This window comes from Vipera berus (genome assembly GCF_964194415.1).
Source record: "Vipera berus genome assembly, chromosome: W".
Lineage (NCBI taxonomy): Eukaryota > Metazoa > Chordata > Lepidosauria > Squamata > Viperidae > Vipera > Vipera berus.
Genome location: NC_138210.1, coordinates 59,218,644 through 59,290,732, shown reverse-complemented (window position 1 = coordinate 59,290,732; position 72,089 = coordinate 59,218,644). Strand labels below are relative to the sequence as shown.

The following is a 72,089-nucleotide window of genomic DNA, read 5'->3' as shown; positions in this document are numbered from 1 at the left end:
GAGAACAATTGTGTCAGGCTCCTAAAACAGGAAAGACATGTGATGATTTCTTTCAAACACAGTTCTTTATTATTGCACACTTATAATCAGAATTTTGCTACTTTACTCTTGAGAACTGTTCGGGAGGGGCTGACTTCACCCTTTTCCCCTCACACTGACCTGCCTCTTATTCTTCTTGAATGCACTCCCCCCAACCAGACTCCTACCTACTACATTCCATCACAATTTAAGTTAACACTAAACAAGTTGTTACACCTATGTACTCACAGAGACAAGCACATATATGTAATTAGGATTAATGAAAGATAAGAGACAGCCTCAAATGCCTCTCACAGTATCAAGTTCTAAGACAATCTAACTACTTTTTAAAAATCAAATTATCTTAACAAGCAAAAAACCATCTGGCAATTCATTATTCATAGTGTTGAGAAATCCAGTAAATGGATCTCAAAAATATTGTAAATTAGGACTTCAGCGATAAAATGAACTTTGTGATGGAGATAAAGTTAGCTTTCATTCAAAAGGAAGATTTATTCCAACTGAAACCTAAATAGTTTGTGTGAGAGCCAGTCTGTGAGAGAAATGGTTAAGACAGGTAAAGGTAAAGGTTCCCCCGCACATGCGTGCTAGTCGTTTCCAACTCTAGGGGCCGGTGCTCATCTCCGTTTCAAAGCCAAAGAGCCAGCGCTTGTCCGAGGACATCTCCGTGGTCATGTGGCCGGCATGACTGGACGCCAAAGGCGCACGGAACGCTGTTACCTTCCCACCGTAGTGGTCCCTATTTTTCTACTTGCATTTTTACGTGCTTTCAAACTGCTAGGTTGGCAGAAGCTGGGACCAATTAACAGGCGCTCACTCTGTTACGCAGCACTCGGGATTTGACCCGCCAAACTGCCGACCTTCTGATCAACAAGCTCAGCGTCCTAACCCACTGAGCCACCGCGTCCCTTATGGTTAAGATACCAGGCTATAAACCAGAGCATGAGTTCTGGTTCTGCCTTAGACATGAAGCCAACTGGGTGAGCATGGATTCTTACTACAAGTTGGCCCACCAGGGTTTATATAAACTACTATTACTATGCTTTTATTGTAGTAGTGGCCCCACCAGTGAAAATTATGCATTAATAGACTTTTTAGATTTACATTACCTCCCATGACTGCTGAGTCAGAGATGTCCATCTCTCCCTCTCCATCATTCTGTTGTGCTTGAATCTGGATGAATACATGGCATGCAAAGCATGAGCCACAGCGAAGGCAGCATTATAGATGCTGTAGCTATGCCCAGTAATGTTTTTTTCCAAAAGGTTTTCAGAAATGTTCTCCAAGCTCTCCAGCCCAGTGCAGAGATCACTATTTGTGTGGTTCAAAATCCAGTTGGGGAAGGTGCAACCAAAAGCAGAAGACCAAAAGTCTCTTATTAAGAAATCTTCTTTTGCATTGGAAGGCTTTCTCTCCAGAATGAATTGCAGAAATCCTGGCATCCCATTGGAATGGACAACCAATGATAAAGCTCCAGAATAGATAAGCTTAGCAGATTTCTGACCCTGTTCATTACTATAGGACTTAAGTTCTAGCTGAGCAGTCAAAATCCACACTTTCCCTTTTGCTGTGTTTGTTCTGTCACTGTCTCTTCCTAGGCCTAGCAACCAGTCCAAAAACACTGGAGTTTGAAGATTACCAAACAGGAGAAATACATTGGCTGTGCTACTGACAAATTTATTCCATAGTTTAAATGTCCATTTTTTTAATATCCCCATATTCAATTATCATGCCTACGTTATGGATTGTGTCTATAAAATCAAAACAAATCCCATGAGTGGCAAATTCTGGTACTATAACTTGAAGTACCCATTCAGAATTAATTCCAGTTGCAATGAAAAATCCAATCCATGTCCACCTGAAATAAAGAAGTAATTCAAGAATCTCCCTATACTGATAATCTTCATTTGGGACCATTTGGTAGAAGTAAGGGGACTGGGTGTGATCCATCATCACTGGAGCAGAGCCATAGGACAGCTGAACAGATGGGTATTTGAAGAATTAACAAAGAATAAAACAGAATGGAATTATTTATTGTTGTATATATATGTTTTTTTCCTTTTTCTTTATTTCACATTTCATTTAGGAATTCAAGGGGAATATCTATTCTGTTGCCTGCTCCTTTGGTCCACAAAGAGAATGCTGTAGTAAATTATATGGAAAGATAGTGACTAGTCCAATCTCACCTAGAGAGCTTATGTGGCTGAAAGTGGACTAGAGCTGGACATCTTACAATGCATGATCTCTCTCCTTATTTCATTGTATAAAATATAGCAATGCATCTCTTTCTATATTCTAAAGAAGAGAGCTGATCCTTTTTTAGAACCCAAGCTTCATCAAAACACTAAAAAAATAATTAATTGCTACATTTTATAGTTTGAAGTTCTTTTGGATAAGAAAACATTTCCCCTTTTTTGTAACTACCATTTAACATTACTCAGTAAAAAGAGCCTTTAAGGAAAACAAATTCTATTCTGATAAGGTATTCATAATTTTAATATGAATAAACATGTATAGAAATACATACATACATACAAGCTATGGATACTACTTTGGAAAGGGAAGAGAGTTTATGTTTGGTGATGTTATTCTCCCTCTCATTTCAAAATGTTAAAGAATTTCACAATGGACATTTCTGGCAGCATATGTGACTTGATATCAGTTGACCTGATATCAGCTGGGAGACAAACTCTGCAGCAAGTGGGAGATCAAATAGATTCCTAACCTAGCCAACCTAGCTGACAACTTTGTCATCAAAAAGGTAATGGAGGGAACTAGAGGAATTAGAGGTAAAGCTATACTGGATGTAATTTTCACTAAAAGAGAAGCAGTGATAGAGAGAGCCTTTAAAAACTTCCATGATAAAAATCCTGAAGGGGAAAAAAATTCAAGATGTGTGGGAAACTCTACAAAATATGATTGTAACGTCCAGCACATTTCCATTGAAAAAGAAAAACAAGAAATCCAAGAAGAAACCAGCATGGTTGCACAAAAATCTCTCTGATAAATTTTCTGTAAGATCTCCATTTACAATTATTTTGGCTGTTTGTTTACAATAAATTGTTTTGATTACATTTATAACATTTTTTCCAAAGTCCATTTCTGGAAATTGCTGGAACATGAATTGCCAGTTTACGTTGTCAAACAATTTCTGTGCATCAAGGAATACTAAAGCCATCTGTTTCCCTGAATGAATTTTGTAATACTCTAACACATCAAGAATAATTCTTGGATTTTTTTATCTGTCTTTTAGGTAAGAAACCATTTTGATCTGTGTGTATAAATTCAATGAAAAATTTCTTTAATCTTCTTTAAACACATGAACCCAGACATTATGCTGTTTGCTAAATATTGAGAATGTTATTTGGAAAACCCCCAACCCCAACCCCAACCTCAACCCTAATCCTAACCCTAACCCTAACCCAAATCCCAACCCCAACCCCAACCCCACCTTATTCCTAACCCTATAAAAACTAATGCAATTTATAAAAAAAATCTCTGATAAATTGAAACCCAAAAAGTACAAGTACAAAAAAATGGAAAAAGGAACAAATAACTAAGGCAGAGTATCAGCAGATGAAGTCAAGAAGGTAAATGCTCAGAATGAACAAAGACTTGCAACAAAAGTCAAAGATAATTTAAAAAAAACGTTTATTTCAACATATAAATAACAAAAAAAGTCAAGGAAACAGTAGGTCCACTTAAGAGAGAAGATGGCAAGGAAGTAAGATGGCAAGGCAGCAGAGAGAAAGTAGAACTACTTAACTCATTATTTGCATCAGTCTTCATGCAAAAAGAAACTATAGCCCAACCTACCAAAAACATAACTTTAAAAGGCAGACTAGAAATAAAAATTAAAATAAGCAAGAAAATGGTTAGAAAACACCTATCTGATCTTGATGAATATAAATCAACAGGATCTGATGGATTACATCCTAGAGTTATGAAGGAACTGGCAAATGTTATTTCAAAATAATTTAACAAAGTAGACCACAACACACTTCTAGAAAAATGTGGTATAGAAAACATCACCACCAGATGGGCTTGTAACTGGCTGACAAACTGTACTCAATGAGTTGTTCTTAATGATACTACATCTACATGGAGGGAAGTAAGCAATGAGGTACCACAAGGTTCCACCTTGGGCCCAGTACTCTTCAATATCTTTATAAATTTCTTAGATGAGGGAATAGAAGGAGAAGTCATCAAATTTGCAGATGACACTAAGCTGGCAGGAATAGCAACATCCCAGAAGACAAACTCAGGATCCAAAAAGATCTTGACAGATTTGAACAATGGGCCTAATCCAACAAAATGAAATTTAACATGGAGAACAGCAAGGTTGTACACCTAGGCAGGAAAAATTAAAGTTACAACTATAGATTAGGCAGAATCTGGTTCAAAAACAATAACTGTGTGAGGGACCTTGGAATCCTAGTGGACGATCACTTAAATATGAGTCAGCAGTGTGCAGCAGCAGCCAAAAAAGCTAATACAATCCTTGGCTGTATAAACAGAGGAATAGAATCAAAATCACATGAAGTATTAGTACTGCTTTATAAAGCCTTAAGAAGGCCATAATTGGAATACTGCAAAAAAGAGCAATTAAAATGATCAAGGGCCTGGAGACAAAAACATATGAAGAAGGGTTGCAGAAATTGGGTATGGCCAATCTAGAGAAAAGAAAGACTAGGGGCGACATGACAGCAGTGTTCCAATATTTGAGGGGCTGCCACAAAAAAAAGAGGGGATCAACCTATTTTCCAAAGCACCAGAAGGCAAGACAAGAAACAATGGATGGAAACTACTCAAGAAGAAAAGCAACCCGGAATTAATAAGGAACTTCTTAACAGTGAGAACAATTAACCAGTGGGACAGCTTGCTTTCAGAAGTTGTGGGTGCTTCATCACTGGAAGTTTTTAAAAAGAGACTGGAAAGTCATTTGTCTGAAATGGTATAGGGTCTCCTGCTTGAGCAGGGGATTGGATTCCTGCTTGAGCAGGGGGTTGGACTAGATAACCTTCAAGGTCCCTTCCAGCTCTATTCTGATTGACTTAATGGATCTGCTGTGGTATCTTTTCATGGACAAAATGTTGCAAGAATTCGTCCTTCCCAGATAATAAAGATTTTGATAGTTATTTGACAGTTATCAGCTATTATTTAAATTTTGTGCAAAGAAATATTTTTAATACTGGAACTCTCTCTGACAGATTAGCTATGTTGCCACTCCAGTAAGCTTAATATGATTACTGGAAATAAATCGATCTCTGTCTAGAGAACACACCAATAACTGATGAGAAAAATGATAATTAAATTACTACTAAATGCTTGTAATCCACATATATAACTTACCTGAGGAATCTTATAGATGCTAAAAATAGTTGGGATTTGATAAGAAGATTCAATGCCAAGTCCTTCAATAATTGCAAGAAGATTGCCTTTACTGCCACAGTGGTAATTGGGGAGAAAATGCTTCTTTGGAGAAATAAGTTGCATTGCAGAACGAAAAGCCCACCTGGTATTGATATGACTATCATAGATATGGAATCCAAGGGTAATGTTGGGTAAGATCTGGGGATCTTCATTGATTTTCTTTATTGCAAAGACCAAGGCCAGACTATGCTGGTAGTTCTGCGTAATAACCCTACAGTGGGGTTATATCATAGTTTAAGAGGTATACCTAGTACAAAAACTTAAGCAATCACCCCAAAAGATAATCTATAGATTAAAGAAAGGCAGAGGCGCACCCTTTTATATAGTGTCAAACAAAATTAGATAAAATCTATGTAAAATCTCTGGAGTTGATTTATAATATAGTTTAGATCTACATTTTATGTCTCTATATATTTTATGTACATAATTTTTTTGATAGATTTAAAATCATTATATAATTTTGATTACTCTGGTCTAGAGGAAAACATTCAGAATTATTACTTTTTGGAAGAAATATGGTGATCTGGCATGAAGAAAAGTTATAATTTCAAGCAAGAATTAAAAGAAACACTACAAATGAATGAAAATGCATTTCCTATTAGAAAATTAAACACTGTAATTGTAACTTTAACCAAGAGAAATGTTGAATTCAGAAAATATTAGTCTAAATGAATGAAAATGCATTTGCTAGTTGAGTTTTAAATATGTAATTTATAGCTTTTTATGGACTTATTTAGCTAAATTTAGGCTTCATAATTATATTGATAACTTTTAGATGTATTAAAAATATTTTAAATACCAGTATATAAGTAATATTTCCTTGGAGAAGTAGAAGAGCAAAAAAAGATTTCTAATTTGTTCTTTATTTCTCAAAACAATCTACTTCATTCCTTCATTGCAAAGAACCACACTCATACATTTGGTCTCCTACGTGTAATCTGCACAGAAGCATTCAGAAGTCAAACTCAATTCCTTACAGGTGTTTTTCAAAGTATATGGGAGGTGGTGGTTCTTCAAAAGGATTTGGTTTGGAGAAAAAGATTGTGTGACAAACAAGGCCACCAAAGAGTAAATCCCCAGGCTGAAGGTACTTGTGAAAAATATGATGGTGATCTACACTTCGGCACTTTACATGTCTCTGGCTTGTCACATGGGGCAGCAACAAGAAGAGCAATGCAGCTATTATCAACATATTAAGTACAAACTGACCCTCTAAACTAAAACACCAATGGTTCTACAGCTACATCTATCATAATAATAGCTAGATATACATGAAAATTTAAATATAATGACTGAATCACAGAGTATATGCTTGAAACAATTTGATTAAAATCTGTCTGTATTTTTAGTCCTGATTTTATGTAAATACAAGATGTGTGTGTGTGTGTGTGTGTGCGTGCGCGCACACACACACACACACACACACAGATACAATCACAAGGAATATGTGATCATACTTGCAAGAGGTTTTGATACAAACAAGAGGGAAATAGGAAAGGAACAGAGATAATTATATCTTTGTGATGGCTAGAATTGGTGAATCCTCTATAGCATTACTAAGAACTAAATGTGATATATTTCCCTTGAAAATGTATTGTATTCATGCTGTTCTGTAAATAAACATAAAAACATGTTTTAGAGACACATTATTTCTAATAAAATGCACCACTCCAAAAATGCTTTTTATTTCCTTATTGGAACCAAATTACAAATATACAATAAACACATGTAGAAAATAAATAGGTAAATCCTCAGGTCAGAAGTTCTTATAGTAAGTAACTAAAGAAGCTGGATGACTGCCTGTAATATCTATTGGTAAAGTCTACTTTGGGAGAACCATTGCTCCATTTCTTTTCATCAACCCTTTCAGAAATAATCCTAATCCTCCTCCTCCTCCTCCTCCTCCTCCTCCTCCTCCTCCTCCTCCTCCTCCTCCTCCTCCTTATGTGCCTTTTTTGTGATTTAACATCATGGCCAAAAATATACCTGGAGTGAAAACCTCTGGTAATAGGCTGGAAGGGATTCAATCTGGACAGAGGACTACCATCTTTCCATTGGGTGATTTTATGGATAATTCTCAAATAATTTCTTGTTCTACACTACACTTATAGGCCATCAAAAAGTACATCTCACTTTTATCTCTGGAAAGGTTTTATAGGTTCTGGATATGGAGATGATTCCATGATCCATGACATGATTAAATTATATTATGATACAGAGGTAATGATAGCAATCTTTTATTTAAAACAAGTTATATTTCCCCCCAAAAATTCAATATCATAGAGAGTATATAAAATGGTTTTAAAAAACAGTAATGAGGAATTCATGAATATAAACCTTACCATTTATTTAGTATTCCTTCTATAAGCCAGTCCCATTGGGGTCAGACTGATATCTAATATGGACCCATCCATGCAGAGCTTTAAAGGTGATCACCAACACCTTGATTTGCACCCAGAATCAGACAGGCAATCAGTCCAACTCATAGAAAACTGATGTTACATGGACTACTCTAGGGATCTCAAGGACTGCCCTTGCCACTGCATTCTGTATCAGTTGTAGCTTCCAAATTCTCTTCAGGGATAGTCCCATGTAGAGCACATTGCAGTAATTCAGGCATGAGATGATTAGGTCTTGAATGATTGAGTGCAGGATAAAATTGTGACCCCTTCCTGGATCAAACCCTCCAAACCAGGAAAGGGCACATTTGGTACACAAAGTAAAGTTGTGCAAAGGCTCTCCTAGCCATGACTGCCACCTGCTCTTTGTGCCATGGTTGCAAGTCCAAAAAAACCCCAAAGTTGCCTTCAGGTTCTGTCTGGGATAGTGCCACTCCATCCAGGACTAAAGATGTCTGGGGTAGTGCCACTCCATCCAGGACTAAAGATGTTAAAATTCTGGAACTTGAAGCTCTATGTACCCAAAACCATTTGTTCTTGCAAGGGTTCAGCCAAAGGCTCTTGTCCAAGCTCTCATAGCCTCTAGCCTCCCCACATCCAACTTATGGTCAGTTAAGGCAGATTTCAATTTATGATCAATTCTTGAAGCACAGCCACAATATTACTTGGATCAGCAGGGATGCAAATGTAAAGCAGAGTATCATCAGCCTACTGATAATACCAAAACCCAAGGTGATGGATGATCTCACCCAGAGGCTTCATGTGGATGTTAAAAAGGACTGGAGAAACTACTGAGCCCTGTGCAAGCCACAAAAGAATGGCTCAGGGTTGGATCTTTCATTTCCTGTCAACACTGATTCTGCCTAGCCTTGAAGAAAGAAGTCAAACTAATGCAAACCTGTGCTGCCCATCTCCAAACCCAATAGCCACCCCAAAAGGATACCATGGTAACAAGGTATCAAAGGCTTCTGAGACATCAAGGAGAAAAAGGATGGTTGCACTACCCCCATCCCACTCTCACCAGAGATCATCAACAAGTGTGACCAATACTGTCCCTATCCCATAACTGGATCTGAATCCTGACTAGAAATGATCCACATAATGTGTTTCATCCAGTACCTCTGAAGCTGCCAAGCTTTTCTACCACCTTCCCTAAAAAGGATGGGAAATTGGACAAAAATTGGCCAGGCAGGCAAGTCAAGGGACCTTTTCTTCTAAGGAGAAGACAAACAGGTGACTTCTTAAAAGGGCCTGGGAATTTCCCCTCCTGCAGTGAAGAATTGATTACTGCCTGAACCCTCCTGCCAAAAGCTCAGAATGAACAAAGACAAAAAGTCAAAGATAATAAAGATAATAAAAAGTTTCTTTTTTTATAATAAGCTTTTTATTGTTTTTTTATTCTCCTCTACATACATATGTTAGTTTTTCAAACAGTGTGTGATCTGGGTTCATAAAATGCTAATACATAATGAAGTCCTACTCTTTGGTTCTCTCTTCTAGCCATTTGTAGAATAAATTCCAGCTTTGGTAGTATTCTGTTTCTTCTTTGTCTTTCAGCCTCATAGTTAATCTGTCCATCTCTGCGCATTCTAGTATCTTTTTTATTACTTCTTCTTCTGAAGGTATTCGTTCATTCTTCCAACATTGCACATAGCTTATTCTTGGTGCGGTTATAATATGTAAAACAAAATATAAGTTTTGCTTATTAATCTTTTCTGCTACTATACCTAATAAAAAAATTCAGGATTAAATACTACATGTTCTCCTAATATTTTTTCTAGCCAAGCATGTATTTTTTTTCCAATAGGCCTTTACTTTGTCACATGTCCACCAGGTATGATAATACGTACCTAAATTATGTTTACATTTCCAACATTTACCTGATACATTTTTAAACATTTTTGCTAATTTTGCTGGAGGCAAGTGCCATCTATAAAACATTTTATACAGATTTTCTTTACACGCAGTTGACATCGCCAATTTATAATTGTCTAGACCCGTACCAATCGAGCTTCAGGCCCGGGTACAGCATGGGTACAGCAGGGAGACGGCATTGGTCGCTCTGGTGAATGATCTCTGGAGGGCTCGGGACAGGGGATATTCCTCTGTCCTAGTCCTATTAGACCTCTCAGCGGCTTTTGATACCATCGACCATGGTATCTTGCTGCGGCGTCTCAGGGGATTGGGAGTGGGAGGCACGGTCCTTCAGTGGTTCTCCTCCTATCTCCTAGGACGTTCGCAGTCGGTGTTGGCAGGGGGGCAGAGGTCGACCGCGAGGCCACTCGCTTGTGGAGTCCCTCAGGGGTCGGTCCTCTCGCCTCTCCTGTTCAACATCTACATGAAACCGCTGGGTGGTTTTGGAGTTGGGTATCATCAGTATGCTGATGATACCCAGCTTTTCATTTCGACCCCAAACCACCCCAGTGATGCCCTCGACGTGATGTCCCGCTGCCTGGAGGCGGTTCTGGTCTGGATGGGGAGGAACAGGCTTCGACTCAACCCTGACAAGACGGAGTGGCTGTGCATACCGGCATCTCGGGATATTCAGGATATCCCATCTCTCTCTATGGGGGGTGAGTTATTACCCCCCCCCCCGTAGATAGGGTTCACAACTTGGGAGTCCTCCTAGATTCACAGCTTTCTCTAGAAGACCATATAGTAGCTGTGACTAGGGGGGCCTTCACCCAGGTTCGCCTGGTGCGCCAGTTACAGCCCTATCTAGACTGGGATGCCTTACGTACAGTCACTCACGCACTTGTGACCTCTCGCCTAGACTACTGCAACGCTCTCTACATGGGGCTACCCTTGAAGACCACTCGGAGGCTCCAGCTGGTACAGAATGCAGCTGCGAGAGTTGTGTTGGGAGTTTCCCGACACTCCCATGTTACACCTCTGCTCTGCGAGCTGCATTGGCTTCCAGTTGTCTTCTGGGTGAGATTCAAGGTGTTGGTAATGACCTACAAAGCCCTACATGGCATGGGTCCAGAATACCTTGGGGAGCACCTGCGGCCGGTGTCAACTTCCCTCCGCCCAGTACGCTCCCACAGAGAGGGCCTCCTCAGGGTGCCACCGGTCAAAGAATGCCGACTGGCGGCCCCCAGGGGGAGGGCGTTCTCTGTGGGCGCGCCGGATTTATGGAACCATCTTCAAGTCGAGCTCCGGATGGCACCTGACCTCTGCTCCTTCCGGCACGATCTAAAAACTTACCTCTTCGAACAAGCTGGCCTGGCCTGATGGGATGGGGTTGGGTTTCATTAATGTGTTTTAACCTACTTTTTAAATGTGTTTTAATTTATTCGTGGGCATTTTGTTTAATCTTTTTTTTAATTTTTGTATTTTGTCTTTTAATATGTACTGCCCTGTTCACCGCCCTGAGTCCTTCGGGAGAAGGGCGGTATACAAATAAAATAAATAAATAAATAAATAAATAAATAAATAAATAAATAAATAATAATTTCTCTCCCATAATTTTGCCATTTTTCTAATTCTATATTATAACCAAAGTTTTTCACCCACCTTATCATTGTCTCTTTAGTTTGTTCACTTTCCATCTCTAAAATTAAGAAAAAAATAATTAATCAAATTAATTAATTTCTCATCAGAAGTTAATAATATCTTATCAAATGCAGTTTGTTCTTTATAGAATCCAGTTTCATGTCTTTTTCATATCTATTTTGTATTTGTAAGCGTACCCACCATGACATGTTGATGCCCTGATTTTCCAGCTCTTGTATCGATTTTAATGTCCCATCAATATTTAAAATATCTCTATATGTCCAGGTTTTTTCAAAATCTAACAAATTTGTGTGTGAAAAGGCTTCAATTGTTGATAACCACTCTGGAATTTTTACATATATTTTCGTTTTAATTTTTTCCCATACTGTTATCAAAGCATTTCTAATACAGTGATTTTGAAAATACTTATGCATTTTGTTTTTCCCATACCACAAAAATTCTTTCACCCATGTTAATACAGATGCTTGATAATACAAAGCCCACTCAGGTAGGCCAAAGCCTCCATTTTCCTTAGCATCTTGCAACGTTTTCATCTTTATTCTAGCTTTCTTTCCTTGCCGTACAAACTTCAAAATTAATGAATTCAACTCTTGAAAAAAATTTCCCAAGTTTTATTGGAATTGTTTGAAACAAAAATAAAATCTTAGGCAATATATTCATTTTAACTGTAGCAATTCTTCCTAATAATGACAGTTTTAAATTCTTCCACTTTTCCCAGTCTAGCTTTATTTGTTTCAATAACCTTTTGTAATTATCTTCTTTTATTGTTGAGCACTTAGCTGATAAATATATACCCAAATATTTTACCTTTTTCACTATCTGTACCTCTGTTACTTCTGACATTCAGCTTTTTTGCTTATCCGTAAGATTCTTAACTATTATCTTGGTTTTTTCTTTATTTATTTTTAGTCCAGCTATTTCACCATATTGTTCTATTTTTCCCCACAATTTTGGGATTGTCTCCAAGGGTTCTTCCAAAATAAATACTAAATCATCAGCAAATGCTTGTACTTTATATGTTTCACCCTTTATCCCCAACCCTCTAATTTTTGTATCTTGTCTTATATTTTGATTTAAAACTTCCAAAGTGAAAATGAATAACAGAGGGGATAGAGGGATAGAAAGGCCTTTTGCCGTTCCTTATTTCAAAGCTCTCAGTACAATCTCCATTCACAATTAATTTAATAATAATTTAATTTGTATACCGCCCTTCTCCCGAAGGACTCAGGGCGGTGAACAGGGCAATACATAATAAAAAACAGAATACAAAAATTAAAAGTGATTAAACCATTATGCCCGTAATAATTAATACATATTAAAATGAAAGAGGCGGTGGTGAGGCCTCTCCTCAAGAAGCCTGCCTTGGACCCAGCTGTATTAAACAACTTTCGTCCTGTCTCCAACCTTCGCTTTCTTGCGAAGGTTGTTGAGAGTGTGGTGGCGCATCAGCTCCCTCTGGTCCTGGATGAAGCGGATTATCTAGACCCATACCAATCGGGTTTCAGGCCCGGGCACAGCACGGAGACGGCATTGGTCGCGCTGGTGAATGATCTCTGGAGGGCTCGGGACAGGGGATATTCCTCTGTTCTAGTCCTATTAGACCTCTCGGCGGCTTTCGATACCATCGACCATGGTATCTTGCTGCGGCGTCTCAGGGGACTGGGAGTGGGAGGCACAGTTTTACAGTGGTTCTCCTCCTATCTCCAGGGACGTTCGCAGTCGGTGTTGGCAGGAGGGCAGAGGTCGACCGCGAGGTCTCTCATTTGTGGAGTTCCTCAGGGGTCGGTCCTCTCGCCTCTCCTGTTCAACATCTACATGAAACCGCTGGGTGAGATCATTCGTGGCTTTGGAGTTGGGTATCATCAGTACGCTGATGATACCCAACTTTTTCCTTTCGACCCCAAACCACCCCAGTGATGCCCTCAACGTGATGTCCCGGTGCCTGGAGGCGGTTCGGGTCTGGATGGGGAGGAACAGACTTCAACTCAACCCCGACAAGACTGAGTGGCTTTGCATACCTTCATCCCGGGTTTATTCGGATATTCCACCTCTGGCTATGGGGGGTGAACTATTACCCCCCGTAGATAGGGCTCGCAACTTGGGAGTCCTCCTAGATTCACGGCTCACCTTGGAAGACCATGTAGGAGCTGTGACTAGGGGGGCCTTCGCCCAGGTTCGCCTGGTGCGCCAGTTGCGGCCCTATCTTAGCCGGGATGATTTGTGCACGGTCACTCATGCGCTCGTGTCCTCTCGTCTGGACTACTGCAATGCTCTCTACATGGGGCTGCCCTTGAGGACCACCCGGAAGCTCCAACTGGTACAGAATGCAGCCGCGAGAGTTGTGTTGGGAGTCTCCCGATACTCCCACGTTACACTGCTGCTCCGTGAGCTGCATTGGTTGCCAGTTGTCTTCCGGGTGAGATTCAAGGTACTGGTAACGGTGTTCAAAGCACTCCATGGCATGGGGCCGGAGTACCTTAGGGAACATCTGCTGCCGGCATCAAGCTCCCTGCGCCCTGTGCGTTCCCACAGAGAGGGCCTCCTCAGGGTGCCACCGATCAGAGAATGTCGATTGGTGGCCCCCAGGGGGAGATCCTTCTCTGTGGGCGCTCCGGAGCTGTGGAACCAGCTACCGGTAGAGCTCCGGATGGCGCCCGATCTTCGCTCCTTTCGTCGCGATCTCAAGACCTTTCTGTTTGTACAAGCCGGCCTAGCCTGATGGGGATTGGTGGGGTTTTTTATTTTTGGTGGTTTAGTTTTTAACTTGGTGTTTTAGAATTCTATTTTAACTGTTTTAATATGGGCAACTATTTAATCTCTTTTTAACGTTTGTATTTAGTATTTTATTCTGCCCTGTGAACCGCCCTGAGTCCTCAGGGAGAAGGGCGGTATACAAATATTATTAAATTAAATTAAATTAAATTAAATTAAAATTAAAACTATTTATAAAAACCCAACCCCATCCCGTCAGACCAGGCCAGCTTGTTCAAAAAAGAAGGTTTTGAGATCGCGCCGGAAGGAGCGAAGGTCGGGGGCCATCCGGAGCTCGACCGGTAAGCGGTTCCAAAGGTCTGGCGCGCCCACAGAGAATGTTCTCCCCCTGGGGGCCACCAATTGGCATTCTTTGATCGGCGGCACCCTGAGGAGGCCCTCTCTGTGGGAGCGCACTGGACAGAGGGAAGTTGACGCCGGTCGCAGGTGTTGCCGTAGGTAATCCGGACCCATGCCATGAAGGGCTTTGTATGTCATCACTAACACCTTGAACCTCACCCGGAGAGCAACCGGTAGCCAATGGAGCTCGCGGAGCAAAGGTGTAACATGGGAGTATCGGGAAACCCCCAAGACAACTCGCGCGGCTGCATTCTGCACCAGTTGAAGTCTCCGGGTGGACCTCAAGGACAGCCCCATGTAGAGAGCATTACAGTAGTCTAGACGAGAAGTCACGAGCGCATGAGTGACTGTACGCAAGGCATCCTGGTCTAGATAGGGCCACAACTGGCGCACCAGGTGAACCTGGGCAAAGACCCCCCTAGTCACATCTCCAATATGCTCTTCCAAAGAGAGCTGTGAATCTAGAAGGACCCCCAAGTTGCGAGCCCTATCTACGGGGGGTAACAGCTCACCCCCCATGGCCAAAGATGGAATAATCGGAATTTCCCGGGATGCCGGCAGGAACAGCCACTCAGTCTTGTCAAGGTTGAGTCGAAGCCTGTTCCTCCCCATCCAGACCCGGACCGCCTCCAGGCAACGGGACATCACGTCGAGGGCATCACTGGGGTGGTTTGGGGTCGAAATAAAAAGCTGGGTATCATCAGCATATTGATGATACCCAACTCCAAAACCACGAATGATCTCACCCAGCGGCTTCATATAGATGTTGAACAGGAGAGGCGAGAGAACCGATCCCTGAGGAACTCCACAAATGAGAGGTCTCAAGGTCGATCTCTGCCCCCCTGCCAACACCGACTGCGAACGTCCCAGAAGGTAAGAGGAGAACCACTGGAGAACTGTGCCTCCCACTTCTAACCCCCTGAGATGTCGCAGCAGGATACCATGGTCGATGGTATCAAAAGCTAAAAGGACTAGGACAGAGGAGCAACCTCTGTCCCGAGCCCGCCAGAGATCATTCACCAGCGCAACCAATGCCGTCTCCATGCTGTACCCGGGCCTGAAACCCGATTGGTACGGGTCTAGATAATCAGCTTCATCCAAGAACAAAGGGAGCTGCTGCACCACCACGCTCTCAACAACCTTCGCCAGAAAGCGAAGGTTGGAGACCGGACGATAGTTGTTTAAAATTGCTGGGTCCAAGGCAGGCTTCTTGAGGAGGGGTCTCACCACCGCCTCCTTCAAGGCGGCGGGAAAACTACCCTGACTCAAAGAGGCAGTAATCACTGCCTGGAGCCAGCCTCGTCTCCCATCCTGGGCCGCATAAGTCAGCCAGGAGGGGCACTCCAACAAACACGTGGTGGAGCTCAGCTTCCCCATGATCTTGTCCACTTCTTCAGGAGTCACAGGATCGAACTCTTCCCAGATTAAATCGACAAGGCCGCCCGTATCCTCATCGTCAGACTCTGCCCAGTCGGAGTCCAAACCAGTCCGGATCCGAGCAATTTTGTCCGACAGAAATCGACTAAACTCCTCGGCTCGACCCTGCAAGGTTTCCTCCGTCACCTCCTGATTAAGGAGAGAGGGCTTCCGGATGGCAAGGCGACGCCAGAGGCAGCCATTTCTTGGCTGTCAGCCTCGCGGCTCCGTAGAGCCGCCGAAAACAGCACCGATCAGCTGTTCGGCGGCTCGGAAGCCCCCACCTCGGGAGAAGAGGAGGGGGTGAGCGTCCAGGTAGGGGTAGAGCTCTCCGGGGCTGCCAGAACTTAAAGTTTTGGCGGCAGAAGGATTGAGCCCCCCCAAAGCCTAGGCATGCTCCGGACTGCGAGGCACCTCTGCTCCGGGTTTTTTGGAGCAGAACAGGGCATTCGCAACCATCCCTGCTAGCAAGGAAGAGCTTTTGAGAACGAGGACGCAGGCAGAGCGATGCAGGAGATTTTGGTGAAGATAATGTTTTGATCTTTAACTCAATGGACTTTGCTGAATCTGCATGTGAAAGTGCGTAGTTAACAATAGAGGGTGAAAATGGCGGCTATATCTTCTAAAGTTCCTGCCCTGAGGCAGCAGTCTTCGGTGAAAACTTCATTGTCCTCTGCATCTGAATCTGTATCAGCTTTTACAGCAAAAGATTTGCAGAATCTGTTGCAAGAGACTATGGAAAAGCAAATGCAGCAATTTGTTGAGATAATGGAGAAAAAGTTGGAGGAGAGGTTTACAGAGAAATTAACAGAAATGAGAGCAGACATCACATCTGTAATGTTAACCATGGCTAAAGGCATTGAGATTTTGGATGAAAGAGTGGGAGATCTTGCTCAAAATGATATTAGACTGGAAGCCAAAATGACAGAAACTGAAAATGTGATAGAGAAAATGGATTATGATTTGATTTCAACACAGTATTATCAGATGGAGTTTGCTTTAAGAATCAGAGGCCTAAAAGAAAATCCTAAGGAAAATTTGGAGAAAATGGTTTCTGAGGCTTTGGAAGGGGTGTTGGAGCGACCAGCAGATGAAATAATGGAAGATATAGATAAAATCTTCCGTGTTAATTCGTGGATTGCAAGACAAAGGAAACTACCCAGAGATGTGGTGGTTTATTTTACAAAGAGAAACATTAGAAATGAAGTTATCCAGGCCTCCTGCAATATTGATTTTGTTATTGATGAGCAAAAAGTTCTGATTTTAAAAGAGATCCCTGCAAGAATTTTAAGAAAAAGGAAGGAATTTGCTTTTTTGACACAAGAAATGAGAAGACGTAATATCAAGTTTAGATGGCAAATACCAGTGGGTATGGTGGTGACCTATGAAGGTACGAGGTACTGTTTTACCACGGAGATTCAGGCACGTGATTTCTACAGTAATGTTTTAAAAGCAGTCCCCATACTATCTTTGGAATCTACAAAGAAAAAAGGTGAGAGAGAGTCTCAACGTTCCAGAGAGAACCCGCAAGTTGCTGAAGGGTTAACGCAGACAGATGTGAAAGATACAGGAGTGGGTCAAATTTCATTATCACTGGAGAAGGCCAGAAATTGGAAGAGGCGTGCTACTTCTGGACGAATGAATCAAGCCTGAAGATTTAGTCACATAACTGTAAGAGATAATAATGTAATAAGGATTATGGGAATTGGAATTGATAGAAGGACTAAATATTTGGGGATATATTTTTTACCTTTATAAAATAATTATGTAATATTTTGTGTTGCTTTAGTTTTAAGATGATTATGAAAAGTTAATTGGGAAGATTTGTAGTAGTGTTTATTGATATTCTGTAGGTTATGATTTGTTATTTGGATGAAAAATTTTAGGCTTTTAGTTGGATAGAAGAATAGTTTTATAAAATTGATATAAATTGTTTTCTTTGTGATTGAAGCTAACTTGTAATATTTTTATGGGTAATATTGGAATAGGTAATAGAATATAAGAATATAAGAATGATGTGGTTATATAAAAAAAATTAAGTTTGGAAAGTAATCTATGGTATTTTAAGTTGTATAACACATTAGTATAATGTGAATTTAAAGCTTAGTTGGAATGAGGAATAGTTTTAGATAATTGATATAAATTGGTTTATTTGGGATTGTTTTTATTGGGTATCAGATTGGAAGGTATTATTTTGTATTTGAATAATCATTGATATGATATATATATGTATGTTTGGAATTTACCTATATGAGTTAAAGTTTGATAGTTTGAATAGTTTAGGATTGTTTGCGTAAGTTAGATCATGATTGTTTGTATTTTTATACCCTGTGTTTTGGTATTAGATTGGAAAGTATTATTTTGTATTTGTATAATTATTGATATGATATATATATATATGTTTGGAGTTTTCTTATATGAGTTAAAGTTCGGTAGTTTAAATAGTTTAGGATTGTTTCCGTAAGTTAGATTATGATTGTTTGTATTTTATACCCTGTATTTTGCTCTGGGAAGCGGGGGGGAGGGGAAAGGGAGGGAGGGGTTGGGGAGGGTTGGGGAGGGGGAAGGTTGGGGAGGGGGAAGAGGGTGGGAGGGGAGGGGGTTGGGAGGGTTTTTTTTTCTTTTTTTGGTTTGTTAAAGATAAAATGTATTGTAAAACTTTTTAATAAAAAAAAAAAGGAGAGAGCGAGTTACCCTAAACAGGGCAGCCGGGCGATTATCTGCGGACGCGATGAGGGTGGCAAAGTGGTTAGACCTAGCCACCCTCAACGTCGCGAGATAAGTTCTTGTAAACGACCTTAGTCGTAACCGGTCGGATTCGGATGGATCTCCAACAGCTCTCTAGGCCCCGTCTCTGACGCTTCATCTCGCGGAGCTCCATGGAGAACCATGGGGCCCGTTGGGATCTGCGTCGGGTCAAGGGCCGCATGGGTACAACTTGGTCGAGTGCCTCTGTGGCTGCCCTTTCCCAGGCTTCCACTAGGGCATCGACCGAGCTGTGAGCAAAGGAGGCAGGTGGGGGTTACTCAGTGGTTACTCAGGGTTCATAAGGCGCCTAGGGCGGAACCATCTTATTGGCTCAGCAACCCCACGACAGGGAGTGGCAAAACGGAAGACCAACCGCAGGAGATGATGATCGGTCCATGACAGGGGTGTGTTAATTGGGGAAACCCCCCCCAAGATCATCTAACCACCGTCCGGATAGAAAAACCAGATCGACCGTGTGACACCCCCCCCTCCCGTGAGTTGGGCCCAGAATAACCTGCATCAGGTCCATGGCCGTCATGGAAGCCATGAACTCCCGAGCTAACTCAGATGATCCCCCCAGGGATGGTAGGTTGAAGTCACCCAAAACTATAAGTTTGGGGAACTCAACCACCAACCCTGAGAGGATATCGAGAAGCTCAGGCAGGGCTGCTGCTACGCGACTAGGCGAAACGTACACCAGCAGCAAGCCCAACTGAGCTCTAGGGCCACATCTCAGGAGGAGGGACTCACATCTGACTATCTGGACCATGGTGGCCTCCCGCGGGCATAAGGTCTCCCTCACCACTATTGCCACTCCACCGCCCCTACCCTGAGCCCGAGGCTGGTGCAGCACCCGGAAACCTGATGAGCAAAGATCAACCAGGGGGACACCGCCCTCTGGGCCCAAACAGGTCTCCGTAATGCAAGCCAGGTCCGCATGCTCCTCCTCAACCAACTCACGAATGAGAGGAGCCTTATTCATTACGGACCTGGCATTGAAATACACGAGCCTGAGCTCAGGTGGCTGCTCATCCTCGCTCCCGGTACCATGGGCTGAAATCAGAGGGTCGGAGCGCATCACCGCTTGGAGACAGCGGGGACGCACTCCCAGATATTGATACGGCCCTCTGTTCATACACCTGCGGCCATTCCCTACCGCCGTGGGAATAGGCAATCCCACACCCCGCCCCAGGGCCCCGTAGGCACCCAACCCAAGCCCCGTCACAGCGTGATCAATCTCAGGCCTGGTCTGAGTAGCGGTTGATGGAACCCCCCCAGTTTCCAACCCAACCTGTAAACCCACCCCCCTCCCTAACCCCACAAAATCTTTTGCTAAAAAGCACACTAGAGGCCTCTTATTAAATTTATGATAGAGGCTCCTGTCTCTGCCCAACCATCTCTCTGGGTCCCAATAATTGGGCCCGTCATCAAGAGGAGCAATGGGAACAAAGGCGGGTCGCGCCCAGGAAGGGGGGGCACCCCTGAGCGCAAACAAGTCTGTGCTAGAGTAGAACAAACAGACCATTTTCCGGGTGGGTCCCGTCAGGCAGTCCCATAGGTAGATCAATCAGGAAGATGTACAAAGGAAGGTCGAAAATGTCCAGTCCACCAGCTCCCTGCCACTGAGCTGGGTACCTTTCAGGTAGCTTCCAAAGTAGGTTGGGCACCTCCCTCTCACGGAGGGCTCAAATCCATCTTGGAGCGGACGGAATACCAACCCAAACAAGGCATACCTCCCTAGAACTCTCACCTCTAGAGAGGTAGCAGATGGCATAGGTCATCACTTTGGCTGTTTGTTTATTATATATTGTTTTTACCATGTTTATAAAATTCTGTCCAAAGTCCATTGCTTGTAATTGATGAATCATAAATTGCCATGAAAGATTATCAAATGCCTTTTGAGCATCTAAAAATATTAATGCCATTTGTTTCCTTGGATGTAGCTCACAGTATTCTAATACATCTATTATCACTCTTAAGTTATTTTTAATTTGTCTCTTTGGTAAAAAGCCATTTTGATCCAGGTGTATAAATTCAACCAAGTATTTTTTCAATCTCTCCACCATTATTGAAGTAAAAAAAAATATAATCCACATTGAGCAATGAAATCGGTCTATAGTTCTTAATCTGGGTCAAATCCGAATCTTCTTTTGGTATTAAAGTAATATTTGCTTCAATCCACGTCATTGGCATTTTAGCTTCTAAAAAAAGTCCATTATAAACATCTTTCAACGATTCGCTTAATATCTCTTGTAAGTTCTTATATAACTCTGCCGGAAGTCCATCTGGACCAGGAGTTTTCCCATTTTTTTGTCTCTTTATGGCCTCTGTTATTTCCATCATTGTAAACCCTTTGTCTAACATATTTTTAAATGTCTCTGAAATCTTTGGAAGATTACTTTCTTCCAAGTATTTTACAGTTTTCTCTCTTGAAGTCTCCTCTTTATCATACAGTTCCTTGTAGAATTCTTTAACTATCTTTTTTATTTCTTCATTTTTATATTGTAAATAACCTTTCCCATCAAGTAAATTATGTATCTTTTTTTCTGTTTTTTAAGTTTATAAGCTAGCCATCTTCCCGGCTTGTTGGCATTTTCAAAAAAAAATTGTTTCGCTCTTTTTATCTGTTATGCCACTTTTTCTGAGTCTAACAAATTTAATTTATGTTTTATTATGTCCATTTCTCTTTTTAAAATCTTTTTTGTGGATTTCTTTGCAGTTCTGATTCAAACTTTTCAAATTCTTCTTTTAGTAGTACATATTGCTGTTTTCTCTGTTTATTTTTCCTTGCCATATATGTTATAGCTATACCTCTGAAATACGCTTTAGCTGTATCCCATAGATTTTGTACTGTAGTATCTTCTTTTTTATTTTCTTTGAAGAATTCCATTTCTTTTTTTGTTAACTCTATAAATACTTTTTCCTTTAATATGGAACAATTTAAAATCCATCTTGGCCCTTTTTGTATTCCTTTCCAGGTCATTTTCAAGGGATTATGATCTGCCCATATGCCTGTTTCTATTTCAATGTCCTGAACATTCATTCTCAGATCGGCAGTCATCCAAATCATATCAATCCTTGACCAGGATTTCTGGCTATTTGAATACAAAGTATATTGCAATTTTTGTGGATTCATTCACTTCCCTCCAAACATCTTGAATTCCAATTTCCTCTGCCATATCAAAAAATGTCTTAGGTAATCTTCCTCTTCCATTTTTCCCTGTTTTTTTACTTTTATAATCAATTTTTCCATCTATTATTGCATTGAAATCTCCTAGTAAGCAAACATTTTGATACTCCATTTCTATTATTTTTCTATGTAGTTTTTTGATTACTTGATTATTATTCAGTGCATAAATTGCCACTAATAATATTTGCTTTGGATGCAGATAAATTTCTACCATTAAAATTCTTCCTTCCTTCATCTGAATATACCATTTTAGAATCTATTGTCTCTTTAATATATAAAGCGACTCCTCTTTTTTTCTGTTGTGCTGATGCATAACAAAGTTTTCCAATTTTTGGATATTCCAATAATTTATGATGCTGTACTTTTATGTGTGTTTCTTGCAAACAAATTATATCCAAATTCAATTTACGTAATTTCCTAAAAATCTTATTTCTTTTAATTGGAGAATTTAGTCCATTTATGTTTACTGAGAAGATTCCATTTTCTTTATCCATTTCCATTTATTTATATTTCGGTCTAGTAGATCTAGTAGTCCTTTGTTTTCTGGCAAGTCCTTCATCCTCGCCCTTTTGGTCATCTTCCTATTTCTGTCCTTCTGTTTGTGCAGTTGCTCCTTGAGTCCTCTCTTCTGTTTGTTTCTGCTCCTTACTCTTCCCTTGACTTAGTATTACTCTTTCATCTAAAATTGACCAATTCCTCACTTCAAAATCTTCTGCTTTCCAAATTGAGTCCAGTCTATACCTTGTATTGTTCCAGTTTATTAAGATACTTTCCGGCATCAACCATCTAAAATTTATGCCATTGGCAATCAATTTCATAGTTAAAAAATGGTACTGTCTTCGTGTATCTCTAACTCTCTTAGGTATATTTAAGACCACAATTTTTTTTATTTTTATATTGTATTGGTTCATCTCTAACTTTCCGTAGTACTGCATCTCTTGTTGTCTTCTTTGTAAAAGGTACATGTACTTCTCTTGGCAGCTTATTTCTTCTTGCATAGCTTGAATTGAAGCGAAATATGTCATCTAACTCAAGTTGAATTTCTCCTCGATCTGCCTTCAAAGTCTCTTCCAGGATGTCAATAATCACCTCCGCTATGTTTTCTTCTCTATCCTCAGGAATGTTTTGAAATCTTAAATAATGTTCTGCTTTTTCCATCTCTAAAATCTTAATTGCGTTCTCCAATTTTTCATTTTCTTGTAGTAACATTTCTATCTTTTTTATTATTCTCATCTGTTTTTTCTTCAATTTTGTGTATCTTCTGTTGATTTTTTTATTATCATTTGATTCTGAGTTTCAAATTTTCCCTTTATATCAAAAATTTCTTCATTTAATTTCTCCAGTTTACTTTGTGTACTTCTGTGATTTTCTTGCATTTCTAAATGGTTCTTCTCCAAAGTTTCTTGATTCTTTAACATAAGATCTTGAAGAAATTTTAATGAAGTCTGTGTTTCACTTTGAGCAGTACTTATCTTTTCACATTGCAACATTGCTTTAATAGATCACTGTGTTGTAGGACTGGATTGTCCTACCGAGGGTGCAGAAGAAGTTTTCTTCATGAGTCTAGTAATATTCGATGAAGTCATTTTACAGCTTACAATCTAAAGCCAAAACAACGTCTGTTTAAATTTAGCCAAATTCAATAGAAGTAGCTTTGAATCTCAATCTCACAACAAGGCAGTCTTATCATTTCCAGGTGTCTTTTGTCAAGGTTAACTTCAGTCAACAACAGAATATCAGAAATTTCGTTCTTCTTTCACCACTAGATGTCCTCCTTGGCTTATTTATCAATGTCTGATATTTTTAACAAAGAGTTTTTTCCCCCGTTTATAATTACTCGCAGCTCTTAAATGTTCTGGGGGTCGTTACTTTCCAACCCTTTCCCATCAGGGGCTCAACATTTATAATCCTCAAGGTGAAGGAAAGAGAAAATCTTGCTCACCCAGCTTCAGCACGCAGTTGAAATTCCACTGATTTATAGTCCTTTTTCTTTGTGTTGAAGACGGCTATGGCTGGTAAAATCTTAACAGGCTTTTCCTTTGTTTTTCCAGAGGGTCCTACAGTTTACTCCGATTGGGTGCCTCCTGATCTTAGCTCCTGAAATATCCCTCCTCCTTCATTGCCCCTCCAGGGCAACTTTTCAACCCTTTAAGGGTCGCTAGACGAAGAAAAACCAAGCTGGAAAGCCAAGCACTGGATTTTCCCAGTTGTCCCAATGGCTGCCAAACAGGAAGTCTCCAATAGAAAAAAAATCTTTCAACATATAAATAACAAGAAAAAGAAATGAAGGAAACAGTCAGTCCACTTAAGAGAGAAGATGGCAAGGAAGTAACAGGCAGCAGAGAGAAAGCATTATTTTTAATAAAAGGCATCTCTCCAAAGAATCCTTTTTATTTCCTTCCTGGAATCAGATCGGAAATATAAAAGCATATAAAATATAGGCAAATCTTCAGGTCAGCAGTTCTTAAGTAACTAAAGTAGTTAGGTGATTGCCCTTAATATAAAGGTAAAGTCTATTTTGGGGAGAACCTTTGCTTCATTTCTTTTCATCACCTCTTTCAGTCAGATCTCCTCCACTCCTCCTCCTCTGGAAGTGATTCAGGCAGGACAGAGGACTACCTTGTCCTTCCATTGGATGATGGATGATCTTCCATTGTGCCAATAATTTCATGGTGACTCTGGAAGATATTTTAATACTTCAAAAATGCAAAGAAATGGTAGAAAAAGTGAGAGGGGTAATTAAACTCTGAGATATATCTTAACTAATACTGGAAAAATAGATTGGGTTCCAAAATATTTAATTCTAGTATTATTATTTTTCTGGAAGAAAATTCATTTCTGAAAATATAGTATAATCCTGGGAGATGATATGATAATGCTAGCCTGTTTTTCACATTTTGAGTGAGCAATCTTTGTTTTTTGTGTTTAACATTTCCATTAACAATAATATAATCTTAATATAGGTAATCCTTGATTTACGACCACAACTGAGCCAAAACTTTCTGTTGCTAGGTAAGATAGTTGTTAAGTGAGTTTTGCCTCATTTTACAACCTTTGCTACAGTTGTTAAGTGAATCTGGCTTCTCCAATGACTGCTTGTCAGAGGGTCACAAAAGGGGATCATATAACCCTGGGACACTGCAAGCATGATAAATATGAGCCAGTGCCAAATGTCTAAATTTTTAGTGCATGACTATGGGCATGCTGCTATGGTCATAAGTGTTTAAATCAGTCATAAATCACTTTTTTCAGCACTGTTATAATTTCAAATGGTCACTAAATGAACTGTTGTAAGTCGAGGACTATCTGTAGACAAAAATCAGGGAGGCAACAACTTAAAAATTTTTACATCCACAAAGCCATTTGGCTAATCTGCAGTATGGATCAGCAACCATTTTCACAGGGTAGAAACAGATGATGTCACCCTCTACATCACCATAGTGATATCTTGGCACTTTTTCCTCTTCTACCTTCAAAGTAATAATTTGTGGGTTTGTTTGTTTGCCTATGGTAGGTATCAGATCATGATTTTTTTCCCTGCTAGCTTCACTTTCCTCTAGGCTCAGACAGTCATGAAAAGGGTTAAAATCTGGCCAGCAGGTACTCTCAGTCAGGACTGCTTTGAAACCACTGACTGGAGTGTATTGGAAGATCAAGACCTGAATATATATATGGATGCCATACTCTCTTATATCAAAGCGTGCACCGACAGTGTGACAACAGAAAAGCGCATTAGAATTTACAGGAATTGCAAACCCTGGATGACTGCAGAGGTACGAACACTCCTGAAAGCCCGGGATTCTGCCTTTTAGGCAGGGGACAGGGACACATATAGAGAGGCCAGGGCAAACCTCAGAAGAGGCATTAAAGGAAATATGAGCAACACGGTTAATACTGATGCCTCGTTGGCAGAGGAGCTGAATATCTTCTTCGCTCACTGATTCTCATCCACTCACCCTGTGTGAACATCAAGTGAAAGCTGTATTGAAGGCTTTGAATCCCAGCAAAGCTGTAGGCCCAGATAGGGTGATGGGGATAGTGGTTAAGAACTGTGCCAATCAATTAGCAGGGGTCCTGACAAGGATCTTTAACATCTCCTTGCAAATGGCCTGTATACCATCATGTTTGAAAGCAGCTACCATTCTTCCAGTCCTAAAGAAAACAGCAATTGAGTGCCTGAATGACGACAGACCTGTTGCATTAATGTCTGTAGTGATGAAATGCTTCAAAAGGCTGGTTCTTCAACATCTTAGGACATGCTTCCCACTGGACTTTGACAAACATCAGTTTGCCTACAGGGAAAATAGGTCAACAGACAATGCCATACCTACTGCTCTACATTCTGTAGCAAGCCATCTGGAGAAATCTGGAAGCTATGTCAGGATGCTTGCACGCTGTTTCCCTAACCAGGGAACAGTCCGTCCAGCCATCGGCCCCATTTGGGCAGAGTCTCTTGCCAACGAGCAGGTGGCGGGACTCGGCCTGCCCTTCTGGATGCCTGTGGGGCCTGCCGGAAAGTCTGTCCACACAGGCGCATCCATCAGCTGGCAGGCAGAGGTGGGTAGCCGGGTCAGCTGTGTGCCAGTGAGGCCCGCCGCGGGGTCCGTGTGTGCAGGCCCGATCCTGGGCAACAGGACGCCTGTCCGTGCAGGCATGTCCGTTGGTTGGCAGGCGTCAAAAGGTAATCTGGTCAGTCGGGCATCGGCAAAGCCCTCTGAGGGGTCTGCCCACTCAGACCCAGCTTTGTGAGGCGTGTGGAAACTGGATGCCGGGTGAGGTGAGGCAGGAGAGCTGGCGAATGTGGCTTCCCCCCCCTTGTAGTGTTGGGCCCATGGGGCTCAACAGGCAGCTCCCCCTACCAAGGTTCCACCTGGAAGACAAGAGGTGATAGGTGAGCAATTATCCACCCGGGCCAAGGGTTCTACCCGCCTCCCACCCAGTTTCCCCGGATATTTGCAGTGGAGTGCCCGAACCAGACGAGGTGCTTGAATGTCTGCCTCCGCTACCCATGAGGCTTCCGTCATGGGATACCCTTTCCATAGAAGTAGGCACTGTAGTTTCCCTCTTCGCACCCTTGAATAAAGGACTTCCTGCACCTCATAATGATTGGTATGAACAGGTCCAGGAACACCTTTCCCTGGAACCGGAGTCAGGCTGCTATGAAATACTGGGTGAATCCTACCCAGGAACTTTGGCAGCTGAAGCCATACCTTCACAGGGTTGATTACCTGGATCACTCGGAATGGGACTATGAATTTGGGGCCAAGCTTTTTACTCAGCACCTGAAGCTGAAGGTACTTGGTAGACAAATAGACCAGATCCTCCACCTTGGGAGGTTCAAAGGGTTTTTGTTTTCTGTCTGCCTTTTTCTTGGTCATAACTGCAGCCCTCTCTAAAGCCTAATTGGCTGCTTTCCACACTTCTCCCATTTGTTCCATCCACTCCCTGGGCTGGCTTCCCCTGTTCATACTCAGGGATGGGAACAAACTTGTAACCCAACACCACCTGAAAAGGAGAGAGCCCTGTACTGCTGTGGACCGCATTGTTGTGTGCCACCTCGGCAAATGCCAACAGGTCCACCCAATTTGTTTGTTGGTACGATACGTAGCACCGCAAGTACTGCTCCACCGTGGCATTGGCCTGCTCTGCTACCCCGTTGGTACAGGGGTGGTATGCAAAGCTAAGGCCCTGGGAGGAACCGATGAACTGAACTGGATGAACTCCCTCCAGAACTGAGCTGTAAATTGCACCCCTCAGTCCGAGATGATATGTTGGGGTACCCCATGCAACTGATAGACGTGGGTGACAAACAACCAGGCTAACCGCCTAGCCGACGGCAATCCTTTGCAAGGCATGAAATGAGCCTGCTTTGAAAATAGGTCTGTAATTGTCCAGATGACATTGTACCCATGACTTTCTGGCAGTTCAACAACAAAATCCATTGCTATATCCTGCCAGGGCCTTATAGGGTCGGTTACTGGCTAAAGGAGTCCTAGAGGTTTCTTTGCCCGTGGGTTTGCTGTCACACAAATGTGGCAGTTCTGTACATATTCCTCGATGTCTTTCTTCATATTCGGCCACTAGAATTGCCGACGTGCCAGATGCAACGTCTTCAGAAACCCAAAGTGCCCAGCCTGCCTGATGTCGTGGCACTGGTATAACAGTTTGGGTCTTAGTGTTAGAGGTACATACATCTTGTCCCCATGCCAGGCCAGTCTATCTCATACAGTCAGAATGTTTGGATTGTTCTGTAACCATTCATCTCCTTTGATAGACTCCCTCAAGGCATGGAGCAGGTTGTCTGTTGCTCCACAGACCGTATCCCCATCCAACCTCGGATGGCACGGGGGTAAAAGTGCTTGCACCATGGCCTGTTTCTTACTGTCATATTGTGGCAGGTGCGAGAATGCGTCTTCCAAATCCCCCCCCCCGGAATGCTGACTTACTGTTGCAACCTGTCTGCAGAATGAAGCGCACACAGCCAACAGCAGGAAGGCGTGACAACCAAGGATTGCTTTATTCAGCCTCAAACAAGGATACCCCAAACGGCTCCTGCCCTAACCCCTGGGGATCCCCCCTCACACCAAATGGCCACGCTAGACCACCTCCAGCCCAGGATCACCCCCTCTTGTCTGAAAACCCGTGCGCATCACCACTAGGCAAAAGCGGCAGAGCTGGCAAGGAGCCCGCATCAGCTGCAGTGACCGAGATCCCAGACTGCCAGTCCTTCGCTCCCGATCTACTTGGGACCAACATGCCACTTGCACGCCATTTCTCTAACCAGGGAACAGTCTGTCCAGCCATCGGCCCCATTCGGGCAGAGTCTCTTGCCAACGAGCAGGTGGCGGGGCTCGGCCTGCCCTTCTGGATGCCTGTGGGGCCTGCCGGAAAGTCTGTCCGTGCAGGCGCATCCATCAGCTGGCAGGCAGAGTTGGGTAGCCAGGTCGGCTGTGTTCCAGCGAGGCCCGCTGCGGGGTCTGTGCATTCAGGCCCGATCCTGGGCAACAGGACACCTGTCCACGCAGGCATGTCCATTGGCTGGCAGGCATGAAAAGGTAATCCAGTCAGTCGGGCATCGGCAAGGCCCTCTGAGGGGTCCACCCGCTCAGACCTGGCTTTGTGAAGCATGTGGAAACTGGATGCCGGGTGAGGTGAGGCAGAAGAGCTGGTGAACGTGGCTTCCCCCCCTTGTAGTGGCGGGCCCATGGGGCTCGACAGAAACAGCGTTCAGGGGGGAGGCACAAAAACTATCCATATGGTGTCTAGAGAACAACTTGTACCTGAACATCGGCAAGACAAAGGAGATGGTGCTAGACTTCCAGAGGAAAAGAGAGGAACCTGTTTGCTCCTTTAAATTCCTGGAAGTCTATCTCTGTGAAGATCTGACCTGGAAAGTCAATACAACCCAGGTGGCCAGAAAGGCCCAACAGAGACTCCGCTTCCTCAGGGTCTTGCGGAAGAACAGGGTAGAACAATAGCTAATGACTTTCTTTTACCAGTCTACTATAGAGAGCGTCCTCTCGCACTGTATTGTGGTTTGGTATGCTGGCCTGACAGACACAGATGGGAAAATATTACAGAGGGTGGTGAGCACAGCACAAAAAATCGTGGGCTGTTCCCTGACACCACTGGATGACATCACCAGGGCTTGCTGCCTTGGAAGAGTGAGGAAAATTCTCAGGGATGACTCACACCCTGGTCAGTACCTCTTTACTCTCCTACCATTGGGTAGGAGATACAGGAGTATAGCCAGCCGTACCAACAGACTGAAGAACAGCTTCTATCCATAGGCTTTCAGGCTCTTGAACGGGAAATAACTTTATGTATGATGGACTAGCGAGGCTGGTGTGTTGTGCAATTATCTCACATGGTGTAACAAGATGGTGGGTTTGTTGTCACTGTGAGTTGGGGGGGCACAAAGGGAGACTCAGCCAATCTCAATGTATACATAGTTGAAATTTGACAATAAAGGTTCATTCACTCTGGTGAGGCACTAATGTCCCTCACCTCATTTTCTCAGCTTTTTTTGAATACAGTCTCCTGTACTTTCCTATTTCTTCTTTTCTTGGTTCTTCTTCTTGAAATAACTGTTATAACATGGTTAATACAGGGAAAGAAAAACACTTAGTTTTAAGTTTCTACTGAGTTTTGAATTAGATGCACTCTGCCTGTGAGTCCAGTGCTATAACCATTATGCCAGCAAGAAAGACCTTCTGTAAAAGTAGCTTCAACACACTTCCTTGAGAAACAATTGAGTAAATGCAGGAAAAAGTTTTTGTTTATTATTTATTTTATTCTAAAGCTATTTGTATTTATTTATTTTTATGCTTTCTATATAATAACAAAAAAAGGAAAGAACAAAGCACAAAGGTAATAACAGTGCAAATATTATTCAAGTATGTATATTCTTCTAATATGTTTATATGACTACCATTTTGGTGTGTGTGTTAATCTATAGTATATTGTATAAATGAGTTCTATATTTCACTGCTATTTGTTTTTTTTTTTGCTGGGCTTCATATTATTCTAGGCCAATGCCTGAAGTTTTGCTTCTTGGTCAGATACTAATAGCCTCATTTCACTTGCCAAGCTTTTCCTTTACTATGTATTGTTTTCTCTTAGCAATTCTTGTTGAAATAATTTTTATAACACAAGAAACTTCGTACAGAACATTACTGGTTCAGCATCAGCTAATTCAAGGAAAGAAAAATATTTGTTTCAAATTTCTTGTGAATTTTGAATTGGGTATATTCTGCATGTGAGTCTATGACAGTAATAAAAATATTCTGTAACAGTAGCCTAAGTTGTATTTGCTGAGGAGAGCTGATGAAATGTGGGAATATTAATTTTATTTTATTTGTCTGGATTTTTTAAATTTAAAAGCTGCTTCTTTTCTATTTCTGTTTATTTAATTTTATGGTTTTTAAATTAAAAACAAAAAAAAGAAAAAGAAGGAAAAACCAAAGATAATAATGAAGGAGATATATAAGTGTCAATTAGAAGAGAAAAAATGACATAGAAAGTAAGAAATATAACAAAGGAAAAAAATTGTGTGAAATGTAATAATAACTATAAATAATTAGAATCTTATATATACTTCTTTAATGCAAACAGTATTCAAATATGTATAATTCTCTAATAAATTTGTATGACTATCATATTTAACCTACAATATTTCATCAACATGAGTCCCATATTTCATGGAAATCATCTGTCTAGAGATTTAAATCCAGTCCCCTCATACATGGCAAGTGCAGTGAGATGTTCTATCCATTGAGTAAATGGGGTCATATATTTATCTTTCCAATGATGCAATATCAGTTTTTGACCATAGTAAGAGCACAGAGAATCCATGTACGTTATCTGGATGTCAAAATCCATGTATTAGGCATATTGTTCAAAACATTACTTTCTGAAAATTTTAACTTTTGTTGCACAATCACATCTATATACTCCATTACATTACCCTGATTAATATTTTTAAAAGTAGTATTGTATGCCATGTTGTATGGGATGCATGTAATAGATGTGGCTGGCTGAGGCAGCTTTCTTGCTTCTTCAGTGGTTTCTCCATTTAAGTTGCTCTCGGTTGTTCAGTTCAGGCCTGACAACAATAATGTACCATTTGGGGAAAAATATGAAACTCAGCAATCCAGCACTGGAAGCTAAAATAGAGAAAATCTCCACAGCAACCATGTATTTTCCTTTGGTGCGCAGGTAGGTTGGAACAAATGATAACCACACACTGCAGAACACTATCATGCTGAAAGTGATGAATTTGGCTTCATTGAAAGTATCAGGTAAATTCCTGGCAAAGAAAGCTACTATGAAGCTGGCAATGGCTAAAAAGCCCATGTACCCAATCACACTGTAAAACATGATAGGAGATGCCTCATTACATTGCAGGGTAATTTCACCCATTCCTGAGTGCATATCAGCATCTGGGAATGGGGGACTGGTTGAAAGCCAGACAATACAAATGCCTACTTGAATAAGAGAACAAGAAATAACAATGGAACTGGCCAGCCCTTTCCCCATCCATCGAGTCCTCTTTGTCCCTGGTTGAGTGGCCATGAATGCCAGAACCACAGTGATGGTTTTGGCCAATACTGAAGAAACAGCCACTGAAAAGACAATGCCAAAAACTGATTGCTGCAGGACACATATCACTTTCTGAGGTTGCCCAATGAAAAGCAATGTAGAAATGAAGCAGAGCAGAAGAGAGATGAGAAGAGTGAAAGTGAGGTCTCGGTTATTGGCTTTGACAATGGGAGTATTGTAATATAGTACAAATGTTTTTAGCAAAATAGCAGTGATCAGAGGAAGGGAAAGAGCTGCAGTTGCTAAACCCATCTCCATAGGTTCTTTATAGGATAAAAAGGTTACAATTTTGGGGATGCAGATATTCTGATATTTGTTTGGATAAAGTTCATCTTTGCACTCAATGCAATCAGGCATATCTGGAAAAGAGAAGTCTAGCTTTAGTTATACCAATGTCTTATAGTGAAATTGTAAAATTGATAAATGTTAGTCAAGGGTCTAAGAGTGAGGAACTAGAGAGATTTTCCATCGAAACTATTCTTTCCTTGAGAGATGATCCATTGCTACATTTTTTTTTATTTTAATCCCATTTATATCCCGCCCTTCTCCGAAGACTCAGGGCGGCTTACAATTTAAGCACAAACCAATGTGCTTAGCAATAGCCTTCATTCTATGTATATGCCTGCTTGTTAGGGCTTTCGCACCCCCCAAGCGACATTATTACAAAGTCAGCTTATTGCCCCCAACAATCTGGGTCTTCATTAGCCTAATTTTGCCTTATCTGCATTGAATAGAAATGCACTCATTTCTACTCTGAGTGTACTGATTTCTTTATTTTATCTCTCTTTTCCCAACATTGGAAGTACTGCAGGAATACATTAATTAAGAGAGTGATTGTCTTTACCATGAGCATCCATTGACTAAGCATTAGGACTAATCTATCCAAACCTTAAAATCTCAGATCTGTTAGTATTTTCCTGAGCTACCAAGATAGAGAATATACGCATATGAAGCAAGATGATAGGAATCATCTTATACATTCATGGCTTTGGTAACTAACATGCTTTAAAAAAACTGGCGTATACTTCTTACCTTCCCACTCAGAAATTTTGCCTTCTGGGCAAGGAATGCAATCATAGCAGCAGAAGAGCTCTCCTTCTTTCTTTTGTTTCCTGTAACCAGGTTGGCACTTGTCATTACAAACTGAGAGAAGTTGCACCTAATTCACCAAGGAGAGTAAAAATCATAAACTAACATAAAACTTCACAATGATAAGTTTAGAATTCTGACAGTTTAGAGGACAACATGGCATGCAATTACCTATTAGTGGACAGATTCTATAATGGTATAGTGCTATGGAATGGTATATAAGTCTAAATACTATTGCTATTGCTGTAGGTCAAAATACTCTGGCCTCAAAATCTCCTGTTCTACTAATTTCCTATCTGTATGTGTTGCATAACCTAGTCCAACCATTGGAATAACAGTGATTCATTTGTTTGTATGCTTGTTTGTTTTGGTTTTGGCTTTCATTTTTATTTTCTTTATTTAACTAAACAGAAAAAAAGAAAAAAAAATAAATTAAGAAAAAAAGAATTAAGAATAAAAAGAATAAAGAACAGTAATTTTGATATTTTTGGCCCTTCAACGTTCTTTTCAAAAGATACAATGTTACTGCCATTAAAGATGGGAATGGTAAGATATGTAGCTTTTCTAAAGATATACATTTTTCTTTTTTTAAAAAAGGTATTATGTGCTAAATCTGAGAAAACTGAAGATATAGATGTTTTTATCAACCTGAAACTAGAATTCTAATAATAACAATAACAAATAAAATAACCAGATTGCATGAATATACTGTGGATTGGTATATAACATTTATTAATATTCTTTTGTATCTGATATATGAATTTTATCTAGTGTGTATCCACACAAATCATTTTTGCAAAGTGATATTGTCTGTATTAGTTATACAAAAACCTCATAAAGTGTGCATGTTATGTCCTAATTAGATCTTCCTAGACAGATACTGAAGCTGTAGCTCAAATTCTTTCACCACCTAATGAGAAGAGAAAACTCATTGGAAAAGACTGAAGTTGGGAAAGATTGAAGGGAAAAGAAGAAAGGGATGACAGAGAATGACGTAGTTAGATAGTGTCATCAATGAAATGAATTTGGGCAAATTCCAGGAGACAATGGAGAGTAGGGGAGGCTGGCATAATTTGTTCTGTGGAGTCATGAAGACACAACTTAATGACTGAACAAACAAAAATTAGATTCTGATTTAATAGATGAATGTAGACATTACAAATAAACTACTCTTTCAGTTAACAATAGACCACTGAGTCATTTCTCCAGTAGTTAAGAATCGTCAAATGGACTTTATGACGAGTAGATATATTTCAGAATATATTTGGCTGATAGTATATTTGATTGAATTCAACAAAAACAGAGAAAGCAAAATAATCTTGACTCAGCAGATTAAGTAGCAATATAAACACTGCAGGTCCTTAACAGAATAACAGATTTGGAAGGGACCTTGGAAGTCTTCTAGTCCAACCTCTTGCTCAGGCAGGAAACCATATGCCATTTCAGACAAATGGTTATCCAATCTCTTCTTAAAAACATCCAGTGTTGGAGCATTCACAACTTCTGGAGGCAAGTCATTTCACTGGTTAATTGTTCTAATTGTCAGGAAATTTCTCCTTAGTTTTAGGTTCTTTCTCTCCTTGATTTGCTTTTCGCTGGGCTCTTCCCTTGTCCTACCTCTTGACTGTTCTATGCTAAATAGGATTTTTCTAATTTGTTTGATGTGACAAGCAAGATGATTCAAACCCTCTGGCTTTGTTGCTCTCCCCACTTTGGGGATCACCAGCCAGAAGGGAAAACATCTGTCAGTGCTATTTCAGTGAGAATAGGATGGGTTTGGCTACAGACCTCTACTGGCTCTTCTCTTTCTTTGCTCCTTCTCTTACACTTACATCCTGTTGGGTCATAACTCAAGCAGAGTTGTTTTCATTTTAAATAAACAGGAGTCATGAAGGACCTGAATCACAAGTTTTATTTAGGATTTCCTTTCATTCCTTATTTAGTTATTAAAATCCTGCCATTTATCTGAAGCTCAGCTCAAAGCTGTACCTGCAGCTCTCCATCTTCCTATTTTTCCCCACCAAAAAATAAATAAATAAATCTCATGATATAGGTCAGGCTGATTCATTTGAGTTCATCCAAGGAGACACATATGACAATTTCCAGATTCCTCTATGCTATTTTTTGGGACGCAAATGACAAGGATGTTTGTGTGCTCATTGTTTATTTCAGCCTTGAACTCTCATCCTATTACCTGAGCATTCTTGCCCCATTTCTCTCTTCTGCTAGACAAACATTTCTTGCTCACAAACAAGTTTTAGAAAGACATTAGAATGGCAGTATGCAATAATGTTCAGACTAGAGATGAGGAATGGGCTCACATCAGTCTAAAACAGATAATAAGCATCATTCTGATCACTTTCACTGTCCAATTTGTAAAGCCAAAGGTAATGACCTCAGAGAGGCAGACATGTAAACAAGCAACTACAATAGGCCTGAAGTGCCTGGGATCAAGTCTTGTGGTGAAAGAGACACTTACAATTTCCTAGATTTGGCTTGCCAGATGTCTTTTGCAGGAGTTCAGACAGGAATGATTTAAGGAGTTTGAAGGGATCAGGTAAATATGCTACAAGTATCCCTCAATTGATTCAATCAGAAAAGAGCTGGAATAGAGCTGGAAAGGGCCAAGCAGGAGAAGAAGAAAAAGAAAAAGAAAAAAAGAGGAGGAGGAGGAGGAGGAGGAGGAAGAGGAAGAGGAAGAGGAGGCACCCCTTTATCAATTATACTGTAGGGTGGCTTCTCAGTGGTTGGTATTTATATCCTACCTGGATAAACCAATAGTGCCATACAATGGGTTTTTCATTCATTATGACTTTTTGATGTCCTGGATGTTGAGACTTGATCATTCCAACTTTTACTCTAGTGAAAGAGTGGTTTGGAAGCAAAACCCAGTTCATGACATCAAATGCTGTTAGAAACATACCATGCTGGTCAAAGGAAACTTTGTCCCCTATGGTATTATTAAAAGACACTTGTTTCAGAAAATGGAAGAGCTAGATGGAAAGGGAAATAAATGATTAATAAACTTTTTCAACAAGGGACTGAATATTTGTGAAAATATCTTCACATTCAAAAGCCAATATGCACTTTAAGTACTTTTACTTGAGAAAAGATCCTTCAAATATAAGTCTCAAATCTAAACATTTCATATTCAATGGAATTTTGTAATATATGAGATAATTCAATTTTTTAAAAAAAATATTTTGTCTGAAATAGCAGTGATAATCATTAGCCTTAGCTAGCATGGCCAGTGATGAGAGTTGATAGTTGCGGTCCAAAGGCATCTGACCAAACATATTTTTTATCATTTAGAAGTCACTTAAACAATTCTCAAAAGTTACAGAGTTTGTGCTTGACAACTTCATAATGGAGATTTTTGAGTGTAAAATCTAAGTGTAGATTTTATTCAGTATTGATTTTATGTGAAATATAAATACATGAGGTAAAATGAGATGTGAATATATTATTGAACACTATTACTGACCTCAGTGATTTATTGTAGGAACTAATTTTATTGTCAGTTAAATAAATGTCAGAATTCACTTTTCTTTCTTCCATAGTTTTCTCAAGGAATTTATGTGAAGAGATACAATGTTACAGGTACAAATGCAAGTTAAAATGGATGCAGTTTTTCAAATTTCTCTATTTTTTAAGAAACTGGGAAACACAGATAGTAAAATAAACAGAGCTATGCTGCTCTTACATTCATAGTAACCCTTTCTACTGAAGCTTTTCTTTAAAACATTACTAACAAAAGAATATTTATAGTATTAATGGCTACATCATTGAAAATAAAGCAGTAGTGGACTTTCCAAATTTACATTACCTCCCATGCCTTTTCAGTCAGAAATGTACATCTCTTCTTCTCCACCATTCTTTTGTGTTTGAATTGGGATGAACACATGACATGCAAAGCATGAGCCACAGCAAAGACAGCATTATAGATGCTGTAGCTATGTCCAGTAATGGTTTTGTCAAAATATTTTTCAGGAACATTCTCCAGTCTCTCTAATCCAGAACAGAAACCACTGTTTGTATGGTTCAAAACCCAGTTGGGGAACGTGCAGCCAAAACCATAAGACCAAAAGTCCCTTATGAAATAATCTTCTTTTGCATTGGAAGGATTTCTATCCTGAATAAATTCCTGAAATCCTGGCAATTCACTGGAATGGACAGCCAAGGATAAAGCACCACGGTAGACCTGCTTAGCAGCTTTCAGTATTTCTTCATCACCATAGTTTTTAAGCTCTAACTGGGCAGTCAAAATCCACACTTTACCCTTTATATTGTTTGTTATCTCACTGTCTTGTTTCATAGGAAGCAACCAGTCAAGAACCAGAAACGTGCAAAGATCACCAAACAGGAGAAATACATTGGCTGTGCTAGTCATGATTGTATTCCATAATTTAAACACCCATTTCATTATACCCCCATATTCAATATTCATGCCTACATTGTAGACTGTGTCTATAAAAGCAAAACAAATGCCATGAGTGGCAAATTCTGGAACCATAACTTGAAAAATCCATTCTGGATTAATTCCAGTTGCAGTATAAAATCCAATCCATGTCCACCCAAAACTGAGAAGTAATTCAAGAATTAGCCTGTACTGATTGGCTTCATTTGGAACCATTTGGTAGAAATATGGGGATTGAGTTTGATCCATCCTCACTGGAGCAGAGCCATAGGACATCTAAATAAATTGGTAATTGAAGAAATGACAAAGGAAGATTAATGTGTATATCCACTTGTTGTTATTATTAGTATTAGTATTAGTATCATTGGGATCATATTTCAGTAAATGGACTAATTGTTGAAAAATAATATTGTCCAACACAAAAATGTGGCAATTATTTGTCCTTTTGAGGAAAATTGCAGCTTTTGATAACACTGGCCAACCAAAGTCACTCCAACAGTGAGATGGGCAGCCTGATCTCCGCTCCTTCCGGCGCGATCTTAAAACCTACCTCTTTGAACAAGCTGGCCTGGCCTGATGGGATGGGGTCGGGTTTTATAAATTGATCTTAACCTTTTAATCTGTATTAATTTATTACGGGCATTGCTATTTAATTACTTTTTAATTTTTGTATCTTGCTTTTTATTATGTATTGCCCTGTTCACCGCCCTGAGTCCTTCGGGAGAAGGGCGGTATACAAATTAAATTAATAAATAATAAATAAATAAATATAAATTTAATTGTAAATCATGAATAAATAAATCATTATCAATTTTTATCGCCACTCATCTTAAACAAACTGGCTTTGTGGAGAAGAAAATAATGAATGTTATATTTATATTAAATAGTTATGAAGTGAGATGACTTTACACTAGCAAAAATGAAAGATGTTTTAAGCTGACACTTCTTAAATTAGTTCTGTTGCCATACAAATAAGTTCTATATATTTAAAAAATACCTCTATCATTACTACATAAAGCATCAGGAGGGGAAAAATAATCTTTAAAAACTGAACATACATCATACCTGAGGAATCTTGTAGATGCTAAAAATGTGTGGTATATGATGAGAAGATTCAATATCAAGCCCTTCAAGCACTGTAAGAAGATTGTCTTTACTGCCACAGTGGTAATTGGGGAGAAAATGCTTCTTTGGAGAAATAAGTTGCATTGCAGAACGAAAGGCCCACCTGGTATTGATATGGCTATCATAGATATGGAATCCAAGGGTGATATTGGGTAGGATATGGGGATCTTCATTGATTTCCTTTATGGCAAAGACCAAGGCCAGAACATGCTGGTAGTTCTGAGTCATGACCCTAAAGTGGGATTTCCATTATGTGTCAAACTAACTCAGCAACAAAATTATCAGCTATAATTTAAGAAGCATTTTTGGTACAAAATTTAGTCAACAAAACTACCTCACTATAGGAGCCAAAGCAAGTTAAATCAGTATATCAGTAAATATTTGGAACAGAGTATTTTAAAAATAAAGGGAAACTTACAGATTATGGACATGATTTATAAGTTTCTGATATACCTGCTTTTTTCCTTTATCACAATTGATTTTAGAATTCATTAATGCATCAGTTGATATACCTCTGTTCCATTAGTGAGGAGTTAATATTGGCCAACCAACACAAAAGGCTGCTATCAGGGAATCCAAGACCGATAGATTAGAGGAAGGCAAGGATGGATTCATTCTACACAGTTGCCAAGAAATTTACATGAAACATGTGAATTCTCTGATCATTGATTGTGAGTTAAATTAAACTTTACACACACACATACATAATCTGATGGTTTTAGGTCTCTTATATATTTATTCCATTCTTATCATAGAAAAAATTCAAAAGTTGTCATAAATATATTAAGAGGAAACTGTGGTGAGAAATACTAAATAATTATGTATCTTTTTTTAAAAAACATATTTAATTTTAATTTTTTAATTTTATTAAATTTATATACCGCCCTTTCCCGAAGAACTCAGGGCGGTTTACAGGGTATTTAAAATCAAACAGTACAAAATACAAAAGTTAAAAAACAATTTCAAAAGATTAAATTATCCCTTAACTAAAAACCTCAGTTAAAAATTCTCAGCCTGGGATTGTTGTGGGTTAGGACGCTGAGCTTGTTGTGGGTTAGGACGCTGAGCTTGTTGTGGGTTAGGAGGCTGAGCTCAGTGGGTTAGGACGCTGAGCTTGTCGATCAGAAGGTCGGCAGTTTGGCGGGTCGAATCCCGAGTGCCGCGTAACAGAGTGAGCGCCTGTTACTCGTCCCAGCTTCTGCTAACCTAGCAGTTCGAAAGCACGTAAAAATGCAAGTAGAAAAATAGGGACCACTATGGTGGGAAGGTAACAGCGTTCTGTGCGCCTCTGGCATCTAGTCATGCCGGCCACATGACCACGGAGATGTCCTTGGACAAGCGCTGGCTCGTCGGCTTTGAAACGGAGATGAGCACCGGCCCCTAGAGTCGGAAACGACTAGCACGCATGTGCGGGGGAACCTTTACCTTTACCTTTTATCATGACAAAGAATAAAATTCTAACTTTTGAACAAAAAAATGAATTAAGAGAATCTAGGTCCAAATGAATGAAACTGAATTCCCTAGTTGAAAGTTAAACATGCCTTATTGATATTTTATCTATTTGAGTACCTAACTTTACATTGACTGAGCTAAGTATGTAACATTTGGGTTTAATTAAGCATATTTCAAGCACCAGCTATATAATTAATATTTCCTTGAAGAAGTAGGAGAGCAAGAATAGATTTGCAATCTGTACTTGATTTCAGTAATATAATCTACTCCATTCCTTGCTGCAATAAATCATACCCATCGAGCTGCTTTTCTACATATCATTCTGCTCAGAAGCATACAGAATGCAAACCCAATTCTTACTGGAAGCTTTCAGAGTATGTTGGAGGTGGTGGTTCGTCAAAACGTTTTGGCCTGGAGACAAACAAGGTATGAGAAACAAGGCCACCAATGAGTAGATCCCCTGGATGAAGGTACTTGTGAAAAATTAAATGATGATCCATAATTTGACAATTAATTTTTTTCTGCCATGCCACGTGAGGCAGTAGTAGAAAAAGTAACACTACTACTATCAACATACTAAGTAGAAATTGACCTCTAAGCTAACACAAATACCAGACATGAAAAATCTTTATGAAAGCAATGGTGAGATTTGAATGAAAATTGAACTGTGTATCCTTGAATTGATCTGACTGAAATCTGTCACTAATTTTTAAATCTAAGTATATATATACATAGGGACGCGGTGGCTCAGTGGGTTAGGACGCTGAGCTTGTCGATCAGAAGGTCGGCAGTTTGGCGGGTCGAATCCCGAGTGCCGCGTAACAGAGTGAGCGCCTGTTACTCGTCCCAGCTTCTGCCAACCTAGCAGTTCGAAAGCACGTAAAAATGCAAGTAGAAAAATAGGGACCACTACGGTGGGAAGGTAACAGCGTTCCGTGCGCCTTTGGCGTCTAGTCATGCCGGCCACATGACCACGGAGACGTCCTCGGACAAGCGCTGGCTCTTCGGCTTTGAAACGGAGATGAGCACCGGCCCCTAGAGTTGGAAACGACTAGCACGCATGTGCGGGGGAACCTTTACCTTTACCTTTATATATATACATACAACATATAAACTCAGAAAGATGCACTTATGTCTAACCACACACACACATATATACTTTTGTCAACAAGTTTGATATTTGACAGCACAGAGATTGGAAAGGAGAGAAATAATTATAGGTCTTTGATAAATTATCTAAAATTGGCAAATCCTCTGTAGCATTCCTAAAGATTGTTTTTGTTGTCTTCCCCTTGAAAGTTTATTATGACTGATGTAATTTGTAAAACAAAACTTTTTTGTGGCAGATTATTTCTATTAACTTGCATCACTTCAAAGAGCTATTTTTCATCTTTGTGGAGACAAATATAGACATTAGAAATTAGGCAAAAATTTAGAACAGTAATTCTTAAATATCTAAAATACTTGAATGACTGCAGCTACAATACATATCAACACAGTTACTTTAGGGTGGACCCTTGCCATCAGTCCTTTCATGATTTTCACCAGCATTGTCATCAGCATTTGAAAGCAACCTCAGTGAAACTATGGAAGTCTTACTAAGGCAGCCCTCATTTCTTTCCTTCAGCTTTCTTGGATCTAATGTCTGAAATCTAATCATTATTATCTTCTTCATCCTATCATTTCTATCAATGCCATCATCATTTAAAGACAAATGTGTGCCTTCCTTCTATAATTTAACATGTCTTTGTTCCAATCTTCAATCCAAACAGTCATTGCAAATGACAAAATAAAACTTGTTGTAAAACTTGTTGTAAACCGAGGACATATTAGGTTTAACAGGGGCATTTTGCTTCACTGAGCCAAGTACATAGTCAAAAGAAAATTGTAAGAAGTGTCCCTTGTTTAAAATGGTGGTGCCCATGCTGCTTTATTAGTTGGGGTGGGTTGCATTGTTGTCACTGCAAAGCCAAAGCACTAAATTGGAACTCATATTGTCAGGACCCACCCCAAACCACGTCTTAGGAAGACAAAAACTCTTGGAGTCAGTTCTAGTCCGAAAGGAATCTTTACTAGGATATGCTTGGTTGTGGGAATACAAGACAGGATTTAGTATTGTTTTACAAATTGAAATTTTATAAAGGGTACCCAGTTCAACCCCCCTTCCCTCAACCCCATTTGGTCAGCCCCCATCCTTCTACTTCGTGTCAACCCTTTCGTGGGAAAGGAAAAAAAAAGAACTTTGAATCTTTATGGTTATTACTTTCTTCCTCTCCCCCTCCCTTTTGATCCCCCTAGTTCAAAGGGTTTCCTTGGTCTTTGAAATAATCTAAGGCAGGCTGAATCCACATATGCTCCTCCTTCCTCGGGAGATGGCAGAATCCAAATGTGGGGGATAATGTTTTAAACATACATTTATGAATGTGATATAAATGGATTCTGACACATATATTTTAGGAAGTTTCATGAGACATTCTGCCAATTTTCTTTTTATGAAAGGATAGATTTGAGGAATTAATCCTGTTTTCTTTTTATGAAAGGATAGATTTGAAGAATTAATCCAGTTGATAATGTCCATTCTAACTAATAACCTCCTGTTCTCATCAAAGGAGATATGGTCTCCAGCACTGTTGTTGAATGAGACACTTCTGAGAAAGTGATGAAGCTGGATTGAAAAGGAAAAGTCAATTCAAGTGGGATTTTCCTTCCTTTTCCCTGAAGGGTTTCCCTTTCTTTTCCTTTGGTGCCAAAGCACTAAATTGGAAATCATCTGTTTTACATAATTATATTAAGTCTTACTTTGTCCAAAAATATTTAGAACTTTTCATGTATTTTTGCTAATGCCCACATTTAGAACATTCACAGTATCTCTCTCTCCCTCTCTCTCTGTCTCTCTCACACACATACTGTACTTGTGTCTCACTTGGTTTTTCTTCTTTTTCTCTCCCTTGCAGAATAAAGATATTGCCTAAACAAGAAACCTTTTCCCAAGCTGTTTTACCTTCAGCTCAGCAGATCCCTAAAAAGTACTAATGTATAGCTTGATGTATGTGTGTCCTATATGTTCCTGTTTACTCTTTTCCTCTACAATAAATGTAAATAAACTCATTAATTCTCTTCTTCTAAATTATTCTAATGCAGATGTAAGCACTGTGTGTCTGTGTGTGCGTGTGTGTGTGTGTGGTAAGGGCACAGGAGTATGAAAAAAGGACTATAAGATTTTCTCTTTAACCAACATCCCTGTATGTTCTGGAAGCTTTCCTCACATTTGGGTTCACCTAGCAGTTTGTGGTGATATTCTTCTGATGCTATAAAGGAAAGCAAAAATGAATTAAAATCATAAGCACGGTAGTGGTCACATGACTTTTCAGTTAACAACCATTTCAGTTAATGACTGAATTACCAGTCCCAACTGCATTAGTAAAAAGGGACTACCTGTGATATTCCTGTGCATTAGATCATGCAACGCTAAAGATCCTGAAATATGGCTTTTGAGGAGGAAAATAATATCACTTAGGAATATGAGCTTTATATTTTAATGATGCTTTTTTAATAGAACAGGTCTTGGAGTGAGGGCTCAGAAGAGAAATATTAAACATAGTTTATAGTTTGGCTCAAGAGGCAGATATACACGTAACAGATCTGCTAAACATGAATAAATAAATTTCATTAGTGGGGAGGGAAAATTCTCATTTCAGTTTGGCAATATGCTTAGGCATTATTTGTGCATGAAATATCTTGATGTCTGACTTTTTTTCCCTTCTATTTGAGATTTGTATTTTGCAACCTTCTTTGTTGATCTTCCTTCTTGTTGCTATTCTTTAATTGATCTGGAGTGTAATGTTGACTATTGATTAGTACTCTTAATATGTTTACTGTAACTATAAACTGATGTCAAGTATAAAGTATTAAAAAATTGATATACTTTGGTTTAAATATTGGTTGTGAAATCTGACATATTTGCTTACTAAGAGCTCAAGTGAATTGGTACTTTCTTTATTATTTTTGGTATTATGGTAGAAAGAAGTTAGAAGCAAAGATTGACTGAGTAATTGATTATGTGCCATTTAAGCCATTATAGACTTTATTGATCACATAGATTATTTCCATGACAATCTCTCCCTCATTTGAATGTCTGTGAAGATTTTCAGTCATCCAGCTCTTAGTTGTATCAAAAAGGTTTTTTTTTTTTTGAAAAGGCACCTGTGATATGCAGGTTCTGAGGTTTTGCTGGTAAAAACTACAGCAAACCAGAAGTTGCCTTCAAGCTTTATGTTTTTATTCAGCTGAACAAAAAAGACGGGCTCCTCTAAATGAGAGCAGCCCTGAAAGACAAGAAATCCTTGTATTTATTTTTTCTGGTTACATAAGCAAGCCATCCAGGAAAGCTGACGTGCATATGATAAAGATTTCACCCAATAGGTCTGCCATACTGTAGATAAGAGAGCAGAAGTAACAAACATGTTCCCTTTTGAGTGTTTCCCTAAAGATATCATATGTTCTTGGGTGGGTTAGGACATTGGGTATTTTCCTTGCTGGCCTTTCATGACCATGCATCCAGGACCTTGCAAGAGCCCAAAGACAGTAGGGCCATCTGCACATTCACAATTGATATTTCCTATACTGTCCCTTAATTTTGGGTCAACATAATCCCCTTTCATACTTAGAGCAGTGCACAAAAGTATGAACATGGGATGTGCTTCTGTAGTATGCAGGCCACATTGTTGAGGACAGGCAGAGGTGAATAGGGGCAAGCAGTGAATGACACAACAGGATACAAGAACAAGGAATACTACAAAGAGAGTATCAAGAATAATTTCCTATGATACCATCCCCATAGAGTATCAGTAGAAATCTTCAGATCTTTAGGGTAATTCCTAATTCCTTCCTCCATGAGATGAATGGCATCCTTGTGTTGGATAATATGAACAGAAGGAAAGATAATCCCTATGGTACATGTACCAGATCAGTAAGATGGCAAAGACTTACAGGCAAACTGACCACAAAGGAACCACCAGTCCGAGTGGTTAGCAAGATAAACCTTCCAACCCCTAAGGCATATAAGCTCTAACACCAGACATATAAGTAATGAGTCCCATTGCTGCAAATGAACTACAAAGAGCAGAGGGGACCTTCTGGTAGTCAATGCCAAAGGTCTAATGACATCTATGTCAACCATCCCACATGCCAGTACTGACCTTCCATGTGATTGTGCAAAGTGAATAGATCCCTAACTTATCTCTGGAAGAAGAACTTTCCTGCCTCAAACACAGGAAGAGTCCAGCCCCTTGTTACATTGGCCATGCTGAACAGGAAGGTATCCAAGGGTGTAGTTTCCATGGCCAATCCATGTATACCCGTTGGGGATATAAGTACACGGATTCAGCAATCTGTTATGTTCAAAAGCTTAATCCATGCTTGCATATCCAGTATATGGGTGTTGGAGCCCCAAGTCCCCAAAGAGGGACTGGGAAATTGAGGACCACCTCCACATAATTGAACCTGTTCACCACCCATAATCCCCCCTGCAAAAAAGAGCATGGAGTAGAGAAAGAAAAACATGCACAACCCAAACAAACAACAAAAAAACAGATGTCAGCCAAGAGAGAGAAAAGCGACACCTGTGGTATAAGTAAGTAGGAAGCCGGTGAGAGGAAATTGCCCATGTGGAAGCCCAGCGGGCACAGGTATCACAATGAGCAAAACATCCTGGCATACAGATCAGCGTTGGTCCTCAAACAGAAGCTTCAGCCCAAGGTCTTCCTCAGCACCAGGGGCCACAGTCCAAGCAACTCGGTCCTCAGTGTCATAAGATGGTGAAGAACAGCAAAGACGAGTGTGACAAATCCAAGCACAAAGTCCAGCAATCTTTTTTTTTTATTAAAGAGCAACCAGTGGGTGGTGAGAATTAAAATGTAAATACTGATCAGTGTGCATTTATTTTCTGTAAACTTCAATGTTAAGTCTTCTGTCTTCCATAAGGTGCACCAGACTATCCGGGAAAGCTAGACAGTTAACATCTTCCCTTGTGAACTTAATATATCAATCCACAGAGTTGATGTGTTTGGTGAAGGATTCCACTTCCTGAGTTTTAATATTGACCCAAGTATCATCCACATACCTGTACCAGTGAGTTGGTGAAAATTCTGAGAATGAGTTTAGGGCTTTGGTTTCTGCCTCTTCCATGTAGAGATTTGGCACAATGGGGGACATAGGTGAACCCATGGTGCAGCTGCATTTTTGTTTGTAGACACCTTCAAAGTTTTTATAATAGGTAGTGTTCAGACAGATGTCTAACATAGCACAAAACTGTTCTGGGCTGAGATTAGCTCTGTTACATAATATGCTGTCTTGTAGCAGACGTTTCTGCTACAAATGATAATTTCAAAGCAGATGCAGAAGCCTTTGTGTAAAGCAACTGCTGGAACCTAGTACTCTAATTAATTTAGGAATCTTACAAGACATGGACATGTACAGCACCTGCTTCTGCTACTTGCTGTTCCTTACATCAAATTCACAAAGATTCATAGTATATTAAATTTATTAATATTTAACCTGCCACGAGACTTTGCATTGTTGTTCTTCAGCAGACTAATACAAGTATCCCATGTAATATGACTAGTTAAATATTTAAAGATAAATATTACAATATATTTTTCCAATATAGTTTTTTTTTAAGGCAGATTGCAGCTAAATGCAGGAATGGCATATTTTTGACCTAAAAGAAAAAACTATGTGCAGAAACAGTTTTTCAAAAAATAGTTATGAATCGTGTAAGTATTTTACAACACAGATTTTTTTAATTGTAAATTTAATTTGTCAGTAATGGATAACTAATGTAATTCACATATCAGTACATTGAAAAGGAGTCTCATACAAACTGTTTCAAAATTTAAACAATATTTCCTTTATGTATGCATTGAAGGAAAGGCCATATGACTGTTTGCTTAACTTTATATTTTGTTTTTCTAAAAAACTGAAAAAAGTCAATCTGTCCAATTCTGGCATTTTCCTACCCTTCTTTGTGTGTGTCTGTGTGTGTGTGTGTGTGTGTGTGTGTGTGTGTGTTTCTGTGATTGTGTGTATGGGGGGAGCTGAGGGCCAGAGGTACAAATCTCAAGGAGATACAAAGAAGTGTGATGGAGGTTAGATGTGGGCAACTGGTAACAGGATGTTCACAGCACTATAATATCATTATAGAGGACAAACTGAACATGTGTCATCTCTAGGTTCTCTATAAGAGCAAAATAAGCCTTTGGTCTTCAGCACTTCCTTCTTATCAATTGTTCTTTCTTGTTCAGCTCTGGCCTCAAGAGAATAATATAACTTTTGGGGAAAAAAATAAATCCCAACAAACCAGCACTAGAAGCAAAGATGGAGAAGATTTCCACAGCAACCATGTATTTTCCTTTGGTGCTCAGATAGGTTGGAACAAAAGACAACCACACGCTGCAAAACACCAACATACTGAATGTGATGAATTTGGCTTCATTGAAAGTGTCAGGTAACTTTCTGGCAAGAAAAGCCACAGAGAAGCTGATAATAGCCAGAAAGCCCAGGTAACCCAGGACACAATAAAACATGACCATCGACCCCTCATTGCACCGCAGTATGATTTCTTCCTTCACGGAATGCGTATCGACCTCTACAAAAGGTGGAGAAGTCCACATCCATGAAATGCAAATGCTTGCCTGAATCAGAGAGCAGAAAAAAAGGACTGAGTTGGTCAGTCTTGTCCCCACCCACCTCCTCATCTTGGATCCAGGGTGGGTGGCTAAGAATGCCAAAACTACTGTGATAGTCTTTGCCAGCACACAAGAAACTACCACTGAGAAGATGATGCCAAAAGCAGTTTGTCGGATAAGACAGGTCACCTGGTTAGGACGGCCAATGAACAAATACACACAAAAGAAACAGTGCAGGAGGGACACCAGAATTGTGTAAGTCAGGTTTCGATTATTGGCTACAACAATTGGGCTGTTGTGATACTTTAGGAATATTCCCAGCACCAGAGCTGTAATCAAAGAAAAGAAGAGAGCAAAGAAAGAAAAACTAATCCCAAGAGGTTCTCCATAAGATAAGAAACTTAGATATCTGGGCAGACAGAAATTTTTATTTTTATTTGGATAGAATTCATTTCTGCAGTTATAACAATCTCTCATATCTGAAAAAGAAAAATACATGGTTTCAGTTCCTGTATCAAATCTATATCCCAAACTGGTGCCACAAAACATAGTTGCTAGGAGCCTTCTGGAAATGCTCTTTGCCCCAATCAGTGATCCAAATGGATCATTTTCAATCAACCTTTTTTTTTCTCAAGGGGATCCTAAAAATGTAATTTTATTACACTTCTTTATTTCAAAAAGTGATAGTTGTCTCTCTCGATTATTAATTCTGATTACAGAACTTTTACCTGAATCTCTTTCTTATGATGATGATAACAATGATGATGATGATGATGATGATGATGATGACGATGATCATGACCTAAGGATTTGTAGAGCTGTCTTTTTCCCCACTTCCCCTCCCATTCTTTTTTTTCTCTTCTCTATCGTTCCAACAGGGAACATTAACATAAACGTATCAATCATGCATCATTTACCCTTTCCTAAGGATCCCCTTTCTATTCAACACTTTCCTCTGAATTTTTCAGCTCTGACAAAGGCAGAAAATTACTGATTCATCATTTTATTTATATCCTACCTTTCCTTTAAAAGCTAAAGGTGACATAGAGTACAGCTCTCATTTTATCTGCACAAGAATGGAGACCCAATGGATAGGTCTATTTGAGAAAGAGTACAGATAGTCTTTGACTTACAACATTTTGTTTAGTGACCAAAGTTATAACGGCACTGAAAAAAATGACTTACAACCATTTTTCACACTTACAACCACTGCAGCATCCCGATGATCACGTAATCAAAATTCAGACTAATTTAATAACTGCAGTGATTCTCTTAACCAGTTTGGCAAGAAAAGTGGTAAAATGGGACAAAACTCACTTAACAAATTTCTCACTTAACAACATACATTCTGGGATCAATAGTGGTTGTAAGTCAAGAACTACCTGTAATTAAAAATAACTTACTAAGCTCCATGATTGAATAGGAGCTTATTTACACATGTTTATATCCCACATGTAGATATAGATATTATCTGTACATAACAGTTCTTTATTTATCTTAATTTTTACCTTCCTTCTCTGAAATTTTTCCATCTGGACATGGAATGCAGTCATAGCAACAGAATGGCTTCCCTTCCTTTACTTTCTTGCTAGTACCAGGTTGGCAATGTTCAGTACATATCGAGGTTGGCTGGACCTGATTAGAAATGTAAGAAGAGAGTTAAAATCTATAATCATAGATTCAAAATCCGGTTGATTCTTGTTCATTTCCTTTTGTTATTAGAGTTGCAGAAGAATCAGATTTTAAAGATTTCCCACTTCTTTGTCAAAATGCTATCCTGTAGGTGAGATCTACTGCTACATAAAGATAAATAAGTACATGAATTTTTGTTTGCAAAGATTTTCACTGACTTCCAATCTAATTTTTGTTTATTAGATTTGCTGTTGTGTTACATATGATTTATTCAATGGACAAGATATCTAATAGATTGAATATTTAATAATTTAAACTTTGTCAGACCATGCTTATTCTGGCCAGACTTTGCATTTTCATTCCTTTTTGAAAAACTCTATCAAATGTTTGGATAAATGGTAAAATAATGGTATTACCAAATGTACACATATATTTGTAAACTTGGTACATTATACCATTCCATATGAATGCAAGGTCATTGGAAGAGGCATGAGAATCAAGACTCTTGCTTTGAAGGAACAGTGCTATGAGTGTGTAACATCTGGTGGTGCAGTGGTTAGAATGCAGTACTACAGGCTACTTCTCCTGACTCCTGACTGCCATCAGTGTGGCAGTTTGAGTCTCACCAGCTCAGCATTGATTCAGCCTTCCATCTTTCCTGGGTTGGTAAAATCAGTGCTTTTTTTGTAAAAGAAAAAGGTGCCGGAACTCACACATGTCATACAACCCACCTTACCTACCCTACAAGGTTCCATCCAAAAAAGGTGCCAGAACTCTGTTCTGAGCGTTCTATGAGAAAAAAAGCCCTGGGTAAAATGATGACAAAGATTGTTGGGAGCAATATGCTGAGTCTGTAAACCACTTAGAGAGGGCTGTATACCACTGTGAAGTGGTATATACTGTAAGTTTAAGTGCTATTGCTATGTGTGTAATGCATCTACTGTCTATATCTGTGTATGTTTAGTCACCATGAACCAGTCTTACAATCATTATATAAATAATGAAAATTGCCAAAAAGAAATCTCCAATAAGGAGACAGAGCCAGAAACCAGCTCCACTAAACCCACCAAGTAAATTGTAATGTCTAAGACTTCTCCATCTATTCCAGACATGTCAAACTCACGACATCACATGACATCGTGCAACGTATCGGAACTATTTTGTCATTATCGGCAATGGGGGTGGGCGCAGCTTCCACATGATGCGTCTGGCCCACGGTCCGGCAGTGTGACACCCCTGATCCATAAACATGCCCGTTTTTATTAAGGGTGCACAAGAAGGCTGAATCACAGGAGACTGCTTGGATTTAACAATAACCAGTCTGATCTAATATGGTGAATGGAGTTAATCTTTAAGAAAATCAGAGCAGATCCAAGTCAGCAGTACTTGGGTGAAATCAATTGTTATAGTAATTATACAAGCAAAGCTATTATGAAGGGTACATGATGCATGCTTTGGAGAAATCCTATTGCTGTTGGACTAACTCCTGACATTTTAATCTAATTGGTCTTTGGAACCATTTATTTTTATTCCTAGCCTCTCTGATTAAAAACTCTTAATAAGTATGAGCATGGATTATTTATTTATTTATTTATTTATTTATTATTTAAATTTATATACCGCCCTATTCCCGTAGGACTCAGGGCGGTTTACAGGGAAAATTAAAATACATAGTATACAAAATTAAAATCAATTAAAACTATTAATTAAATTACAGTCCCTGATATTAAACTAAAACCCAATAAAATTAAATTAAATAATTTTAATTAGATTAAAAGCTAGAAGATAAGACTGATGCTGCAGTTACTTGAGAGGCCTGGAGAGCATGCTTATGCATATATCAACATATGAACTCATATGTGTTTGTTTGTCACTAAATATGCACACCTGGAAAGGTTGTTTGAACAGTAAACATTGTTCTTATTATGCTTAGTAGCTTGGTTGAAAATTGGAGAAGACTTTGTTTTCATACTGTATATAATTCAATGTATACTCTGCTTTACATTGCCCTCAACACATTTTCAGTCAATATAAAGATATGTTCGAGGTATTGTTTCAGTAGACCTTCATTTGTTATACCAGTTTGTTTATAGCACTTTTTCAGTGTTTCAATCAAATGTTATTCAAATTAATCATTAAACTGAAGGATCATGAAACTTACTTGGTTAAACCAGCTGTGCCATACTATGGCATCTTTACTGATGGTCAATGTTTCTCCTAGAGCAGTTTCATGAGCCATTTTGCCAATTTTCTTTCTACGAAAGGATAGATTCGAGGAAGTAATCCAGTTGATAATGTCCATTCCAACTAATAACCTCCTGTTCTCATCAAAGGAGATATCATCTCCAGCACTGTTGTTGAATGAGACACTTCTGAGAAAGTGATGAAGCTGGATTGAAAAGGAAAAGTCAATTCAAATGAGACTTTCCTTCCTTTCCCCTACTTTCCTTTCCCTGATTTTCTAGCATAAGGAAAGCCATAATGAGGGAAAACTTTCTATCAGGCCTTTTCATTTGTGTGGCTTAATGGGGGGACGGGGAAATCCTATTGAAGAATTTCTCACTGCTTTATAGAGATTTGCAAAAGCTGAACACTCAGTTTCTCTGCTCACAGATTAGATGGAATATTTTTTTTAAAAAAGAAAATAATTTCTGTCTAGGTCAAGGTTTACTTCAACCGACTTAACATTTTTGCTCTCCATTACATCTGTAATATAAAATATTCAAAGAAAGGCACCGCCACCAACACTGCATTTATACTGCTGAATTTTCCAGTATCTTTTATTTTATTCCACATCATGATGTGCAATAAATATTAGTGTTAAGCATGAACTTTCTCTAAAATTCAAGTTCATGTTCAATGTATCTGCAATTTTATGGAGAACAGATAAAGAAACTAGGGATAAAATTTCTATCGAGTTTCCATACTGAAAATTTGAATCCTTTTACCTGCAAAGAGTGCATCATTTTGGATTGATCCATTCTTGCTTTTTGTCTGAGCCTTGATGCAGTCATGGCATGTAAGGCATAGGCCACACTATAGACAGCATTGTATATACTGTAGCTATGACCAATCATATTCATTTCAAAAAAAGGACCAGGAACATTCTGCAGGTTCTCCTTGCCTGTGCAAATGAGTCCTACAACTTTATCCTGAATTTTATTTGGAAATGCACAGTTAAAGACATGTTGCCAAAAGTCCAGCAGAAAGCCATCCTCTTTGTTACTTAATGGCTTCTGACTCTGAATGAAATCTTGAAACCCATGAAGTTCTTTGGTGTGAATTGTAAAGGACAGAGCACCATGTAATAATTTTAAACTCCAGGTCCTTTGATAGTTCAAAACACTGAGCTCCATCTGAGTAGTCATTACCCATACTTTACCTTTTAATTGATTTATGTATGAGCTTTGCACTCCAAATTCAGAAATGTAGGGAAACCATATTAAAAACAAAACAGAATAAGATACTCCATAGTATACCACTATATTGGCATTGCTGGCCATGACAACTTCGTAAATTTTTGCTTCTTGAATTAACATTTTTTCATGTTCTGCAGAGTAATTTATTCTAGGGAACATTTCTATGAAGGCAAAGCAGATGCCTTGATTAGAAAATGCTGGAATAACAGCATGCACAAATCTTTCTCCTTTGTCATCGTCCATAGCAAGGATCCCAATCCATGTCCATGAGAAATAGAGAAGCAGAGAGAGGATTCCAACATGCTGAAGATCATCTTTAGGGGCCATTTGGTAGAAAGACAGACCTGGAGTTTTATCATTCACCTCTGGAGCTGATCCATAAATGATCTGAATAGAATTCATTAAAGGAAACAGATTACTAATAGCATTTGCATAGCATTTTAAACTTTTAAACCTTCTACAATTTATACATTTTTACAACATACTATGTACGATGGTTTAAGACAATGGAGAACCTCCGGATCTTCAGACAATTTTAAAATAAAGTTCAGATCACTTCTTGTCAACATTGGCATTGATCCAGTATCATCCCAAATACTGATATGTTAAAAAAAAATGTTTCCATGATCTATGGCCATCTCTATGAATTCTAGCTTTACCCCAAGTACACTTTGCAATGATGTTGAGATTAGAAGTCACCCTTCCATTAACTTTTTGTTTATCTTCTGTTTGATTGTGTCTTATTCAGAGACCAACTGGACAAATCCCTGCAGTTTAAGAAGTAGTTTGCCATTGCCTCCTTCCTAGGCCTCAAAGAAAATGACTAGCCCAAGATTAACCAGCTGGTTTTATGCCTAAAGTAGGACTAGAATTCAGTCTCCCAGTTTCTAGCTGGCTACCTTAATCACTACACCAAACTGTTTCTTTCATCAATTTACTTAATAGTAAAAAAGCAGTAAATTTATATTTTTGCAGACAATAATATAAGATGGCAGACATTTATTTGATAAAATACTGCCTCCACCCAAAATTTAACAGTAGTGGATGGATAAATTTTATATTTAAAATTATTCTCAAAATTTTTACTAGTTCAGGAATTGTTGAACTGCATAAATGATCATAAATTACTGAATGACTATTTATTAAAAGATTTTAGACAAGATAAAAAGCATGTACACAGGCTTAAGTTAACAAAGTGCTATTGATTTCATAAAGATAGAAAATAGATGTTATCTTATTTGCAGGCTCCCACATCCCAGCCCCTGAACCTAACTTTCACAGAACCTCATTTTCAGATAATGCTAAGAGACTATTTGGATGGAAGATACAAAGGATTAACAATTACACATTTTTACACATTTGTGATAATTCATAAATGGAAGATCTGATCCACTACTACATCACAAATATATCATAAACCAAAAGTTAGATTCATTGTGTTTTTGTATTCCCAACTGAATCATCCCAGCAGAGAAGTAAAAAATCAATTTCCTACTAACTGATGCACACAAACAAGTAACAAAACACCTTGCATTGTTTGCAATGGCCACCAGGAGAATATGAATGCAGTCATTGACAGATAATGATATCAATTATAAAGGAATGGATTGAAATCATGCAGAATGTTGTAATTTCATACTAATTTTTGCTAGAAACTGGCTGTAAATAAAACATTGCTTAAAATACTTTTAAGTGATGCATATCAGAGCATAACATAATAGCTGCACTAGCATTTCAATAGCCATAGTCACAGTAAAGAATTATGGTCAGTACTTTATGTAAAATTGAAAGTGTCCTTCTTATCTTCTGAACCAAAAATGGCTCACGGAAAGTCATGGACAGCAGAGAGGAAGCTAGGGTTTAAACCCATAGCCTTTATAAGCATTAAAAATATTAGGTATTTGTCTTTATCATGTAGATCCAAAAAAAGCATTGCTAGCTTCCAGAAATAAGTTATGATATAAATTCAGAAGGATTATATGTAAAAGAACATTCTATAAAACATTACTTGCACTCCTGTCTAAATATACTTAAATCAATCCAAAAGAAAATAATATGAAATAATTTGCTCTACTTGACCACATCTCAGGCATACAAAATGCATATATACTTGTGTATGGTAGCAGTCAGTCCCAATCTGATATCAATCTGAACTCTTTGGAGAGCAACCATCTCCAACGTTTCTAAATACAATTCTGAGAATTTTGATTTCACATACAAGGAGTGAGATTGGGAAGTCTGTTTTGCAGTGATGTGATATGGTGTAGAATTCATTCTGTCATCTTCATTCTGTTTGCCTCTTCAATCCCATCAGATGCTCTAACCTGACTCTAAGATCTTGTGAAAATTTCTATCACAATAGCAGTGTTCCAATATCTAAGGGGCTGCCACAAAAACAAGGGGGTCAACCTATTCTCCAAAGCACCTAAAGACAGAATAAGAAGCAATGGATGGAAACTAATCAAGGAGATAACCAAGCTAGAACTAAAGAGAAATTTCCTGAGAATAGGAATTTCCTGAGAAAAATAAGGTGAAATTTTCCACTATTAATCAGTGGAACAGCTTGCCTTGAGAAGTTGTGGGTTTCGATCACTGGAGGTTTTAAAGAAGAGATTGGACAATCACTTATTTGAAATAGTAAAGGTCTCCTGCTTGAGCAGCAGTTGAGACTAGATCTCCAAGGTCCTTTCCAACTCTGTTCTTCTGATGTTCCTCATCCTAGTCTAAAACATGAATAATTTTTCTTAAACCCATTTCTTCAACCAAAGAGCTCCCATCTCACAATGACAGTCTGAACCACCATCAAACTGATTATGGAAACCTTTATATCTGCCAACAAAAATAATGTTTAATGGATAATTTCCAGGTTGTAAGTGATCCTAAGAGGAATACCTTGGATCAAGGCATGAAAAAATGAAGTTTAGTAGGTGCAACCAACTGTCCATATTCTCCCAACTAGCAATTGTTCCCCATGGGATCTATACAGTATAACCTGCTGAAAATGTTACTTCTACATGATGAAAGGGATAGATGAATATTAAATTGCCTGTCAGACAATGAATTCTAGATTTAAGATCTTGTGATAACACATTGAGTTATGCTATTGCCTAAAAACCATATTTATAAGAGGGAAGACTGTAAAATGTTGCTCTTTTTGTTGATTCTAAGGAAAAGGAAGATAAATGAGCCTAACATATTGTTTTATTCCCTTTATTGGAATATATTCAGAGGAACACATAATTCACATTTCTTTCTCCTCCATTCTGATTTTTTTTTTACTGGAGGAATCCTGATAGAAATTTGGCAGTGTAGAATCTTAGTTATCCTGCCATATCTAAATTTGTAACAATATATTAACTCAAAAGTCAAGGTAGGGGGATCATCTAATTAATGTTTGCTATTCTCTAAAATAGAAGTCCCCAACCCCAGTCCATGGACCAGTCCCGGGCTACAGTATGCCATAAAGTGGTCCACACAAAGAAGCAAAGCTCCATCCGAGGGATGCAGGCAGCACACAAAACCTTGCACTCTCCAGTCCATGGGAAAATGTCTTTCCATGGAACCGGTCCCTGGTGCCCCAAAGGTTGGGGACCTCTGCTCTAATACAAAAGTAGGAATCAGTTTAGTTAATGCAGTGATAAAAGCTATTAGGATTCCCAGGGTTGTGTACTAGAACTGAGAAATGAGCAGCCATTTATAGAGAGAAAACAAACCATTTCTTTATTTGAATTTATATGAAAATTACACAGGTAAATTCGTATGGTCATCAGGAATTGAGCTTGATCTGGAAGAGATCTTATCAATGTGGATTTCCAGAGGATTAAATACTTTCTATCCGATACTAGTTTCCTTCAACCAATTATTTTTCAAGCTAGAATAGTTCTTCAAGTAGTTTTATTTTAAAATGTTTATTTAAAATGTTTATTTATAAATAAATGAATACATTTGTGTTTTATCTACATAAAATTTAAGACCTGCCTGATTATTCCTGAGCCACGTATTTCAGTCTCTATGAATAGAAAATTCCAATAAGAAAAGATGAGAATGAAATGAAACCTATATAAAGCTAATGATATTGTATAATATCTAAGCGGGATGAGGGACTATAAGATTGTCCCTTCCTTCCTTCCTTCCTTCCTTCCTTCCTTCCTTCCTTCCTTCCTTCCTTCCTTCCTTCCTTCCTTCCTTCTGATTTGTTCTACGTCTTTTATTCTATGAAAAATAATCTTAATATAAATAAATTAAGAACAAAATGAAACCTAATTCCAATATATTACAGTGTAAGAAAAAAATCATTATCTTACCTGTGGAATTTTATAGATATCCAAAATATTTGCTATATGAAAGGAAGTTTGAGCATCAAGTCCTCCAATAACTACTATTAAGTTATTTTGGATACCACATTTATAATTAGGAATGAATCTATCTGATGTAGACATTAGCTGTATCGTGGCACGATATGTTCTCTTTGCATTGAAATAGCTGTCATAGATGTGGAAACCCAAGGAAAAATTAGGTAGCAACTGGAAATTTTCATTTATTTCCTTTACTGCAAATGTCAAAGCCAGAATGTGCTGATAATGCTTAGTCAGGATGCTAGAACAAGAGTTGCATTATGCATCAGCAGGGTAGATTATAACCCACTTATTTCTAAATATTTCACATTATTATTATTATTATTATTATTATTATTATTATTATTATTATTATTGTTGTTGTTGTTGTTGTTGTTGTTGTTATTGTTATTATTGAAATAAACCTTACTCTGGGAGTTATGTATTCATAACAGATAAACTTTGTCAATGTAAGTTTTAATTATAAGTAGAGTATTTCCTATGAATTCCTACTGTCTTTTATTCTAGATGGTAATTTATAAAACAATGTAATTATCCAATTCAAATGCATATTGAGAATTACATATCTATGTAGTAATAATATCAGCCAAAGGTATTAGGGTCAAAAATATAGAGTTCATTTAATAGAAATTGAAAGGAGGAGCTCCAAACACTGCATGGCTATCTTATCAATTTTTGGCCAAAAGATAATATATGTTACTTTTTAAAAAGGAAGGTTCATGACCCACGTTGTATTGGTGTGTTTGTTTCAGAGAAAATCTTTCTTCCCAGAAGGTTAAAGTGCTGATATGTATTATTCAAAGGTGGAAAAACCAGAACATGTCAGTTCTAAATGGAAAGCCAGTTTGTTACAGTGATTAACCAGGCTTGAAACCATAACCATGAGTTCTAGTCTGTGAATTTTAGTTCTGCCTTCGGTAAAAAAGCCAACTGGGTGACCTTGGACTAGTCACACCCGCTCATCCCCAAAAAGGAGGCAATGGCAAACCACTTCTGGAAAAAAAATACCAAGAAAACTATAGGAATGTGTCCAAACAGTTTCTGAAGAGTGGACACAATTGAATGGAAGAGGAAAAAGATTTATAAATAGGGTGAGATCAAAATTACTGCTAATTGATGCTTTCTTTACAAGAAATCTTGGAATCAACTGATTATGATAGCAAAATGACTGGATGACTTAGAAAGATCTCTATTTCTGATCACGTACAATGAAAATCTACAGTGTTTGATGGGATACACAATGAAAATAATTATCCCTAGGACAAATATACATATGATTTGATGGCAATGAAAATAGAATAGGTCAGTGCATAGGAGAAGTGGGAGTGGAATGACAGAAAACTTGCTAAGGAACTAACATTTAAAGATATTTAAAATTAAGCAACTAATTTACTACTAACTCAATATTTTCTATAGCAGCTTACTTATTTGTAAGCTGGCAGCAGACTGCTGTATCCATCTTAAGCTGTAGATTTAAGGGGGGAAAGGAGAATCCTTACCTAAGATCTTGGTATACCACTGGTGGAGGTTTTACATCAAAAGTCAGGGAATCAGAAACAATAAAAGTCAGAGAAACAACAGCACCAATGATGAGATCTCCAAGCTTATAATACTTATGAACTGGAGGTTGTGGATCACAGACATAATATCTGAGTACATGAGCATGGCAAGCTATTTGAGAAAGTATCAGCATCAATATTACCATCATTTTGAGTACAAATACAAATAATCTAAATCAGACTTCTTTTTTTAAGTTTTAATTATAATCATGATTAAAATAATTTGGATGAATAGGCATCTCAAGTTTTTCAAGTTATTTAACTGGAATATATAAAGTAGGAAACCTGAGACCACAAAAGAATATAATTTTTGTCTCTAATCTTTAGCTTTGCTAAATCTTATAGTCCTTTTGTTAAGGTATAATGAAACAGCACAGGAGAATTTGACAAACAGCAGGATTAATAAGTGATTAACTCATAATAATCACTTTACATTTGGGAAATCCTGATACTTAATTTGTTTATCACAAATGAACAGAACCTTTCCAGGCCTAACAAGGGACAATTGGGTCTAAAATGTTTTGTCTCAAGAAACAGATACATAAATTATAGGAATATAATTTGGGGCTACAGAAGACATGTTGATGCATAAAAGTCTTTTAGTTTGGCAGTCTTAAATGTTTTTAGATGTTAATGTCTGAAGTTCTGAGTCTATAGTTTTGACTGTTGTCATTCTAATCATTGAAAAGTGACAAGGTTGGGGAAGGATTGCAATATTGTTTTTTATAAATATTTTATTAATTTTCTATTTTTTCAATCAAGTGCCTAATAAACAACATGATGACTGAGACCATTAGTGATTCCGTGGGACATGTAAGCTTCTTCAAACTAAATCCAATATTACACCCTTCAGTACATCCTCTCTTCTTCTAGTAGTAGACATTTTTCCACACTAAGCAAATACAATTCTTTTTATTTTATTTTATTAGAAAATTTTATTAAATGTACATTTAAAAACAAAAGTGGACATGATTCAACTTCCCTGGCTACAACACTACTATTAGTATTACCTTATCTTACAGAAAGAAAAAAAAAACTTAAAATACATTCTATGACAGGACAGAGTATAACAAACTGTACATATAACATCTGTAAATTTTTTGGTAAACTGTCTTTCAGTCATCAGCACTATATTTACATATCTTTCAGATGTGTCCTGATATAGGTGCTAATAAGAAGTCCTTACGTTATCAACTAATCAAACAATAGTCATCTCAGCGATCCTCCTTATCTCTAACCGGCTGTACAAATTTTGCCAAATTTCATAATACTCTATTTCAGTCTTGTTTTTAATCTCTAGGGTTAACCTGTCCATTTCGGCGCAGGATAAAATTTTATCTATTATTTCTTCTTCAGTGGGTGTTTCCTTTCTTTTCCATTTTTGGGTATATGCCAATCTTGCTGTGGTTAAAATATGGAATAATAAATAGAAAGATGCTTTGCTGAGTTTATCATTAATAATCCCTAATAAGAAGGTTTCTGGTTTTAAATCCATTTTTTGTAATAATATTTCTTCCAACCAATTTTTAATCTGCTGTCAAAAATTTTGCGCTTTTGAACATTCCCACCACATATGATAGTATGTCCCTGGAAGCCTTCTGCATTTCCAGCAAGTCGGTGAGATTTTTTTATCTATTTTTGCTAACCTTGTAGGGGGAAAGTGCCATCTATGAAACATCTTGTACAGATTCTCTTTATAGGAGGTGGCTAGCGTTAGTGATTGCCAATTATCTAGGTCAATACTGTAACCAAAATTTAACATCCCCTCTAATAGGTCAAAGCTTCTTTTTCCTTCAGTCTTACTCTAGTTTTCTTCCTTTGCCAACTAACTTTCCAAGTCAGTGCATTTGTATTATCAAATAATTATTCCTCTATTTTTCTGTATATTATTTGAAACAAGAGAAACAATTTAGTTAAAGTATTTTTGGAAGAGCTAGTCCGTTGATATTCATTAAACAGCCTCCCTCCTTCTCCAGTTCCCCACAGTTCTGTTAATGGCTTCATCTTCCATTCCATTAGCTCTCCTTCTTTATCACCCAGTATGTTCTGAAAGCTTGGTTTGTAAAATGTCTTTTACATTTCCAATATTATCATTGTGTCTTCTAAGTCTTCATTTATCTGACTCTGGTTGTTAGTTTCTTCCTTTAGATCCTCAATGTTTGTGTGAGCATTCTCTAGTTTTCCATCAATTTTCTGGGTTGCTGGTTCCTTCTCTGTAATTATTTTCTGAGTTTGTAGATTTAAATTAGAAAATTGTTCTTTTATCTCCTTTGTGTTATTTTTAATCTCATCAGGAGCTAAAGCAACTGTTTCTTGTATTAATTTCAACATGGAGAGAATTTCTTTCTGTGGATCATCAGTATTTTCTTGGTGATATGGCAAACTGAGGCTTCTGGAGATGTTAAGGGTGGCCTTTTACAATTTAGAGCTAAGTAGGGAACATCCATTTCATTTTTTGTAAGTAGCGTTTATAAATTTATCCAACCAACTAGCCATTCTTAAACCTCCCTAAGCAGATGTAAGTAAAATTCAATATTTTCTGTCCAATGAGAAAAATATGCTTTCTGTCCAGGAAGAAAAAAAGAACAATTAAATGTGTTTTAACAATCAAGATTTATAATCCAAAGTGTTCCATCATATCAGGCAATAGTGTATGTTTCTTCTACAGGAAAATAGTTCCACAATAAAGTTCTGAAAGTCAGTATTTGTGTTCATAGTTCAGACAGGGCAATTTTAGAATAATATTATCATTTCTGCCACACAGATAAACATCCCCAAAGTCTGTTCCTTTTTCTTAGCTGCAATTCTCAAAAGTAAAAGCTTCAAGTCCAAGCAAAATCTTATCTAGCTGTGAGTTGTAGTGCCATAATTCACCACTAGATGTCATCAATGCTGTTTTTCAGTTTTAAAATCGAAAACTTATATTGTAAACTTTTCAAGTCTTACTTTCTTTTTAAAAAAAGGTCTTAAAAACACTTTTAGTTTCCAAATTTCCAAGTCTGAAACAGGAAATAAAGATTTGTCCCATGTTTGGGGCCTAGCAAGGTAATCTAAATAGTTAACAAGCATTTAACATATATATATATATATATATATATATATATATATATATATATATATATATATATATATATATATATATATATATATATACACATACATACACACACACATATATATATATAAAGGTAAAGGTTCCCCCACACATGCGTGCTAGTCGTTTCCAACTCTAGGGGCCGGTGCTCATCTCCGTTTCAAAGCCGAAGAGCCAGCGCTTGTCCGAGGACGTCTCCGTGGTCATGTGGCCGGCATGACTAGACACCAAAGGTGCACGGAACGCTGTTACCTTCCCACCGTAGTGGTCCCTATTTTTCTACTTGCATTTTTACGTGCTTTCGAACTGCTAGGTTGGCAGAAGCTGGGACGAGTAACAGGCGCTCACTCTGTTACGCGGCACTCGGGATTTGACCCGCCAAACTGCCAACCTTCTGATCGACAAGCTCAGCGTCCTAACCCACTGAGCCACCGCGTCCCATATATATATATATATATATATATATATATATATATATATATATATATATATATATACACATACATACACACACACATACACATATACATATGTTGTTGCTGTTGCTGTTAGCTGCGAAGTCGTGTCCGACCTATCATGACCCTATGGACAACGTTCCTCCAAGCCTTCCTGTCCTCTACCATCTTCTGGAGTCCATTTAGGCTCATGCCTACTGCTTCAGTGACTCCATCCAGCCACCTCATTCTCTGTCATCCCCTTCTTCTCTTGCCCTCAACCTTTCCCAACATTAGGCTCTTCTCCAGTGACTCCTTCCTTCTCATTAGGTGGCCAAAGTATTTGACTTTCAACTTCAGGATCTGACCTTCTAAAGAGCAGTCAGGGTTGATCTCCTCTAAGACTGACCGGTTTGATCACCTTGCAGTCCAAGGGACTCGCAGGAGACTTCTCCAGCACCATAGTTCAAAGGCTTCAATTCTTTGGCAGTCAGCCTTTTTTATGGTCCAACTTTCACAGCCATACATTGCAGCTGGGAAGACCATAGCCTTGACTATACACACTTTTGTTGACAGGGTGATGTCTCTGCTTTTTAGTGTGCTGTCTAGATTTGCCATGGCTTTCCTCCCAAGGAGCAAGCGTCTTTTAATTTCTTGGCTACAGTCCCCATCTGCAGTGATCTTGGAGCCCAGGAAAAAAAAATCTGTCACTACCTCCATTTCTTCCCCATCTATTTGCCAGGAATTGAGAGGGCCAGATGCCATGATCTTGGTTTTCTTAATGTTAAGTTTCAACCCAACTTTTGCACTCTCCTTCTTCACCCGTAACAAGAGGCTCTTTAGTTCTTCTTCACTTTCTGCCATTAGAGTGGTATCATCTGCATATCTTAGGTTCTTGATATTTCTTCCAGCAATCTTAATTCCAACTTTTGATTCATCTAGCCCTGCCTTTTTCACGATGTGCTCTGCATACAAGTTAAATAGGCAGGGTGACAGTATACAGCCTTGCCGGACTCCTTTCCCAATTTTGAACCAAACAGTGGTTCCGAGTCCAGTTCTCACTGTTGCTTCTTGGCCCGCATATAGGTTTCTCAAGAGACAAATAAGATGGTCTGGTATGCCCATCTCTTTAAGAACTTGCCACAGTTTGTTATGATCCACACAATCAAAGGCTTTAGCATAGTCAATGAAGCAGAATTAGATGTTTTTCTGGAACTCTCTAGCTTTCTCCATGATCCAGCATATGTTGGCAATTTGATCTCTAGTTCCTCTTCCTCTTCGAAATCCTGCCTGCACTTCTGGTAGTTCTCGATCCACATACTGATGGAGTCTAGCTTGTAGGATTTTAAGCATAACTTTACTAGCATGAGAAATGAGTGCAATGGTGCGATAGTTTGAACATTCTTTGGCACTGCCTTTCTTTGGAATTGGAATGTAAACTGATCTTTTCCAATCCTCTGGCCACTGATGAGTTTTCCAAATTTGCTGGCAAATTGAGTGTAGCACTTTTACTGCATCGTCTTTTAAGATTTTGAATAGCTCAGCTGGAATACTGTCACCTCTACTAGCTTTGTTGTTGCTCAACTTTTCTAAGGCCCACTTCACTTCACATTCTAGGATGTCTGGCTCGAGGTCAGTGACCACCTCATTGTGATTATCAGGGACATTAAGCTCATTCTTGTATAATTCTTCTGTGTAATTTTGCCACCTCTTCTTAATCTCTTCTGCCTCTGTTAGGTCCCTGCTGTTTTGGTCCTTTATCATGCCCATTTTTGCATTAAATGTTCCCTTCATCTCTCCAATTTTCTTGAAAAGATCTCTGGTCCTCCCTATTCTATTGTTTTCTTCTATTTCTTTGCACTGTTCATTTAAGAAGGCATTCTTATCTCTTCTAGCTATTCTCTGGAATTCTGCATTCAATTGGGCGTATCTTTCTTTTTTTTCCCTTGCCTTTCGCTTCCCTCCTTTCCTCAGCTATTTGCAAAGATTCCTCAGACAGCCATTTTGCTTTCTTGCATTTCTTTTTCTTTGGGATGCTTTTGGTTGCTACCTGTTGTACAATGTTGAGAACCTCTGTCCATAGTTCTTCAGGCACTCTATCAGATCTAATTCCTTAAATCTATTTGTCACCTCTACTGCATATTAAACAGGGATATGATTTAATTCATACCTGACTGGCCTAGCACTTTTCCCTACTTTCTTTAGTTTAAGCCTAAACTTTGCAATGAGAAGCTCATGGTCTGAGCCACAGTCAGCTCCTGGTCTTGTTTTTACTGACTGTATAGAGCTTCTCCATCTTTGGCTGCAGAGCATATAGTCAATCTGATTTCTGTGTTTACCGTCTGGTGATGTCCATGTGTAGAGATGTCTCTTGTGTTGTTGGAAAAGAGTGTTTGCTATGACCATTGTATTCTGTTGACAAAATACTATCAGCCTGTGCCCTGCTTCATTTTGTATTCCAAGGCCAAACTTGCCTGTTATTCCGGTTATCTTTTGGCTTCCTACTTTAGCATTCCAATCCCCCATGACTGTTTTTACTGACTGTTTTTACTGACTGTATAGAGCTTCTCCATCTTTGGCTGCAGAGCATATAGTCAATCTGATTTCTGTGTTTACCGTCTGGTGATGTCCATGTGTAGAGATGTCTCTTGTGTTGTTGGAAAAGAGTGTTTGCTATGACCATCGTATTCTCTTGACAAAATACTATCAGCCTGTGCCCTGCTTCATTTTGTATTCCAAGGCCAAACTTGCCTGTTATTCCGGTTATCTTTTGGCTTCCTACTTTAGCATTCCAATCCCCCATGATGATAAGGACAGAAAGTGGAATTAACATGGCAATAATATAATGACTATAAATGGTTCAACCTTTGTAAATTGCTGATGGTTGGATGGCCTCCTTTGGTGCAAATAATATGCATGCGAGTAAATGAAGACCTACTTGGCAATTTAAATCCCTGGGTCTGGAAACCCGACTGGTAAAAAAAGAAACTTTGAGTTAGATTTAAAAAATGAATTCCTAGAGAATTATTGTACGTCATTTTGTTAGTAATTAGTGACTTATTAGGACCTGAAATAGAAAATATTCCTGAGATAGAATTAAAATGTGTTTAAGTATTTATTAAGCTTATTCCAAATACTATAAATTTTTATATTGATATAATGGAAATCTGGCTTATGGATCCTATGTTTGATGTTAAAATTTTGGTTATGTATAAGTAGAAGTAGATTGATAAATATAGACTCTCCAATTGGTAACCTGTGATGTATTAGGATATGAAATAAACAATTTATTAGACAGAAGCTAGCTATTTAACTATTGGTGTATGTTAGATGATACAATCTTTGGTGTAATAAGATAAGGGAACTTTGGGTTGTGAATACTACTTGGGATGTTAAAAGTTAAACTTGAATACCATAATTAACATCAATATTAGATAAAATTTAATATTAGGATATAGATATAACCTATTGAAATTGGATTGATAAAATATTCTCTAATTGACCATGCTATTCCTAGAAATTTGTTAGTTTAAATACATTGTATTGAATGTTGAGGGAAATAGAGAAGGATGTTATGATAAGGTAACCCAAACTATGTATTGAAAATACCGTTACTCAGTTGATGACTACCCATGTATCATGATGCTTTCTAAACATATAGGTTGTAAATTGAAAAACTAATAAAACTTGCTTTTAAAAAATTCTTAATAATCCGATTTAAAACCTTCCTTTCTGGATGTGAGATATATTAATAGCAAGAACTGGTTTCTCTTCTTTACTTGCTTGTTAAACCAGGGTGAAATTTGGAAATTTCTCGGCTGCCTATGCATGCCAATACTACATCTTGTAAATCCCTTTCTCTTGATTACAGCAGGAAATCTTCAAAATTTCGGTCTATTTATCACAACTAAAATAGCTATGTTTTTCTTTCTGTCTTCTCTTATAGCTGAAAATAGTATTAAGCAAATTTTTATACTACCCCTATTTTCCCTAGAACTGTGTGACATCAGAAATTTATTTCAGGCCTTATATCCACTGAACCCATAGAAAACATTTTGCTTTATATGTATTACTCTTTAAATCAATGTAAGCTGCTCAGAGTCACCATTCTGAGATTAGTAGTCATATGAATCCTTTAAACAAAGTTATATATTTTATTTAATGAGTAGGTAGTTAAAATGGGAGAAATAGCTTTGACCAAAAAATAAACATGAAGCATCACCACCACCAAATGATTTAGAAAAACCTTGGCTTGCTTTGGGATATAATTTATACCCTATGTGAAAAACATTAATAAGTGTAGCAGCACAAAGGAACCTAATAGGCATCAAGCTGATGGTTACCATTCCAAGAGCAGAGATTCATCTGCACCTCTGTGATTGGAGCTTTCCTCTGAGGATCACATCTGGCAGTCCTCAGCACGACAGAAGATTTTCAGTTCCTTAAGAAAGGTTTGAGCGAAATTGAATGAAAGTTCATAGGTAATATTCTGGATTTATAGAAGGGTGCATTTTTCACATCTCTTATTTTCAATCTTTTTATAGCTCAATTCAACGATTCAGTTTCTATTTTTCAGCACTGGTATATAGAAAGTGTTCCTTACCCCCTTTATGCAGATGCTGCTTTACATTTATATGTGCAGAATGGCCTGAAGCAAACATTTCATATGTTTTCTGAGTACTGTTAAGAATAAAGCTTAAGATCTACTACCTCAAAATCAAGATGATGGTGATTGCTAAAAGTTTAATGTTACATTTGTAGTAACAAAAACATCATTTGATAGAACAAGTCAAAGTGCTTAAATACTGACTTATTATTTTCAATACCACTGTGCAGATAAGCAGCCTCAGCTCTACAACTTTTCCATGTATTCAAAGAAGCCCAATTTTTACCTTTAGTGTAAAAGTTTTCTAAGCTAAGATGCATGTTCAACTCATCCTTGAAGTTCAGTTGGTTGATCATTGTTGTTGTTGTTGTTAGTTGCGAAGTCGTGTCCGACCCATCGCGACCCTATGGACAATGTTCCTCCAGGCCTTCCTGTCCTCTACCATCTTCTGGAGTCCATTTAAGCTCACACCTACTGCTTCAGTGACTCCATCCAGCCACCTCATTCTCTGTCGTCCCCTTCTTCTCTTGCCCTCAATCTTGCCCAGAATTAGGTTCTTCTCCAGTGAGTCCTTCCTTCTCATTAGGTGGCCAAAGTATTTGAGTTTTAGCTTCAGGATCTGGCCTTCTAAAGGGCAGTCAGGGTTGATCTCCTCTAGGACTGACCGGTTTGATCGCCTTGCAGTCCAAGGGACTCGTAGGAGTCTTCTCCAGCACCATAGTTCAAAGGCCTCAATTCTTTGGCGCTCAGCCTTTTTTATGGTCCAGCTTTCACTGCCATACATTGCAATTTGGAAGACCATAGCCTTGACTATACACACTTTTGTTGACAAGGTGATGTCTCTGCTTTTTAGTGTGCTGTCTAGATTTGCCATTGCTTTCCTCCCAAGGAACAAATGTCTTTTAATTTCTTGGCTACAGTCCCCATCTGCAGTGATCTTGGAGCCCAGTAAAATAAAATCTGTCACTACCTCCATTTCTTCCCCATCTATTTGCCAGGAATTGAGAGGGCCGGATGCCATGATCTTGGTTTTCTTAATGTTAAGTTTCAGTCACTTGTGTGTGTGTGTGTGTGTGTGTGTGTGTGTGTGTGTGTGTGTGTGTGTGTAAATTTTTTGGCTTGCGAACACAGAATAAAGGGAGATTCTTTGTTAGCAAGCCAAAAAATTTACACAAATATGAGCTGCCACTGCTGTGGCTACTGCCTGTAGATGGCCTTGGGCTAGGCTAAAACAGGTAATAAGATTTGTCCCGTGTCTGGGACTAAGCAAGTGTATTCTGAATGCTTAACAAACATTTAACATATATATATATATATATATATATATATATATATATATATATATATATATATATATATATGTGTGTGTTTGTGTGTGTGTGTGTGTGTGTGTGTGTGTGTGTTAAATACACACTAACGAATATGCATCAATATTCTTTAGTGTACATAATTAATTTTCTTATCTTATAATATCAACCTGTCAAACTGGCATAATTTTAATACAAAACTATTTGAGCCTTGATATGTATATTCAGGACATATACCCATTCAATTTTGCTAACAATAGTTAGAAAGGAACAAATAAAAAGATGCTCTTTGTATGCATTGCAAAACCTATTGGGGGGATTGTCTTTCTTAAATGGCTCATCCAAGACAATTGTTTCTTCATCAGTTTGGGCACACTATTTCTGCTTTTATTCTTTTTAGCTGAAGTTCATGTCATAGTTTTTCTTGTACTGTAAGTGGGTCTTTTTGCCTTTCTTTCTATCCTTTTTAGTTAAACAATTTTTGCTATCAAAATATGGAGAAATGTTCTTTATTGGTTGAAATCCTTTGTTACTGAAGTAGAGCAAGAGAACAGATATATTCTAAAATGATAATAACTCTCATATCTGATGCTTAATAAAAACATTTATTCCATTGTTAGTAACTCAAGATAGAAACGACAACAAAAAAATCAAAACAAAACAGCATTCTTTTCATTCTTCTCTTTTACAGACATGGTAAAACTTTATGATAGTTTCTGCTCTCTCTTGTACAATGTATTTGAACTGGAAAATGAAAAGGATGGATCACACGAATAATGACAATTTAATTCAATTCCTCATAATACTAGAATCCAAAACATACCATGTCAGATGTGGATACAGTATTGAATTATTTTTTTTCTCATATAAGGAACTTTCCCTCTTTTTTAAAAAAAACATATAGTAGGTTTCAAACACTAGAAGTTTCTGGATGACCATGATCAGTACTCGACCACTCAAGGAGAGAGAAAAAAAGGCAAGGCGTTCTGCACCGGGAGCTGAATGTTATGGAGACTGTTCAAGCAGGTTGCTAGGCAACCTGTTCATGCTCAGCCCTTCTTACCCTCCCACTTTTTAATTAGCCCATAAGGAACATGTTTCCTTCGATTTGAGCCATCTGAAGGCCAGTCACTGCAATGCATTCTGGTGCTCTGCAATCTGGCTGCCTCCTTGGTGTGCTGCTGAGGAGAATTTGGCTCTCTGGAAACAGTTTCCTTCAGGTGTGTGTGTGTGTGTGTGTGTGTGTGTGTGCAAAAAAAAGTGCCGGAACCCTGTTCTGAGTGTTCTTTAGCAAGGCTTTTCAACCTTTTCACCCATTGTACCACTTTTAGGATATGGCAACATCTGAGTATCACCAGTCGCATAGCAAGTTGTCAAAAATTTGATGACAAAAAAAAAGAAGGAAAAAAGTGATGAAGTACAGGTAGTCCTCAACTTACAACAGTTTGCTTAATGACTGTTCGAAGTTACAATGGCACCAAAAAGAGTGCCCCCAAGCCACAGCCAAGCAAGACACCTGCCTGCCCGCCCAGCGGCGCTCTTCCTCCTGTCTGAGGTTTTCATTGTTGTGAGCATTTCTGTTGAGGATTGGCAGCGGGGGTGGGGTGGGGGGTGTTTGGTTTTTATTCCCCCGTCTGCTGGGTAGTTGCAGCAGGTTTTGGTCACTTCACATGACCCTGGGACATTGTGACCATCATAAATATGACTCAGTTGCCAAGCATCTGAAGGTAAATCACAAGACCCTGGAGATGCTGCAACATTCCAGCTGAATGGCACTTCTTCTGGGCTCAGAAGCACCAGGATCAGTGCCGAGCTGCAGATGGAGACTGGCGCTGATCCTGGTGCTTCCACTGAGCCCTGACAGCCCTGCAGCTCCAGCCATCTCTTGCTCAGGCTTATGCAGTGCTACCACCAGTTCAGCTCATTCCCCTCCCCCAGTACCACTTTTCTAGGATGGTCGCGTACCACCTGCCAGGTGACAATGTACCACAGGTGGTACCCGTACCACTGGTTGAAAAGCCCTGATTTAAGAAATCTGTTAATATTTTTTCCCCAAGATGGCGGCGACCATGGGCGGCGGTTGTTGAGCTCCACGGTGAGCCGATACAATGGGTGACCGGGGGGCTCACTGGGACCCAGCCGAGGTGCATACTCAGAGGGGAAGTGCAAAAACAGCAGGCTAGCACCGTTTTGCGGTGTGGATCCTTGCCTACCCCCTCCGGAGCAGAGCAGCGGCGGCGGCAACAGCGGCTATGACTAAATGACTTGTGGTTTGCCGCTGATCAGCTGGTGCCAGAATCAGCTGTTGGGCACCGTTACCAGCCTGAATTGATCCCCGCTGACTTACATATGGGACTGGAACAACTTCAGCAGCCTGAAGGAGCCTTGCCTCCCCCCTCCGGAGCAGAGCAGCGGCGGCGGCAACGGCGGCAATGTCTAAATGACTTGTGGTTTGCCGCTGATCAGCTGGCGTGGGAATCAGCTGTTGGGCGCCGTTACCAGCCTGAATTGATCCCCGCTGACTTAAATACAGTATGGGACTGGAACAACTTCAGCAGCCTGAAATTAACTAAAGTTACCTATGGACCCTTAAATTTTACCATCTGGCCGGAGGACTTGTGGTCTTCCGCTGATCAGCAAGCACCCGAAATCAGCTGTTGGGCGCCGTTACCGGCCTGAATCGATCCCCGCTGACCTACATATGAACTGGAACAGCTTCGTCAGCCCTGAAATCAGCTAAAAGTTACCTATGGACGCTTAGATTTACCATCTGGCCAGGTGTCTTATGATCTATCGCTGATCAACTGGCGCCCTGAATCAGCTGTTGGGCGCCGTTACCGGCCTCAATCGATCCCCGCTGACTTGCTTATGAAACTGGAACAGCTTCAGCAGCCTTGAAATAAGTTAAAAGTTAGCTGGGGACCCTTAGATCTACCATTTGAACACTTAACATCTATGATTGAGTCCCCGCTGCCCTAGAGATGGGTTCAACGTATATGAGTATGATTATCTCTGCTGCGTTACTGCCCAAGATGAGTTTACACTTGAGGCTGGTTGATCCCGGTTAGAAACTAGAACAGGATTTGGGATATTTTGACTTTTTCCTATTCCTGTGACCCCCTGTAATATTCTGGAACATATGATATTCCGTAATGAGCCTAACTACTAACTGGCTACTAACCCTCTGCTGGTGTGAGAGACTAGCAGAGGAGATTTACCCAGCAATGCTGCCCTGATCCATCCCAGGCTGGATCTCATGACTAAGTGAGAGGACAGTCATTGACTCTTTTCTGGACCGGCTCAGGTGAGAGCTGAGCCGGATCGGCAGATTACTGGACGAAGACATATTCCTAATCAAAAATTTTACCATCTTAATTAACATCTTACTAACATCTATCCCCATTTGTAAATAACGGCTTACACGGACATGATTATTGTTTAGCAAACAGAACACCTCCTGCGAACTTACTACTTTAATATCAATGACTCGTCTCAACTACTCCAGCACAGCCTTATTCGCCCTTAGGGGTACCCCCCCCTTCCTGGTTACAACCCGCCTCACTTTTCAGTCTGCCTCTTGATGAAGGGCCCAATTGTTGGGACCCTGAGAGATGGCTGGGCAGGGATAGGGGCCTCGGTTACAAACCTAATAAGAGGCCCCTGGTTAATTTTTTAGCTAATTTTGTTATAAGGTTAGGGAGGGAGGTGGGTTTTCATGATTGGAGGGAAACAAGGGAAATTCCAACAACTATTATTCAGACCAGATCTGTGATTGATCACATGGAGGGGGAGCTAAGGCTGGTTGCCTCCGGAGCTCCAGAACAGATCATAGGATTACCTATTCCTACGATGTTGGGGAATGGCAGCAGGTGTAAAGACAGAGGACCCTATCGACATCTGAGATTACGTCCCTGCTATCTACAAGCGGTGAGACGCTCCAACCCTCTGGTTTCTTCCCAAGG

The 72,089-nt window shown here is 39.0% G+C and overlaps 2 protein-coding genes across 2 annotated transcripts; both read right to left on the bottom strand.

Annotated features, from left to right (window-relative positions):
* Nucleotides 1-31,410: 31,410 nt before the first annotated feature.
* Nucleotides 31,411-46,261, bottom strand: LOC308676331 (vomeronasal type-2 receptor 26-like; the record flags this gene model as incomplete). The annotated part of the gene is made up of 7 exons (XM_081342142.1): nt 31,411-32,312; nt 32,986-33,112; nt 35,808-36,035; nt 36,869-37,735; nt 38,525-38,816; nt 40,397-40,447; nt 46,158-46,261. The coding sequence occupies 7 exons, from the start codon at nt 46,259-46,261 to the stop codon at nt 31,411-31,413; spliced, it is 2,571 nt and encodes an 856-aa protein (XP_081198268.1).
* A 1,037-nt stretch (nt 46,262-47,298) lies between these two features.
* LOC308676330 (vomeronasal type-2 receptor 26-like) lies at nt 47,299-71,473 on the bottom strand (the record flags this gene model as incomplete). Its single annotated transcript, XM_081342141.1, has 8 exons — nt 47,299-48,200; nt 49,230-49,356; nt 51,515-51,742; nt 52,302-53,159; nt 57,077-57,368; nt 58,627-58,776; nt 70,341-70,649; nt 71,346-71,473. 8 exons carry the CDS (start codon nt 71,471-71,473, stop codon nt 47,299-47,301), a joined length of 2,994 nt encoding a protein of 997 aa, XP_081198267.1.
* Between the last annotated feature and the right edge of the window lie 616 nt (nt 71,474-72,089).